The sequence below is a fragment of the Chelonia mydas genome, chromosome 14, assembly GCF_015237465.2.
Source record: "Chelonia mydas isolate rCheMyd1 chromosome 14, rCheMyd1.pri.v2, whole genome shotgun sequence".
NCBI classification, from domain to species: domain Eukaryota; kingdom Metazoa; phylum Chordata; order Testudines; family Cheloniidae; genus Chelonia; species Chelonia mydas.
In genome coordinates, this window is record NC_051254.2 from 34,777,789 (window position 1) to 34,849,877 (window position 72,089).

The 72,089-nt window shown below is 44.0% G+C and overlaps 3 protein-coding genes and 3 pseudogenes across 3 annotated transcripts; 1 reads left to right on the forward strand and 5 right to left on the reverse strand.

The window, feature by feature from the left end:
• Window positions 1–3,552: 3,552 nt before the first annotated feature.
• On the reverse strand, window positions 3,553–4,680 carry LOC102940636 (annotated as a pseudogene).
• A 13,930-nt stretch (window positions 4,681–18,610) lies between these two features.
• Window positions 18,611–20,925, reverse strand: LOC102940859 (annotated as a pseudogene).
• Window positions 20,926–28,469: 7,544 nt separating this feature from the next.
• Window positions 28,470–29,420, reverse strand: LOC102941077 (olfactory receptor 10A7). Its single transcript, XM_027832886.3, is given in 3 exon segments — window positions 28,470–29,110; window positions 29,113–29,369; window positions 29,371–29,420. Coding segments are annotated over 3 exon segments (948 nt in total).
• Window positions 29,421–34,688: 5,268 nt separating this feature from the next.
• Window positions 34,689–35,538, reverse strand: LOC102941299 (annotated as a pseudogene).
• A 7,260-nt stretch (window positions 35,539–42,798) lies between these two features.
• LOC102941532 (olfactory receptor 14A16) lies at window positions 42,799–43,773 on the forward strand. Its single transcript, XM_007070743.3, has one exon. It carries the CDS (start codon window positions 42,838–42,840, stop codon window positions 43,771–43,773), a length of 936 nt encoding a protein of 311 aa, XP_007070805.2. The 5' UTR covers window positions 42,799–42,837.
• A 13,215-nt stretch (window positions 43,774–56,988) lies between these two features.
• LOC102941755 (olfactory receptor 14A16-like) lies at window positions 56,989–57,909 on the reverse strand. Its single transcript, XM_007070744.3, has one exon. It carries the CDS (start codon window positions 57,907–57,909, stop codon window positions 56,989–56,991), a length of 921 nt encoding a protein of 306 aa, XP_007070806.3.
• Between the last annotated feature and the right edge of the window lie 14,180 nt (window positions 57,910–72,089).

The window sequence follows — 72,089 nt, forward strand, 5'->3', positions numbered from 1 at the left end:
ATAAGCAGTGTCATTGCCCACAGTTCAGTCAGCACAGAGCTCTCTCTAAGCAAGCACAGTTATTCTTAAGGTGAAAGCATTACAGAGAAAACTTATTAAAACAATAAAAGAACCTACATGCATGCTAATAAGTCTACCAGGGATCACCCCAACTGCAATAAGGGAGCTGGCAGGTGATCAGTCCTTCAGCCCTGTCATAAATATAAAGGGAAGGGTAAAGACCTTTAAAATCCCTCCTGGCCAGAAGAAAAATCCTTTCACCTGTAAAGGGTTAAGAAGCTAGGATAACCTCGCTGGCACCTGACCAAAATGATGAATGAGGAGACAAGATACTTTCAAAAGCTGGGAGGAGGGAGAAAAACAAAGGGTCTGGGTCTGTCTGGGTGATGCTTTTGCCGGGGACAGAACAGGAATGGAGTCTTAGAATTTAGTAAGTAATCTAGCTAGATATGCATTAGATTATGGTTTCTTTAAATGGCTGAGAAATTAAGCTGTGCTGAATAGAATGGATATTCCTGTCTGTGTGTCTTTTTGTAACTTAAGGTTTTGCCTAGAGGGATTCTCTATGTTTTGAATCTAATTACCCTGTAAGGTATTTACCATCCTGATTTTACAGAGGTGATTCTTTTTTACTTTTTACTTCTATTAAAATCCTTCTTTTCAGAAACTGAATGCTTTTTCATTGTTCTTAAGATCCAAGGGTTTGGGTCTGTGGTCACCTATGCAAATTGGTGAGGATTTTTACCAAACCTTCCCCAGGAAGTGGGGTGCAAGGATTGGGAGGATTCTGGGGGGAAAGACGTTTCCAAACAACTCTTTCCTAATAAAAATAAACGTTTGGTGGTGGTAGTCGAAGTTCAAGGGCAAAGGGTAAAATAGTTTGTACCTTGGGGAAGTTTTAACCTAAGCTGGTAAAAGTATGCTTAGGAAGTTTTCATGCAGGTCCCCACATCTGTACCCTAGAGTTCAGAGTGGGGAAGGAACCTTGACACCTCTAAATATGTTGTTCTCTATCATCAAAATGAGCTCCTATGTTAGAAGGACAGTTCCAAATATGGTATTTTTCTTCACAAAAATAGCTAGTGATGATTCTGTGGATTACAGGCAAGTCAATCTTATTTCAGTTCCAAGTATATTTGTTCAAATAATATAAATACAATTATAAAATTGTATAATCCCACATCAGTTTAACCAGGCTCAGAAAAGAGAAGAGGACTGGGTGCTCGATTTAAAGGCACAGCTTCAGAGAGAGGGGAAGCTCAGCTGAGCCCAGACCCCAGAGGTTGGGGCATCTGGGATAAGATAGGTCTACCTTGGACTCCAGGTGAGATACACATGTATGTAGACACATTGTTTTAAAAATTCTTTTCTCTTACGTTATGCTTTGTTCCTACTGTTAAGATTAAACAATACTTTGTCTTGAGAAATTTGTCTGGTCACTGCATTCAATGCTGGCCACAGCTCCCGAAGAGAAGACATGCAGGTGCTGAATTCTGTCAGATCTGCTGAGTAAACACGGTCATAGAATCATAGAATATCAGGGTTGGAAGGGACCTCCAGAGGTCATCTAGTCATCAAAGCAGGACCGATCCCCAATTAAATCATCCCAACCAGGGCTTTGTCAAGCCTGACCTTAAAAACTTCTAAGGAAGGAGATTCCACCACTTCCCTAGGTAACACATTCCAGTGTTTCACCACACTCCTAGTGAAAAAGTTTTTCCTAATATCCAACCTAAATCTCCCCCACTGCAACTTGAGACCATTACTCCTTGTTCCGTCATCTGCTACCACTGAGAACAGTCTAGATCCATCCTCTTTGGAACCCCCTTTCAGGTAGTTGAAAGCAGCTATCAAATCCCCCCTCATTCTTCTCTTCCGTAGACTAAACATCCCCAGTTCCCTCAGCCTCTCCTCATAAGTCATGTGTTCCAGTCCCATAATCATTTTTGTTGCCCTCCGCTGGACTCTTTCCAATTTTTCCACATCCTTCTTGTAGTGTGGGGCCCAAAACTGGACACAGTACTCCAGATGAGGCCTTACCAATGTCAAATAGAGGGGAACGATCACGTCCCTCGATCTGCTGGCAATGCCCCTACTTATACATCCCAAAATGCCATTGGCCTTCTCATCCACTGTAACCCCTAGGTCCTTTTCTGCAGAACTGCTGCCGAGCCATTCGGTCCCTAGTCTGTAGCGGTGCATGGGATTCTTCCGTCCTAAGTGCAGGACTCTGCACTTGTCCTTGTTGAACCTCATCAGATTACTTTTGGCCCAATCCTCAATACACAACATGCTGCAGCCCAGTCTAAGATGGAGAAAATCACAGAATTCTGCACCTGGGAGGTGGAGGCATGAAGCCTGAGATCTGAAGGGGTTCACTCAGTGAGAACAAGGAATAAGTCAGAGCTTCAGCTAGCTCAGAAACCATAATAAAGCCAAGGCCCTGATGGCATATAGCCCAGGATTTTCAAAGACCTAAGGGAGTTAGATGCCCAATTCTCAATGACCTCCAAAGGGAGCTGGGCACCTAATTCACTAAAATTCCAGCAGCAGACGTTAAACATCTTTGGTCTTTTACTCAATCTTTGGGATATTTCCTCCAGTGTCATGGACAAATTCAAACACTAGCAATTACATGTTGCTGACTCCAAATTCTTCTTCATGTTTCAGAGTCTGTGAATTTAGTCAGAGGACCAGATTCTGGGTTGAGGTAGGGCAGATTTATGCACTTCCAGAATTCCCATAGTGCAGGAGCAGTGCAGGGCCATTGTGCACAGACAAGTCCATTCTACCACATTTTTTTCTGATTTTTATCTATTTAAATTTTCACATTTGCAGGAAATTATGGGAGGGTTAGACTACAGGGCAGGTAAGAAGATAATTATTTATTGACAGTTGACAGTGATTTCAAAAACTTAAAGCTTTATAACTGTTAAAACACAAATTGTCAACATCACTTGTCAAAACATACAAAGTAAATATCCTTAAATCAAACTCAAATAAGTTTTCAACCAGCATTTTTCTTACTTTGCCTGTAAATTTCAATTATTATTGATGAAAATATTTTGGTCAGTTTGTGTGTACTATGAAATCCATGTTTACCACCATTTACCAATAAAAACCTAATCCTCCCAAACTTAGCAATAATGTCTTTGTGTCTTCTGTGCAATGCATTCTACATTCTTTAGAACTTGCCATGCCTGTGTACAGAAAAGAAAAAGTAAATAATGAAAAAAACCCAGATATATTATCATATTCCCAAATGGATAAGAATTGAATCACTAGTGTTTGAGGATTCCTGGTATGTAATTTACAAATATTTGGATGATGATGACGGTGAAGAAGAAGAAGAGGGAAAGCAGTAGAAATAGAAGAAGAAAATAATGATGAGAAGAAGAAGACAATTAAAATGGTTAAGAAAATTATAATGATAATGAAAAGAAACAACAGCCTCAGTAAAAGAAAAGCCAAGAAAGAAGACAAGATGATGATGACAAAGATTATGAAGAAGAAGAAGAAGAAAAGGCCAAGGAAGAGAACAAGAATATTCTTTCACATCCTATGTATCACATTTTTTAAAGCTTTTTTCACATCCTTGTTCTGCAAGGTATAAATGATGGGGTTTAACATTGGTGTTAAGATACTATATAATACTGAGATCAGGCTGGTGCTACCCGGTGAGTAACTTGAACTGGGTCTCAGGTAGGAGAAGATAGAGCTGCCATAGTACAGAAGGACCACAGTCAGATGGGACAAACAAGTGGAGTATGCCTTTCCCTTCCCCTTGGAAGAAGGCATCTTCAGTATGTTCGAGATGATGTAAGTGTATGATAAAAGGATGCAGGCAAAGGGCATCCAGGCTATGAACAGGCCAGTGGAGAGCAGAAGGAGTTTGTTTAGGGAGGTGTCCTCACATGACAGCTCAAGCAGCAAGGGGATATCACAGTAGAAGTAATCAATATGGTTGTCTCCACAGAAGGGTAATTGGAAGGCTACGATTGTGAGTTTTGCAGAGTTAAGGAAGCCACTTACCCAAGAGGCAGCTGACAGCTGGAGGCAAATGCTTTTGTTGACGATCAGAGTGTCACGCAGTGGGTTGCAAATGGCAACATAGTGGTCAAAGGCCATCACTGCCAGCAGGAGGCACTCTGTGCCCACGAAGGAGAAGAAGTAAAGTTGCAGCACACAGCCTGTGTATTAGATATTGCTCCTCTCTGAAAGGAGATGAACCAGCATCTGGGAGATGGTGGTGGTGGTATAACAGATGTCCAGAAAGACAGGTTCCCAAGGAAGAAATACATGGGAGTGTGAAGTTGCTGGTCCGCCAAGGCAACAACAATAATAAAGATGTTCCCAAGTAGGGTGAAGTAGGGCCGGCTCTACAGTTTTTGCTGCCCCAAGCAGTGAAAAAGACTGCCACCGCGGACGGCAAAAGGGAGAAGCGGCCGCTGATTTGCCGCTGTGGCCGATGGAACAGAGAAGCTGCCGCCGAATTGCTGCCGCTGCTGAAACACTGCCACCCCTTTCTAACTGCCTCCCCAAGCACTGTCTTGGAACGCTGGTGCCTGGGGCCAGCCCTGGGGTGAAGAGGTAAGTGAACAAAAACCCACTGAAGAGTAAGAGGCTGGAAAATCCCAGGAAGATGAACTCCTTCAATGCAGTTTGATTTCTGCTCTCCATGTTTCAACTTTCAATTGTGTTCCTGCCACTGGAAGAAGAGAACGTTAAAAGAAGTGTTAATAACATTTTGAGAGTAATCTCGTTATATGATATGTGAATGTTCAACTTGAAAACACTAATGTACCTCAGAGATGATTTTTTGGTTTAAAGTCATTATAGAATATGAGGTACTCAGATACTATGGTGATGAAAGTTGTATATTAATACTTGGAACTTATACAGTGCCTTTCATCCAATCTTACAAAGTACATTACAAAAGATGTAGGAAACATTATCCCCATTTTACCAATGGAGAAAATAAGGCACAAAGAGGTGACCTGACATAGCAAAGTTCACACAGCAGGCCCAGGGTCCCTTCCACTAAGACACACTGCTCTCCACTGCCTTTATCCAACTCAATGGGAATCCTTGCATAGGATACAGTGGGCTTTGTATCAGGCCACTGGTAACTTTGTAGAGACAGAAAGAAATAAAAAGTAATATACTAGCTAGATAGAAAGTGCAGTATACCACATGTGCTTGAGTAGGGTTTGTTCGTTTGTAAGTTTTTGTGTGATTGTCAGTATTATCAACGTTGGTGCAGTGTCTGTTGTGTAGGGTGTACAGAAGATTGTGTTTGATTTGAGGATGAGTGTACTTTGGCATGTGTCTGTTTACAACTGTGCTGCTGGATGGTGGTTTTTGTTTGTTGTGCAACTGTTCTCTCCACAAAATTCTATTTAAATTGCATAGAAATTGTAATTTATGCTGAATCAAATTATCAAGATACTCTAGTACAGTTGAGAACAGAATTTAGTATCCACACATGCATACACAAAATACATATATATATATACACACACACAGAAACAAACCTACGGTGACATGTACACAACATCCACATTCTCATGCAAACACTTTCAGGCACAGAGAAAAAAATCCTGCTCAAACACATTCCCCATAGAGAGACTCAAATAGACATACACATAGAAACACACACTTACAATGATGTTCAACTAGATAAACATACAACAGAAAATCCAGCAGACTCACAAAAGGAGTCAGATCCGTAGAAGGCAAATCTACTGGCCATTGTATGAATAGTTTTCTGTTCCCTGAGTGACCAGAGCAGGGGCTGCCCGAGAGCAATCAGGAGCCTGCTAGAACCAATTAAGACAGGCAACCTAATTAAGATACCTGGAGCCAATTAAGAACTTACTAGAATCAATTGAGGCAGGCAAGCTAATCAGGACACCTGGTTTAAAAAAGGACCTCCCATCGGTTAGTGAGGGACACAAGGAGCGGGGACTGAAAAGGCATGCCGCTGGAGGACTGAGGAGTAGAAGCGTTATCAGGCTTCAGGAGGAAGGTCCTGTAGTGATGATAAAGAAGGTGCTCGGGGGAGGCCATGGGGAAGTAGCCCAGGGAGTTGTAGCTGTCGCACAGCTGATACAGGAAACGTTGTAGACAGCTGCTATCCACAGGGCCCTGGGCTGGAACCCAGTGTAGAGGGAAGGCCCAGGCTCCCCGCCATCCCCTCAACTCCTTATCTGACTCAGGAGGAGTTGACCTGGTCTGTGAGACACACCAGAGGAGAAGGTCTCATGTGGAAAGCGATCTGACCTGTCCCCGATCCACCAGGTGGGACAACAGAGACTGTGGAGATTGTTCTCCCCCACACTGGCCAGTGATGAGGTTAGCTGAGTGAACAGCAGGTTTGAGCCTCTAGCAAAATCAGCCAAACTGAGGGCTGCCATGAACCTCTGAGGTGAGCAAATCTGCCAGAAAGCACAGGACTCATCAAGGCAGAAAAGGAACTTTGTTATACTGGAGTGAGCGGTGGGATTTGGTGCACAGTGTGGTGGAGGAAGGCGGGTGTTTAAAAAAAAAAAAAAAAAAAAAAAAAAAAAAAGAAGGTGTATTTTTTTTCTTTATCACAATGCAGGATGTATTGTGGGCACTGATAGAAGCCACAGCTGCCCAGAAGGAGGCTACCGGTGTCCAGGCACCCACCCAATAGGAGGCAGTGCGGCTGCAGCAAGAGACCAATCGCCTGTTGATGAACCAGGCCACTCAAAACCATTCTATGTGGTTGGAACTGGTAAACCAGGTGCAGGTCCTTACAGAGATGAACTGCAGCCATGATGGGACATGGGTCATACGGGCCAGCAATTGGCTGCAGAAAATGATGCGGGAGGATGATATAGAAGCATACCTCCTGGCCTTTGAGAGGACAGCCCTACGGGAGGCTTGGCCTCAAGATAAGTGGTCTGGAATCCTCACCCCATTCCTGTGTGGGAGGCCCAGAAGGCATACTATGATATGTCCGAAGAGGCTGTGGCAGACTACCTGCAGCTGAAAGCAGAGATCCTGGCCAGATCTGGGGTAACATCCTCAGTGCAGGCCAAGCACTATCATGAGTGGAGGTATCAGGAAAACAAAACTCCACGGTCCCAATTATATGACCTCATCCATCTCACACGAAAGTGGTTACGAACCGAGTCTTGGGGTCCAGAACAGATACTAGAAGTTCTGGTCATTGACAGGTACATGAGAGGATTACCACCAGACCTTCGCACCTGGGTAAGCCAGAATGACCCCTCCACCTATGACAAGGTTGTCCCACTGGTAGAGAGGCAAAGGACGGTGAGGGAACTGACCCAACCAGTTAAGGAAGAGGCACCCCGGGTTAAATTAGCAGCACCAACCCCCAGAGCTCAGGCAGCTGATCCCCCAGGAAGGCCCAGGTGAAAAAAAAGAGGGGCTGAAGGTCCACCAGAGGCCACCAAAAGTCAGAGCACTGAGGGTTAAGAAGATCGTGACATTAGACTGCCCAAACCGAGAGACTGGGGAACGCCTAGGGCCCCATGCAGATGTTACGCCTGCAGGGAGTGGGGACACATAGCCACACAGTGTCCCAATGCCAAGAAGTCTATGCAATGTAACCTAGGAAACTGGGAAAACCCATGCTCCCTAATTCACATTGTGGGGGTTGCACTAACCCCACACAAATATACCAGGCCATTTAGGTTAAATGGAGTAGAGACCACAGCACTGACAGATTGAGGGAGCGCCATCACGCTTATCTCAGGAAAGCTCATGAAACGTAATCAGCTACTACAGGCAAAATACCCAGGCGCGACATGTCCATGGGATGGATAGTTAATACCCCACAATCCCAGTAAAAATTGAAATCCAGGGGAACACTATAGAGGTAGCAGTAGATGTAGTGCCTAAACTCCCTTACCTGGTGCTCATAGGAAGGGACTTCCCAGAATTTGATGACTTACTCCCAGTAGGGGGACTGGAGAAAGGGGAAGACCCTGAAGCTAGTGAGGCATCCATAATAGACTGTCAACCCCCAATCTTCTCTGAAATATCCCCAGATTTTTTCTCTACTCCCAGGCGGGGCAGCAAGACGGAAAGGGAAAGACGGGCATCTAAGGCCTTGGGAACCCGAATACTGACCCAAAGCCAGAAGGTCGCTCTTGTAGGTAGGCGGACCCAGGCAGCTGAAAAGGAGGCCTCCCAGGAGGGAGAAGCACCTGAGCCAGACCCCAACCCTCTACACTGGCAGAAGCAATAGAGACCAGTCCCCTACAACTCAGGCAGACCAGCCCTGGGAGGGAAAATTTCGGACAAAGAGCCAAGGTACGGCAACATTAGGAAGGAGGTAATAGAAATAGATGGGGTCCCCGTGGAAGGGAAAACCTAGGGATCCAGCTCCTATTTCATCACAAAGAAGGATTTCCTGTACCGGGTTGCACCAGTACAGGGACAGAAGGTAGAGCAGCTCCTAGTGCCTCACAAACAGAAGGCTGTATTAAGACTCGCTCATAGTAATCTTTTTAGGGGGCATTTAGGGATAGAGAAGACCTTGGCAAGGGTCTTCTGGCCTGGGGTGCAAGAAGAAGTGTGGAGATACTGTGCCTCCTGCCCAGAGTGTCAGATGCACAGTCCCGGTACCCCTTCCCATCATAGAGGTCCCATTTGAACAAATAGCCGTGGACCTAGTGGGACCCCTAGAGAAGACTACCCAGGGCCACCAATATATACTTTTTTCAGAGTAGCAGCCGTGTTAGTCTGTATCCGCAAAAAGAACAGGAGTACTTGTGGCACCTTAGAGACTAACCAATTTATTTGAGCATAAGCTTTCGTGAGCTACAGCTCACTTCATCGGATGCATAGAATGGAACATATAGTAATATATATATATATATATATATATATATATATATATATATATATATATATATATATATATATATATATATAAGTCGGAAGTTACCATACAAACTGTGAGAGGCTAAAAAGTTAAGATGAGCTATTATCAGCAGGAGAAAAAAACTTTTGTAGTGATAATCAAGATGGCCCATTTAGACAGTTGACAAGAAGGTGTGAGGATACTTAACTTAAGGAAATAGATTCAATATGTGTAATGACCCAGACACTCCCAGTTTCTATTCAAACCCAAGTTAATGGTATCTAGTTTGCATATTAATTCAAGCTCAGCAGTTTCTCATTGGAGTCTGTTTTTGAAGCTTTTCTGTTGCAAAATTGCCACCCTTAAATCTTTTACTGAGTGGCCAGAGAGGTTGAAGTGTTCTCCTACCAGTTTTTGAATGTTATGATTCCTGATATCAGATTTGTGTCCATTTATTCTTTTGCGTAGAGACGGTCTGGTTTGGCCAATGTACATGGCAGAGGGGCATTGCTGGCTCATGATGGCATATATCACATTGGTAGATGCGCAGGTGAACCAGCCTCTGATAGTGTGGCTAATGTGATTAGGTCCTACGATGGTGTCACTTGAATAAATATGTGGACAGAGTTGGCATTGGGCTCTGTTGCAAGGATAGGTTCCTGGGTTAGTGTTTTTGGTGTGTGGTGTGTGATTGCTGGTGAGTATTTGCTTCAGGTTGGGGGGCTGTCTGTAAGCGAGGACTGGTCTGTCTCCCAAGATCTGTGAGATTGAGGGATCATTTTTCAGGATAGGTTGTAAAACTTTGATGATGCGCTGGAGAGGTTTTAGTTGGGGGCTGAAAGTGATGGCTAGTGGTGTTCTGTTATTTTCGTTGTTGGGCCTGTCCTGTAGTAGATGACTTCTGGGAACTCTTCTGGCTCTGTCAATCAGTTTTTCACTTCAGCAGGTGGGTATTGTAGTTTTAAGAATGCTTGATAAGGATCTTGTAGGTGTTTGTCTCTGTCTGAGGGATTGGAGCAAACGCAGTTGTATCTTAGAGCTTGGCTGTAGACAATGGATCATGTGGTGTGGCCTGGATGAAAGCTGGAGGCATGTAGGTAAGTATAGCAGTCAGTAGGTTTCCGGTATAGGGTAGTGTTTATGTGACCATCGCTTATTAGCACAGTAGTGTCCAGGAAGTGGACCGCTTGTGTGGATTGGTCTAGGCTGAGGTTGATGGTGAGATGGAAATTGTTGAAATCATGGTGGAATTCCTCAAGGGCTTCTTTTCCATGGGTCCAGATGATGAAGATATCATCGATGTAGCGCAAGTAGAGTAGGGGTGTTAGGAGACGAGAGCTAAGGACGCATTGTTCTAAGTCAACCATAAAAATGTTAGCATAATGTGAGGCCATGCGGGTACCCATAGCAGTGTCGCTGACTTGAAGGTATACATTGTCCCCAAATGTGAAATAATTGTGGGTGAGGACAAAGTCACAAAGTTCAGCCACCAGGTTTGCCGTGACATTATCGGGATACTGTTCCTGACAGCTTGTAGTCCATCTTTGTGTGGAATGTTGGTGTAGAGGGCTTCTACATCCATAGTGGCCAGGAGGGTGTTTTCTGGAAGATCACCGATGGATTGTAGTTTCCTCAGGAAGTCAGCGGTGTCTCAAAGATAGCTGGGAGTGCTGGTAGCGTAGGGCCTGAGGAAAGAGTTCACATAGCCAGACATAGAATACCCCTGGTCGGGGTTCTAGGCTATCTGCTTCCCAAGATACATAAACCTGGGAATCCTGGACGCCCCATCATCTCAGGCATTGGCACCCTGACAACAGGATTTTAAAAACGGTTCTTTTTACCAATTCTAATTCACTGAAAAATGCATTTTGGAAGGCACCAAAACTACTTGCTTTGGGTCAAATTTGGCAAATAGTTTTGGCCCAAAAAAGAACTGAAAATTGTTTGGGGGTGTGACATTCCTCTCTGGTGCTATCTGGACCAGTGATCTGCTAGGTCACTCCAATCCTCCACTCTGGGAGCCAGCCTTACCCTGCTCTGCTGCGAGAACCCCCACCCTGGGCTGTTCATGCACAGCCTCCAGCATGTAAGATGCTCCCAGATACGTGAGTGAACACTTTTAGCCAACCGCTGCTTGGATTGTGCAACAGAATGACACTAGCCAATATCTCTGGTCCCAGACACAACCCTAGGAACCTCCGTCTTGCAACGTCCAGTTATGCCCACGGGACCCTGCAAGCTCAAAATAATAGATATTGATATGTACCAGCCTTGTTATCCCAAGAGGAATCTCTGACATGCCTCAAACCAAACACACTGCTTTAGGCAGAATAAACAAACAAATTTATTAACTACAAAAGATAGATTTTAAGTGATTATACATCAAAGCACAAGTCAGATTTGGTCAAATGAAATATAAGCAAAATGCATTCCAAGGTTGATTTTAACACTTTCAGCACCCATATGAACATAGATGCTTCTCACCACAGGCTGGCTGGTTGCCCTTTAGCCAGGCTCTCCCATTTGATCAGCGCTTCAGTCGTTTGGTGGTGGTATCTGTAAATGGAGGTGGAAGAGAGAGAGCATGTGTCAAGGTTCCTTTCCCACTCTGAACTCTAGGGTACAGATGTGGGGACCTGCATGAAAGACCCCCTAAGCTTATTCTTACCAGCTTAGGTTAAAACTTCCCCAAGGCACAGATTTCTTTCTTGCCTTGGGAACCAGCTTAGGTTAAAAACCTGATACGCTGCCACCACCAAGTCATTTAAACAAAGAACAGGGAAAGAGACCACTTGGAGACATCTTCCCCCAAAATATCCCACCAAGCCCTACACCCCCTTTCCTGGGGAAGACTTGATAATAATCGTCACCAATGGGTACAGGTGAACACAGACCCAAACCCTTGAATCTTAAGAACAATGAAAAATCAATCAGGTTCTTAAAAGAAGAATGTTATTTAAAGAAAAGGTGAAAGAATCACCTCTGTAAAATCAGGATGGTAAATACTTTACAGGGTAATCAGATTCAAAACATAGAGAATCCCTCTAGGCAAAACCTTCAGTTACAAAAAGACACAAAAACAGGAATACCCCTCCAGCACAGCAAATTTCACAAGCCAAAAAAACAAAAGAAAATCTAACGCATTTTCTAGCTAGATTACTTACTAACTTTACAGGAGTTAGAAGGCTTGCATCCTTGATCTGTTCCCGGCAAAGGTATCACACGGACAGACAGACACTCCTTTTTTCCCCCCTCCAGATTTGAAAGAATCTTGTCTCCTCATTTGCCATTTTGGGTCACGTGCCAGCGAAGTTACCTTAGCTTCTTAACCCTTTACAGGTGAAAGGATTTTGCCTCTGGCCAGGCGGGATTTTATAGCACTGTATACAGAAAGGTGGTTACCCTTCCCTTTCTATTTATGACAGCATGGCAAATGTCAAGGGAAGGGGGGTGAGTCACTAGAGAGTCCAATTGATCCTTTGTTGCTGCCTAGGCCAGTGTTCCTTTGTTCCTGTGAGGCTGGGATGGGCTTGTCCCATACATACCCTGATGAGGTGTGAACTGCCTCTCTGCTCCTGGAGAGTTTTGCCTGGGCTTTTTTAAAGTCATGAGGACACATTTTCAGACTCAACTATATACAGGCAAGTATAACCAGTACATTACTATAACAATAACGTTCAGTGCATCATGAGCCTCCGAAGACACCGGACATGACAAACCTTGCATTGGATACCACACAATAATATTATAAGGATGAACATGGGGCTGTGGGGTGTTCTCCTGAGGTACAGAATGTCACAGGGGGGGAAATGTCAAAACAGATCGTTGTGACATTTTGGAAATGAAATCTCATTTCTAATCAACATTTTCTTTATGAAACTATATTTTCATTTTCATAATGTGAACTTGAATCAACATGCAAAATGTTTCATTAGATACAATCATAGAAAATTAAGGTTGGAAAAGACATCAGGAGGTCATCTAGTCCAATCCCCTACTCAAAGCAGGACCAACACCAATCCCAATGATTTTGTTTTGTTTCTTCATTTTGGTGAGACAAACAAACAATCCCCCAACATCCAGTTTCAAACTGAAACAAATCAATTTTTTACAGATTTTTCACTTCAGACACTGAACCAAAAAAAAATCAATAACTCACTCAGCTCTAAGCAAAAGCCATGAGGACTGGCTGTCTCACGAGAAAGGAGGACTGTAAACCTTGGGTCTTGATTTTCAAAGGGGATACTTTCAAAGGCCTTTGAACTCCCTTCGTCTCCTTTGAAAATCCCAGCCTGGAATACCTGGCCTCTACCACTCAAGTGAAAACAGGTCTCCTTTAGCTACTAGTAGGTCTCTTGTTCTCTTCTTGGTCCAGCTTCTAGAGGGAGACATAACATAGATATAAACAGAGCCATTATATCACACTGTTGGCCACTCCTCTAGACTTTGCACCTGAAGCAAGCATAATGCATCCTTGTGCACTAAAGAAAACACAAAGTGAAGTGGGATTTATAACGAATAGCCAGCATGTATTTGTCAAGAACAAATCATGCCAAACCAACCAAATATCCTTCCTTGACAGGTTACTGGGTTGGTGGATGAGGGGAAGCAGTAGACAAGATATATCTTTATTTTAGTAAGGCTTTAGACACAGTCCCCCATGACATATTCATAAACAGTCTAGGGAAATGCAGTCTAGACAAATTATTATAAGGTGGCTGCATAACTGGTTGAAAGACCATACTCAAAGAGGAGTTATGAATGGTTCACTGTCAAAGTAGGAGCACGTATCTAGGTGGGTCACACAGGGTCATGCTGGGTCCATTACTATTCAATATTTTAATTAATTGGATAATGGAGTAGAAAGTATGCTTATAACATTTGCAGTTGACACCAAGCTTGGAGGGGAAACAAGCACTTTGGAGGACACTATTAGAATTCAAAACAACATTGACAATTTGGAGAATTGGTCTAAATTCAACAATATGAAATTCAACAAAGATAAGTGCAAAGTACTTCACTTAAGAAGGAAAAGTCAAATGCACAACTACAAAATAGGGAATGACTTGCTAGGTGGTAGTACTGTGAAAAAGGATCTGGGGTTATGGTGGATCACAAACTGAATATGAGTCAACAGTGTGATGCAATTGTGAAAAAGGCTAATATTATTCTGGGGTGTCTTAACAGAAGTGTTGTATGTAAGACAGAGGAGGTAATTTTCCCACTCTACTTGGCACTGGTGAGGCATCAGCTGGAGTATTGTGTCCAGTTCTGGGTGCCACACTTTAGGAAAGATGTGGACAAATTGGAGAGAGTCCAGAGGAGAGCAACAAAAATGATGAAAGGTTTAAAAAACTGACTTATGCGGAAAGGTGAAAAAACTGGGCATGTGTAGTGTTGAGAAAAGAAGCCTGGGGGGACCTGATAAGGGCTGTTCTAAAGAGGATGGGGATCAATTGTTCTCCATCTCCACTGAAGGTAGGACAAGAAGTAATGAACTTAGATTTAGATTAGATATTTGGGAAAACATTCTAACTCTAAGGACAGTTAAACTCTGGAACAGGCTTCCAAGGGAGGCTGTGGGATTCCCACCACTGGAGGTTTTTAAGGATAGGTTGGACAAACACATGATAGGGCTGTGTGACGGGGCAAGGCCCGATGGCTATAGAAAAGCAGTGGGAGATAGATATATTAGCTCCAGGCTAAACAAATCCCTCCACCTAGGATAAATTAAATGGCAGCTGCTCCAGGTCAGTTAAGACACCTGCGGCCAATTAAGAATTTTCCAGAAGGCAGGGAGAATGCTAGATTGATTGGGACACCTGAAGACAATCAGGGGCTGGCTGAAACTAGTTAAAAGCCTCCCAGTTAGTCAGGTGGGTGTGCATGTCAGGAGCTGTGGGAGGAAGTTGCGCTGTTGGAGAGACTGAGTAGTACACACCATATCAGGCACAAGGAAGGAGGCCCTGAGGTAAGGGTGAAGTGGAGCTTGAGGAAGTGAGGGCTGCTGTGGGGGAAGTAGCCTAGGGAATTGTACATGCCATGTTTCTAAAAGGTCAGCTACCATAGCTGATACTAATAGGGTCCCTGGGCTGGAGCCCAGAGTAGAGGGTGGGCCTGGGCTCCCTCCCCCCCCCACACACACACCTTTGCCCCCTGATTAATCACTGAGACTGGGAGACAACAGAGACTGTGCAAGGAAGGATAACTGCTCCTCACCTCCCTCACTCATTTATGATGAAAATGGCTTAGTAGACTGTGACCCTTGTCTCTAGAGAGAGAAGGGTTATGTGGAGGGTCACAGTGAGCCTCCGAGGATAGCAAAATCCGCCAGGAAACACGGGACCCACGGAGGCAAGGACAGAGCTTTGTCACAGCTGGTCTAGGTTTCTTTGGTCCTACCTCATCACAGGGGCTGGAACTGATGACTTCAGGAGGTGCCTTCCAACCCAACATTTCTATGATTCTGTGATTTGTTACCCTGTTCAACAGGGGACCACAAATGGTCATCTAGGCCCACTGCTGCTGTGGGAAGAGGGACCATAGCTGTGGCCCAACTACCCCCTGCCTCTGGTGGAGTTTTAGTGTTGCAGTGGGTGCTGGAGTCCACAGATCCTTGTGTGCCGACACAGGGAGGGCTTACGCTGTGCCATGCTTCTCCGGGGTCACTTGGGGTAAGGCAGGCTCCTGGACTGTCTGCCTGGCACCATCCAGAAGAACTAGGGGCTAGCTTCACAAATTAGGCACGGGGACACTGAGTATCACCAGGCCTAACTTCTAGGTGCCTAGAAAACTACTGGGATTCACAAAGGCTGAGTTCAGCTCTCAGGCTCCCTGTGCAATAGGTGCCTCAGAATGGAATTTGCAAAAGCCAGAACACTGGTAGGGGAGCCAGCTAAGGTAACCAATGGGAGATGACAAGGAGAGGAATGTGTGCTAAGCCCTACTCCTCTCAGGGAGTTCAGCACCGAAGATGTTTTTTTGCAAGCCGGGGAAGGAGGAGCTCCCCCATAACTTTTAGCCTAGTGGTTATGATACACACCTGGGATATGGGAGATCCCAGCTTCACATCCCCCATGCACCTGAGTGGCAGAAGGGATTTGAACAGGGATCTGCCACTTCTCAAACCACTACCCTATGGGATATTCTGACCAGGGGCTCACTCAGTCTCTCCTGTTGGAGTCATTCCTGTGTGGATAAATAATGAAAGTCATTGGAGCAGGGGGACTGGATTCTGGGTCTCCCAGCTGCGTGCTCTAACCACCAGGTTACAGAGTCATTCTCGTGCTTGGTCTCTTGTTGTCTGGCCTACTCAGAGCAGAGAGGGAATATTCCCTCTATATATAGCTCTAGGGAAATAGCACTTGCTCAGCTGTAGGCCTCTCTTTCCCCAACACCTCTTCTCCTATAGCAGGGATGGGATAGCCCCTCTTTGCCTGAGTATGAGGATACCCTCCCCCACCCCGGAAATTCTGTGCTCAGATCAGGGCCCCAAAATGCTAGATGCCTCCCAAATAAAAATAGACCCATGTGTAATGGAAAAACCTCACTGCCTTCTCTGAGCTACTAGTGAGGTGCTCAGATACTATGGTGATGGGAGTCATATAAGAAGCTATGGATTCATAGGCCAGAAGGGACCATAGTCTGACCTCCTGTATAGCACAGGCCAGAGAACTGCCCAAAATAATTTCTAGAGATCTTTTCAGAAAAAAAAAATCCCATCTTGATTTAAAAATTGATGAAGAATGTACCGCAACCCTTGGTAAATTGTTCCAATGGTTAATTACTCTCACTGTTAAAAATGCACACCTTATTTCTTGATGGCATAGATAGGAGAGATTAGATAGATAAGAATAATATGAAATCAATTTTATTTTATGTAACACCCTTTTAGACAAAATATACCCCACACATTTTGCAGAGAAGAAAAATACATATAACAGGATTAAATAGTACACAGAAGTAGAGGGAAATTGACATAATTAGTATAAGTTAATGAGAAATAAACACAGACAAATAAGAAATATTATAACTAAACTTTTTTGTCATTTTGGGCTTATCTATTACGGACTCTTGGCCGGGATTGGTGTGTCAGCAGAGCCCCGTAGTGGCATAGTTACCCCATCTGCCTCAATGACATAAGCTATGCCATCTGACACACTCTTCTGTCGGCATAGTTGCCTCTACACAATGGATTTTGGTGGCATTGCTATGTCAGTGAGGGGCTTTGACTTTTTTCACACTCCTAGCCCACATAGCTATTTAGGGGCTGTGACTTTTTTCACACTCCTAGCCCACATAGCTATTTGCCAAGCTTTGCAGTGTATCCCAGACCTTCCATAGCATTTCTTATCTAAAGATATGAAATGACTTTATAGACAAAAAAAAGGTTGTGAAGTTTTGTTTTTTAAAGGAGGCTAACTCCCAGTGGGAGATGGGCACCAAAATCCCTTTGGCTCCCATGAAAACTCAAGCGTCAGCCTTTGAGGGAGTTAGGCAATAGGGAATGTTCAACTCATCCACTACTAATATGCACCCATATCAGGGATGGATCATCAAAGTTCTGTAACAAATGAAACACGGCAGAGGAGTTTACAGGCCTGTGGACTTTTACTCCCGTGAGTGAAGGGATTCATGTGCATTGGCAGGAGGGGAGAGGATGTAAGTCAATCAGACAATTATTTATGGCTGTGATTTTCAAAGGGGCATAACAGAGTTCATTGAAAAATCAATGGGAGTTGGGTGCCTAACTCCCTTAGGCTCTCTTGGAAATCTGAGCCCACACGCTTAAGTAGTTGAAGGACTGGCCCAAACTTTCATTTTTTTTTAGTCAAATATATATCATAGAATCATAGAAATGTTGGGCTTGAAGGGACCTTGAGAGGTCATCAAGTCCAGCCACCTGTGCTGAGGCAGGACCAAATGAACCTAGACCAGACCTGACAGGTGTCTGTCCAACCTGTTCCTAAAATCCTCCAATGACGGGGATTCCACAATCTCCCTTGGAAGCCTGTTCCAGAGGTCAACTCCCCTGAGAGTTAGACAGCTTTTCCTAATAGCTAACGTAAATCTTCCTTGCCGCGGACTAAGCCCATTGCTTCTTCTCCTACCTTCAGTGGGTATGGAGAACAGTTGATCCCTCTCATCTTTAGATGAGCCATTAACATATTGGAAGCCTGTTATCAGGTCTCCCTCAGTCTTCTTTTCTAAAGACTAAACATGCCCAGTTTTTTTCACCGTTCCACATAGGTCAGGTTTGCTAAACCTTTTATTATTTGTGTTACTCTCATTTGAACTCTCTCCAATTTGTCCACATCTTTCGTAAATATGTGAAACACGTTCAAGGCCACACAGCAACTAACATTATGTTTATAAATTAAGGTTCAGTTTAATTGTAATGTGCTATTGTTGGATCCTTTCTCAGACTTTCCTATTGATTGACCTCCACATTTAATAATATCACTTTGCACCCCTATAAAAGTTTTCATCCATAGGTATGAAAGCTCTTTCCAACAGTCCTGGGGCTTCAAATATGCTGCTCCAACCCCTAGACCCATTCCCCTCCAAGAGTCATCAAATGTAACCTAGGATCCTGACTCCCAGCATCCCCTCACTAACCACTAAAACCCACTCCCTTCCCAGAGTGCAGAATAGAACCCAGGAGTCCTGACTCCCAGATCCCATATGCTCTAACTTACTACATCCCATTCATGGAAGTAGATACCAAAGTTAGTATTCTTGATGCTCTTAGAAGAACATTTTCCTCACAAGGACCTTTTTCATGGCTCTCTTCACATCCTTGTTCCTCAGAGTATATATCAATGGGTTTAACATGGGGGTGACGATGCTGTACAGCAGGGAGATTAACCTGTCATTATCCAATGAGTAACTAGAGAGAAGTCTGACATAGGTGAAGATACTACTCCCATAGTAGAGCAGGATTGCAGTGAGATGCGACACACAGGTGGAAAAGGCCTTGCTCCTCACCTCAGGGGAATGTATTTTCAGTATCCTTGAAACAATGTATCCATATGAAAGTTCGATGCACAGGGTGGGGCTTCACCCCAAGAAGATGCTGGAGACCAGTATGATGGTGACATTGAATGAGATGTCTCCACAGGAAAGAGCCAGCAGGGGTGGGATGTCACAGTAGAAGCAGTTTAGCTCGTTGGCCTCACAGAAAGGCAGGCGGATGGTGAGGAACATGTGCAAGGCTGCACTGAGTGTGCCACTAAGCCAGGAGACTGACACCAGCAGAACACAGAACTTCCTGTTCATGAGCAGCGTGTAGCCATGGTGGCCAGCAAGACACACTGAGCACCCACAAAAAAAGGAAGAAGTAGAGTTGTGCTGCACACCTTGCCTAGGAGATACTTCTCCTGCCTGAGAGGAGGTGCACCAGCATCTGGGGGATGGTGGTCTGGCAGACGTCTAGGAGGGAGAGGTTTCCCAGGAAGAAGTACATTAGGGTTTGGAGACGTGGTTCCACCAAGGAGAGGAAGATGATGAGAATGTTCCCCAAGATGGTGAAGATGTAGATGATGGAGATAACCCAAGAAAGTAGGAAACGTAACCCCTGAATATTATGAAATCCAAGAAGGATGAATTCAGTTGGTGTGGTTTGATTCTCCATGACCACATCTTCACTTAGCTGCAGCAGAGAGGAGAATGGTCTATAAACAAGGAGAAAGGAGTTATGATACAAGAATTTGCATATTTTAGTTTGGTCACTGGCAGAACCAGGAGTCTAGAATTTCTTCCCACTAATCCTTAGATCCCATTTCCCTCTCAGATCCAGGAATAGAGACTAGGCATCCTGATTCCATGACCCTGATCTAACCCTATCATAAATATAAAGGGAAGGGTAAACACCTTTAAATCCCTCTTGGCCAGAGGAAAAACCCTTTCACCTGTAAAGGCTTAAGAAGCTAAGATAACCTCACCGGCACCTGACCAGAATGACCAATGAGGAGACAAGATACTTTCAAAGCTGGAGCGGGGGGGAACAAAGGGTCTTCTCTTTCTGTGTGATGCTTTTGCCGGGACCAGAGGAGGAATGCAGGTCAGAACTCCTGTAAAGAGTTAGTAAGCAATCTAGTTAGATATGCGTTAGATTCTGTTTTGTTTAAATGGCTGACAAAATAAGTTGTGCTGAATGGAATGCATATTCCTGGTTTTGTATCTTTTTGTAACTTAAGGTTTTGCCTAGAGGGATTCTCTATGTTTTGAATCTGATTACCCTGTAAGGTATTTACCATCCTGATTTTACAGAGGTGATTCTTTTACTTTTTCTTTAATTAAAATTCTTCTTTTTAATTAAACCTGATTGCTTTTTCATTGTTCTTAAGATCCAAGGGTTTGGGTCTGTGTTCACCTATGCAAATTGGTGAGGATTTTTATCAAGCCTTCCCCAGGAAAGGGGGTGTAGTGCTTGGGGGGATATTTTGTGGGGGAGACGTTTTCAAGTGGGCACTTCCCCTGTTCTTTGTGTAACACTTTGGAGGTGGCAGAATTTAACCTAAGCTGGTAAGAATAGGCTTAGGGGGTCTTTTGTGCAGGTCCCCACATCTGTACTCTAGAGCTCAGAGTGGGGAAGGAACCTTGACAAACCCCTAGAACCTGCTTGCCTTCTGGAGATCCCAGCAATGTCACTGCTAGAGCACACACCATTCCCAGGGCTGAAGAATGCTCGTGGCTCCTAGACGTCACTGCTCTAACCACTACACTACACTCCCTCCCAGAGCCTGCAATACAATCCATCAGACCTGTCTCCAAGCCCCCTGTGCTAATCCACTAGACCCCGCTCACCTCCCAAAGCTTGGAATAGAAACCAGGAGTGCTGACTCCCAAGCTCTGCTTCTCTAACCAATAGACCCTACTCACCTCTCATAGTTGAGAACGGAACCCAGGAGTCCTTATTCTGAGTCTCCCCAATCACTAAACAGTAGAGCCCACTCCTTTTCTGAGCTTCGGATAGAACTCAAGAATCCTTCCCGCATTGGTAGATCACACACCTTTACGAGTACCTGAAGGAGGACATAGGAAAGCTCCTGATTCACCATCTTTGCTTTAACTCTTAGATACCAGTCTTTCCCTTAGCCAGGGCTAGTCCCTGTGTATTGGGGAAAGTTTGCCCTTCCATGGACCATGCCGCACATATTCAAGTGATAAATAAAGGACTTTAATCTTCATGGACTGTAAATCTAATACTACAGTCAGAGGCATGGTACCGTGAAAACACTGACAGTGGAGAGACAGATTATTACCACTAGCTGGTAAAATATAAAAACAATCTAATCTTCATTTCTTTAGCTGCTATACATTTCCAGATTTCATTCAAAATACGCTGTTATCCTTTTTTTTAATGTTTAAGTATTACATTTATGTCAAAGGCATAGTAGGTTACATGTCTTTCAACTGAAGAGCCAGACTCTACCCTCCACAATAACTGTAAATTTCAATTAACTCAGACAGTTTAAGAGACAGAGAAAGAGATGCATGCAGATGGAGTGTGAATAATTTGGTGAGAGAGAGAGAATGATGAGGAGAATAACTTATTTTTAATTAATAAAATATACAATCATTTTATTCTTTCTTTAACTGCTTTATATTTCCTCCATGCAAAATATGGCAGTCCACTTGGTATTGGGATCCATTTGTTTTCAGCTTAGCTAAATGACAAAAATTGCAGTTTTTCATGATTGCATATATGAACTCTACATGCCCCTCAATGGCATGGTAGGTTAATACAAGACTTTAAAGAAGAGCCAGATTCTGCTCTCCACAACACCAAAAAGTTTTGAATATTCCAACGGAGAGACAAATAGTCTAATAGATAGATAAAGACAGAAGGAAACACACAAAAAGATAAATGGGAAAATAATATTATAATAAGAGCTAGCTACCCACCTGATTCTGATAGATAGATAGATACTGACTGCTGAGACAGAGATGATGGTGATGGTGAAGATGACGATGATGAATGCTTTTATTAAAAACATTAGTAAAGATAGTAGTAAAAGATAGAATCACCCTATGTTTTATTTTGATCTATTTTATGTTTCCAGATTTTCAGCAAACAAAGTGCCAGAGTCCAACTGATATCGGGATCCATTAGTTTTCTCCTTAACTAAATCTGAAAGATTATACTCTCTCATGTGTGCAAGTTAGTTGTTGTCAAGGTTCCTTCCCCACTCTGAACTCTAGGGTACAGATGTGGGGACCTGCATGAAAACCTCCTAAGCTTACTTTTACCAGCTTAGGTTAAAACTTCCCCAAGGTACAAACTATTTTACCCTTTGCCCTTGGACTTCCACTACCACCGCCAAACATTTATCTGGGTTTATTTTTATTAGGAAAGCATTGTTTGGAAACGTCTTTCCCCCCAAAATCCTCCCAACCCTTGCACCCCACTTCCTGGGGAAGGTTTGGTAAAAATCCTCACCAATTTGCATAGGTGACCACAGACCCAAGCCCTTGGATCTTAGAACAATGAAAAAAGCATTCAGTTCTTGAAAAGAAACATTTTAATAGAAGAAACAGTAAAAAGAATCACCTCTGTAAAATCAGGATGGTAAATACCTTACAGGGTAATTAGATTCAAAACATAGAGAATCCCTCTAGGCAAAACCTTAAGTTACAAAAAAGACACACAGACAAGAATATTCATTCTATTCAGCACAGCTAGTTTCTCAGCCATTTAAAGAAATCATAATCTAACACATACCTAGCTAGAAGAAAAGGAGTACTTGTGGCACCTTAGAGACTAACTAATTTATTTGAGCGTAAGCTTTCGTGAGCTACAGCTCACTTCATCGGATTACTTACTAAGTTCTAAGACTCCATTCCTGTTCTGTCCCCGGCAAAAGCATCACCCAAACAGACCCAGACCCTTTGTTTTTCTCCCTCCTCCCAGCTTTTGAAAGTATCTAGTCTCCTCATTGGTCATTTTGGTCAGGTGCCAGCAAGGTTACCTTTAGCTTCTTAATCCTTTACGAGTGACAGGATTTTTCCTTTGGCCAGGAGGGATTTTAAAGGTGATTACCCTTCCCTTTATATTTATGATAGTTGTACATTCAGAAACAAAAGCACAACAAATAAATAGTTTATATTCAAAATTTCGGTGCCCTTCAGACACTACAGAAGAGTGAAATTGTGCTCCCCGTAGTACCAGAAAGTTTCATACAACTCAGTAGAGCGAGAAATGGTGAGAGAGAGAGAGAGAGAGAGATGAAGGAGATTCAAAATATCCATGAAAGATTCAGAATCATTACAATAGCTACAGCAATATGTGAAATGTCTCTCACCTACCAGTTCAAATAAATAAATGGTGCTGACTCTGCATTACTAACAATGGGGACCTAGAACTTAAATATATATTCTTTAAAAGGACTCTTGAGAGCACATCCCCAGAGCATCTGCTGTGTGTTCAGAGATGAAGCTGCTTTGGGTGGGATTCCGGGGGAATGGGAGGGAGATATTGTCAGTTTGTTCTCTGGTGAAATACCTGTGACTGTACTGTGTAGTGGTGATGTAAATTGTATTTGGAAATAGTAGTGTTCGCGTTGATGTATGTCTATACACACTGACATCCAAAGCCAGATTGTGGCTCTCTGGAGTGGAGAGTAGATCATGGCAACTTTTCTGGTGTCTTTGACAATTTCTGCAGAAATAAGCATCTAAGCCCTATGGATGGGAAATAAACTCTCCATATATGACCCTGATAAAGGAAGCTGTAGGGCTGTGAGCAGAAAGAGGTGTGAGCATCTAAAATTCTTAGGGGTCATTTGGAATCCCCAGAGAAAAATCTCTGTTCTAGCATCATTTAAATCAAGGGATGAATTTTGGCTCCATTACTTCTCAGATAGGGTGATGACTATGAAAGCTACTGATGACATATTGGGTCAGATTTTCAAACTTGGTTTACCTAATGGTAAGGACTGAGACTGGGATTTTCAAAGAGGCCTAAGGGAGTTAGGCACCTGGCTAGCTTTGCACTACGTCCAATGGAAGCTGGGTGCCTAACTCCTGGGGTCCTTTGAAAATCCCAGCTACAAATCTTTGAGCAACTTCATGTCAAATTCTATTTTGACCATTTGACAGCAGAAACTTAAAGTGCTTACTGGATTTGGGGTAGAGTATGGTATTTTAGTTGGAGACTGGGATATGGGTGTGATGTGAGCAGAGACACCAGACTCCATTTGCCTTAGCAGAGAACTACAGAATGCCCTCCTACTATAAAAGCCACTCATTATTAACTTCATCCTACAGTCTATCCTAGACTACTCCGGAAATTGGAGGACCAAGAACTCTATGCATTCAAGTCTCCTCCACAGCTGATCGAGCTTCAGTAGCATACTACCACTTTTCCCCGTTCCAAATTGACTCCTGCCTCTCTTTCAGGAAGAACCACATATGCTTTAGGGAGTCAATAGGACTTATTTGTACCCTGTGATGTGTGACTAAATTATTACATGTAGATATAAAAGTGTGAAGTGCTTTACAAAAATTTTGATCAGGGTGAATTGGAGCCTAGAGAATTTAGTTTTGCCTTCAACCTGCAGGAAGAGAGTAACACCCCCAAATGGAATTTGGCCATGTTAGCAGGTCTGACAGAAAGAATTTGGCAAAGTTATAAGCAACTGAAAACAGGGGTGTAGTGGGGTTGGGGCTCTCACCCCTAGCAAGGGCCCTTGGTCAAGTGTGTGCAGGCTTCACTTTCTCTCCCTGTAGCCCTCCTTGGGCTCAGGTCCTTAATTAGTCCCATAATCTATCAATGATCTTAGTGCTGGTGTCGAGCCGTACGCCCAGGGCTTTTCCCCAGGAGGCAATGTCCTCACCATCTCTGGGTGCTTCAGGCTCCAGCTCTCTTGCTGGGCCACTAAGGAGTTCCGTTCCCCTTCTGGGGTGCCTCAAAGTCCAGGCCACTACTCCCCCAGTGGCTAATGGGGGTGGGGGGACCCAGGCCCACTCACTACTCCGGATCCCAGACCAGAGATCCTGTTGATAGCAGCCATCCACTGTGTCCCTTTATCTAAGTCATACTGCTGCTTTAATTCCCTGGGCCACTTCCCCACAGCCCTGCACCTTCTTCACCCTTACCTTGTCTGAATAGGGTCCTAGCTACCAGCCTAGAACTCCTTCTCGCTCCCTCGGCCAGCCGCACACCATTCACACTCCACCAGTTCCAGCAAGAAACTAACTCACTCTGGCCCTGCAGCTATTCCTAGACTAGCCTGCTGGGCCCTGATTGACTGTGTCCCCCATAGCCCTTCTAGGCAGCTTGGAGAATCCTATCCACTGCCTTTTTCAGGGGCAGGATGTGGCAGGGCCATGAGGTCTCGAGCAGCGGCCAGTTTGTAAAAGGATGAATTCTTCCATTGACCTACCTACCACTTCTCAGAGAGGTGGATTAACTACATCAATGGATAAACTCCTTCCACCGCCAAAGAAAGTGTCTATGCTATAGCGACACAGCTGCAACACTGTGTCCGTGGGTCTGTATTGACATGTGCAAATCTTCATTGGCTCAGGGAGTGAAATCTGGGTCTCTCGGGGGAATGCATTAGCCACTAGTCTATAAAGTTATTTCCACTCTCTCTACACCCTCTAGGACTCTACAGAGCTAATAGCTAGGATGTTCTCCCGGGATACCCGCATTCCATTCCCTGCTCCAGTGAAGATTTCAGTACATGCACAGAGTAGAACAGCTTCAACAGGGGAGATTGAGAGAGACCTCTGAGAACACCTATCAGATTAGACCTCCACAAGTGAGATACTTGAGGGAGCACCAAGTTTGTAAATGCCACTGGGGAGTTGGCAGGAGTCAGGGCTGAGCTGCTCAGTGGTGTCAGTAATTTGATGGCTTCCCACTAGCTCACTGACAAAAAAGTAGGCGCCTCTGGGGCTTTACTGGTGGAAATTTAGGCACCGAGAACATTAGGCACCTATAGGGAAAGGTAGCAGGGGTTTCATGAATGTCAATGGTGTCTAAATGTTGGCCTTAGGAACCTAAGTTAGGCAGTTAGGCACCTAATCCCCCTTGTGAATCTAGCCCTAAGTCTCTAGATGTTATGGCTGCAAAGACAACATTGCAAACATGACATGAGTGAAACCCCTGTGGCAATGTCTGCCTGAGTATGCAGAGAGCCTGACACAATAGCTCGGAAGTGTGAACTGCCTCATTTATTTCAATGGGTGCTGTTACAACCTGGCCCTGCCCTCCCCCTGGTCAGGCATCAGTCTGTTGTACTCAGAACTAAACTGTGTTTCCCATGTGATTCTAACCCCTCTATCAAGTCTAGATAGTGACTGGTCATTACCTCTAGCTCTGGGTCTCTCTCAGGCATATTGCCAAGTGCGGACCCCATGTATGACACCCTTCTTGGGCAGTGGGAGTCTGCAGTCCACCTGGCTTAGACCACAAAACAACTGTCTCATTCCTCCCATCCTCCAGTTACTTATACCCATTCCCCCTCATCTGGCAGTGGGAGCCCAGACAAACCCTTCAGGGACAATGCAGCAAGAAAGCAAGAGACACAAACACTTTACAACACAACACCAGAGATACAGAACTTAGGAAAACAACGTCCTCACGGCACCCCCCTCAGTCTGATCTCACCATCCCTGGCAGACCTGGTTCTGGTCAGCATCCTTAGGTAATGCTGAGTCTCTCTGCCACATCCTGTTTCCAGGTGCTTTTGTTGAGTGAATTTCCCAGCTCCAAATCCTACCCCTGTTTCCTTCTGTGTAGAGAGTCAATCGAAGTCAGCGGCCCTGCCAGCAGAAAACCCACTGTTCCAGGATAGAAGAATCAGTCCACGTTGATGGCCAGTGATGGCTCTCTCCTTGTGAGCGCTTTCCACACTCTAGCAGGGGCAGCAGTGCTCAGAGAAGACTGATGCTGTCAGGATAGGCCTCTTTTTCATGAGCATCTGGATGTTCTAAACCAGCAAGGAGGTTACAATGCAAAACAAAGGTCTCGATGAACGTGACAACCACAAAATTACTACAGCACATAGGCATGCTATGTCACTGGCCCTCTACAACCATAACTCTGCATTCATAAAGTTTTTGTCAGTGAATTTCCAAGGTGTTTTTATTGTTGTTGTTTTTTTTTAACAGAAAATGCTGTTGGTAGGAGATTAGAAGTCATTTAGACAGTTGTAGTTGTCAGACATTCATAGAAATGTAGGGCTGAGATGGACCTCGAGAGGTCATCGAGTCCAGACCCCTGTGCTAAGACAGGACCAAGTGAACCTACAGCAGCCCTGAGAGGTGTTGTCCAACCTGTTCTTAAAAACCTCCAATGATGGGGAATCCACAACCTCCCTTGGAAGCCTGTTCCAGAATTTAACGCCCCTTCTAGTTAGAAAGATTTCCCAAATCTATAACCTAAATATCCCAGATTAAGCCCATTACTTCTTGTTTTATCTTCAATGGACATGGAGAACCATAGATCACCGTCCTCTTTATATCAGCCCTTAACATACTTGAAGGCTGTTATCAGGTCCCCCCTCAGCCTTCTTTTCTCAAAACTAAAGATGCCCAGGTTCTTTAACCTTTCTTGCTGTCAGGTTTTCTGACCCTTTGATCATTTTTGTTGCTCTCCTACATACTCTCTCCAATTTGTCCACATCTTTCCTAAAACATGGATGTAATAAAATACAGCCCAGACTTTAAATGTGACCTGCCCTTCTGGATTCCTCCTGGGTAGGCTGCCTCCTTCTGAGACCCTTCTCCAGTCCCATGAATGAACCCCTTCCATGTGGCCGGCTCATGCCTCTACTTCTCTCTGGGGTGTGATTCAGAAATCCAGCCAAGCTCTGACGGGGTTTCCAGCTTCCCCCTTCCCAGATGCCCACCCCACTACCTCTCAGGTCCAGCTGTGCTGGGACTCTGCCAAAGTTCCCCTTTGGGACCCTGTGGTCAGGAATAGTTTGCAGTGACACAGAAGCAGGAGTATTTGTCCAAATCGTGCACGGTGCTTAAAGAAGCAGATTTTAAAAATAACAAATACCTATAGGGCCCATTGTCTTCCCTACGTTTGGCATTCCCCTCCAGCCCCTGGGTAGACGTGATCCACCCTTGGTGTCTCCTGTTCTCTCTGGGCACCAAGTTACAGCTTGACCACTGCAGTTCCTGACTCTCAGTCTGTCTATCTGTCTTTCTTTACCCTGATGACTCTGGGTCTTTTTGTCAGGTTCCAGCAGAGCCCACCGCTTCCTTTTTAACTTTCAGGGTCTTTTGATTCTTAGCCCTAGCCATAGGAAGAATAAAACATCCTATTGTGGATGGTGCCAGCCAGGTCGGTTCTTCCCCCAGTTGATGACCCAGCCCATTGTTGTCTTAACCCTCTGAAGTGGGTACCTCAGAGGCTGAATTATCTGAGTCATTGTTTTACTTTTCATGAGTTCCTTAACAGCACACTTTACAACCTCCTTTGCTTTAACACTACACATTCAACCAGACAACAATATAGAATTAAAAAGGGAAACCAAATTATACATCATATTTTAAGCAATAGTACAGACATTTTTCCACTTTGTGACACCTCCCAAGTTGAGACACTTTAATGGGGCTCAGTGATCAGAAAAACCAACTGTATTTATGAGAACACAGAAATGTTAGTCCTGGTCAAGAATTTCCTCAGCGCCTCCTTGACTTCTTTGTTCCTCAGGCTGTATATGATTGGGTTGAATGTCGGAATAATGACCGTGTAGAGCAGGGTGAGGGCTCGGTCGGTGTCCACAGAGACACTGGAACTGGGCCTCATGTAGGTGATAAAGATGCTGCAGTAGAATAAGATGACTGTGATTAGGTGTGAGGAGCAAGTGGAGAAAGCTTTGTGTCTCCCCTCACCTGAGTGCATCTTCAGAATGGTCCAGATGATGCTTTCATAGGAGGTGATGATTAAGATTAAGGGGACTATTGTGAACACCATAGTGAGGAAGGGAAGAATCGCATTGATGAGCGATGTATCCGTGCTCACCAGCCTAAGCACTGGGAGGACATCGCAGAAGAAGTGGTTGATTTTATTTGGTCTGCGGAAGGGTAACATGAATATGGCTGCCATTTGCATACATGCCACCAAGTTACCCACGAACCACACCACAGCTGCCAAGCTTAGGGTGACCTTTCTGCTCATGATGAATGAGTAACGCATAGGGTTGCATATGGCAACGTACCGGTCATAGGACATAACAGTCAGCAGGCCACGCTCCGTGCTGCCAAAGAAAAGGTAGAAGCACAGCCCAGGAAAGAGATAGCCTGCCTCTCTGACAGGAGGTTGGTCAGGGTCTTAGGGATGACCACTGAAGTGTAGCAGATCTCCAAGACTGACAAGTTCCTAGGGAAGAAATACATGGGGGTGATGAGGGCCAGGTCAGCAACCATGACAGCGATGATGAGGCCATTTCCTATCAGTGTGATGAGGTAGATGAGTAAAATGAGGACAAAAAGAAGGGGCTGCAAATGCTGGAGGTCTGAGAAGCCGAGAAAGATAAACTGTCACTGCAGTTAGGTTTTCCTCCATAGCTCGGTCCCGTTGAGACCACATATGTATTTAGATACCTCTCAGGGGTTTGCATGGTATCTCATGATAGATAGATAGATTAGATACACAATCAGTTTCACCCCATCCCCTTTCTCATCTCTCTGCGTGCACACAGATCAGGTGTCCGGTCTCTTGGATCTTATTCATCTCTGGTTGGTGATTCTGACACCCGTCCCACACTCACCTCAGGAACGGGCATTGGCAGCTGCTCTGTCCGCTCCAGAGGAGCAGCTGGGCCACACCTGAACGGCGCTGCGACCCTGCACGCTTGGTCGCAATGCCTGGAGTGTGGGGCTTGGCCCAGCCCTTCAGGACAGGCACTGCAGGAGCCCCCTCTGCAGGGTGAGTCATGGACACACAAAAAAAGTCATGAACCAATAGGAAAATCACAGTGTTTGTGACTTCTTTCCCATTGTCACAGACATGCAGCCCTACAAATGATTATTAAAGAGCACCCCCATATTTGTCCCCACTTCCCTACCTCACACAGTGCCATCCCATTAATGAGAATGAGATACCAGAGTGTTTATCGAAAAGGCACTAGACAAACCAACAACAAACAGCCCATACACATAGCTGGTCCCGTCTAATCTTACATTTCACTGCCAGCTAATGTGGTTAGATTTACCTCTCACGTTACTGGAACACAGCTGGACCAATTTCTGTTCTTCTAGACAAACAAGATTCTCCGGTGTGTCTGTGGGACTCTCAAATCTCAGTGAGAAGAGAGAGAATCCTGTAGATGAAGATATTTTAGGTGCCTTTGAAAATGACATTGTAAATAGAGTTGATAGGCAGATAGATGAGTCATTCATTAACATTAGTTACCTTGATAGAAAGAAATTATGCACAGTACCTTTGATAAGACAGAGAGAAAGAAATGAAGGACAATTCTGTAGATTCTGTACGAGTAAATTAGATTGAGTGATTAGATGAGAGAGAGAGTGAAAGAGGTTGCTCTATTTTTCCTTCAATTCTGGAGATAATCTTGTTTGTCTAGAAGAACAGAAATTGGTCCAGGTGTGTTCCAGTAACGTGAGAGGTAAATCTAACCACATAAGCTGGCAGTGAAGTGTAAGATTAGACGGGACCAGCTATGTGTATGGGCTCTTTGTCGTCGTCCAGTCCCAGCATCTGGCAGTCAGAGGCTTAGATCATCTGTAAGCATCAGCCATAGGAGGTAATGACAGATAATAAGTGTCCACGCTGGGTTTTACAGAGTGGAGGTAAGGAAGAACAGATCTCTGTGTTCTGTTCCTAACTGCTCCCTTGACTGTGTTAACTAAAAGGTTTGGGCTCTACATGTTATATCAGGGACGCCTATTAGTTTGGGCTCCTGGGTAAAGCTGGGCAAAATTTTTCTGACAAATAATTTATTTGTCAAAAAACACAGTTTCAGGGTAACCAAAACTATTCATGAATTCAGGTCAAATTTGGTGAATAGTTTTGGCTGAAAAAAAATCAGCTCATTTTGACAGTTACTAAATGAAACATTTTGACCTTTTTTTCCAAAATGACTTTTTTTAGATGGTTAACTAGCTTTATTTTAAAAACAAACAAAATGGTAAAATAATAATAATAATTAATAACAACCTCACCCCAAGAACAAAATGAAACAAACAAAAGAATAATAATAATTTTGGTCAAATGAAGTATTTTGTTTGACCAAAACAAAATTAAATGTTTCATTTCAGGTTAACCAAAATGTTTTGTTTTTGTTTAACCCAATTGTTGGATTTTTTTTTCCATTTTTGAGAAGAAAAAAATCCATTTCTGGTTGACCCAATTTTATTTTTATTTTTCCATAGTTTTGGGGTTGGCCATTGAATCAAAAAAATCAGTGATTCACTCAGCTCTACTTCTGGCTTCTATTCCCAGCTCAGGGAGGGAAGTGGGATCTAGTGCAAGGGGGCCCTGAGTGTCAGGACTCCTGGCTTCTATTTCCAGCTCCAGCAGGAATAAAAGTCTAATTGTTTCGAGTAGGGGACTGAGAGTGAGTACTTCTGGATTCTGTTTCTGACTCACTGTATGATTTGAGAAAATTGAGTCACCTATCTGTGCCTCAGTTTACACATCTGTATAATGCTGATTATGAAGAGGCTCACTTTCACACAAGAGATATACTGTGCCCAAATAAATGCATACATTGCATTTTCCTTTTTAAATGCAGAACATTTTATTTTATATATTCTGATTGGTATATTTTTATTATATTTCCCTTTTAAAGGCAGCTTCTTCTGCACTACGGACATGAAAGGAGTGATTTCAAAGGGGAGAGTCTGACTGAAAAGTAACCAGCCAGCCTGTGGTGAGAAGCATCTAAGTTTTAAGGACACCGGAAGTGTTAAGATCAGCTTAGAATGTGTTTTGCTTTTATTTCATTTGACCAAATCTGACTTGTCGTGCTTTGACTTATAATCACTTAAAATCTAGTTTTATAGCTAATAAATCTGTTTATTCTACCTGAAGCGGTGTGTTTGGTTTGCAGTGTGCCAGAGGCTCCCTTTGGGATAACAAGCTCGGTACATATCAATTTCTTTGTTAAATTGATGAACTCATATAAGCTTGCAGCGTCCAGAGGGCATAACTGGACACTGCAAGATGGAGGTCCCTAGGGTTGCGTCTAGGACCAGAGATATTGGCGAGTGTCATTCTATTGCAAGTAGCTGGGAGCAGTTTACATGCCAGAGGCTGTGCGCGAACAGCCCGGGAGTGGGGGTTCTCGCAGCAGAGCAGGGTAAGGCTGGCTCCCAGAGTCAAGGACTGGAGTGGCCTAGCAGATCACCGGTCCAGACAACACCACAGGGGAATGTCACACCGACCTTACAGTTCTTGTACTAATCCCCAGCTTTGCCAGTTTAGCTAATAATTTCTCATGTGATACCATGTCAAATGCTTTACTGAAGTCCAGGTAGATGGGATCTGCCACAATTCCCTTGTCTGGTAAATCAGTTTTTTTCTCAGAGAAAAACATTAGGTTAGTCTGGCACCATCTACATTTGGTAAACCCATGTTGTGTTGTATCCCCTTTTCTGTTTACCTCCATGAATTTAATTATTCTTTCCTACAAAATTTGTTCTACAGCCTGGCATACTAGTGAGGTCAGGTTAACAGGTCAGCTCACTTTTTTTCCATTTCTTAACTATAGGTACTGCATTAGCTATTCTCCAGTCATATGGTACTACCCCTAAATTGGTAGATTTGTTAAATATCCGTGCTACTGGACTTGCAATGTCAGGTACCAGTTCTTTCAGTATTCTGGGGTGGAGATCATCTGGTCCCTTCGATTTGAGTGCTTTAAGCTTGTTAAGTTTTGCTTCCACCTCAGAGGTAATCATTTCCATTTCTATGCCCTCATTCTCATCAGCCATCCTGTCTCCATGCCCATGTTCCACATTATCATCTTATTGAAAAATGAAATCTTCTGCTCCCCTTCCTTCCACCCCAGACCTGACCAGTGGTCCCATCCAGCCCAGTCTCCCCCTCAGACAGCACCAGGACATTCAAATTCAAAATGACCTTGACAAATTGGAGAATTGGTCTGATACCAACAAGATGAAATGCAATAAAGACAAGTGCAAAGTACTTCCCCCAGGAAGGAAAAATCAAACACATCACAATTACAAAATGGGAAATAACTGATTTCCAGCCCTACATTTCTATGATTCTACCTACCCATCTGACCTTGTATCCTGCCTTCCCCGTCACCCTGGATCCATCTGATACTCCAGCTAACCTGCTACCTCAGCCTTCTTGTGAATGCTTCACCAAGCCATTGGTACGTCCAGCCGAGTGCCTGGCCTCACTGCTCAGCCGGCTTAGACCAATGGTCCCTCTTGTGCAGCCAAGATCTCGGTCAAGGCCCCAGATACTAGTATGAAACGTACAAGACTGTGTGTCACATGTATATCTGCCACTGCAGTACATGTCATGTGGTAATGCAATTAAAGGTTACATCAAAATATCCTGTAGGCACAAAGGGTAGTGTTAAGGCTGCTTGCCCAACCATGTCTTGAATTTGCTTAATCACACAACATTAATGTACAGTACAGTGTGCAATTGCCCAGACTTTGTGTGTGCTCTGTTTTGTTTTTTAAAACAAAGAAGGTGAAAAAAGTAAAAACATAAAACCAATAACCCAGCAGGGTCCAGACTCCAGGTCTTCACAGCTCCACAGACAAGCTGGAAAGTGACATAAGTTTGCAGGTCGCCCATATAACCTTGACTCTCCTCCCTATTCTAGAAGAAGCATGGTGCTGTAGCCAAGGACTTGGGCTGGGTCTTAGACCACCTGCGTTAAATTCCCAATGCTGCTCCTGACCTTGGGTTTTTCAGTGACATCAGCAAGCTCTTTTAGGCATTACAGAACATTCCAGCCTTAATCTCTCTGGTCTCAGTTCCGCAAGGGCAATCATTCTTCCATTCATCCATTGTTTGTCTGTCTTGCCTATGTAGATTGTAAGGTCTTTGGGGCAGGGGTACCTACTAGGGTACTTTTACTATGAATGTGTACAGTGCCTGGTACAAAGGGACCTGATCTCAGTAAGGTCCCTTATGTGCTAGCATAATATAAATCAAGACAATAATTAACCCTGCAATTTTGAAGTGACATGAATTTAATTCTAGACACTTATTCAAACACATTGACTCATACCCAAGATTCCTTCTGTGTTTTAACACAGCTAATACAAGTGATAATCATCTCCTGCCTATTAATTAGTATTAATTACGCATAGCACCATATTCAGATGTAAAATATAATGAGCCAATTTCTTCTCTCAGTTACACCAATGTAAACTCTCAAGTTATCCATGATATACTCCATAGTCATCCCACAGATCTTCCATTGACACTACAGATTCATAAGATGGTCCATAGACATTACAGAGCAACTCCATAGATTCTACAGAGTTGCTCCATAGATATAACACATTTACTACAGGCTCACTCCACATCTACTGTAGAGTTACTCATTATAGAGTTAATACATAGCTGATCTGTAAATGCTACAGATTTACTCATTATTCCACAGATTGTACAGGGATTTTCATATATGTTACAGTGCTATTCCATAGTTACTACAGATTTACTAGTAAGTTACTTCACATATTCTAGTTGCTCCATAGATACTACAGCATTACCACAGAGTTACTCCAGATCCTACCGAGTTGCAGTATAACTAAAAGCAAAACTGAGCCCTACACCAAGAATATATTTCCCAGTCTGACAATTCTTTATTCTGACTTCCATTTATTACCCTCTCCAAAGCCCTTATCTTCCCACCATCCTCTTTATGGTGCTGATGATCATGTACAATGTGGTGTGGAATATGGACATCACCTTGTCCATGGGGAAGCTGCCAAAGAGCCGGGTGTAGACATAGAGGGCTGGACTGAATATGATGAAGACTGATGATGATGTGGGTGATGCAGGTGGAAGCCACTTTGCTCTTTCCTGGACCGGATCCTGAGCTTGACCAGCAGGACAGTGTAGGAGATGAGGAGGAGGACAAAGTATATCAAGGTGACCACGTTGCTGTCAGAGAACATCAGCAGCTGCACCACATAGGAGTCAATGCAGGCCAGCTTGATCACCTGAGGGACATCACAGAAGAAGTTGTCAAGCTCGTTGGGGCCTCAGAAGGATGGTCAGATGGTCAGAACCACCTGGACAATGGAATGTAGGAAGCCTCCTATCCACACGTCCCTCACCAGGGTGCAGCAGGCCCCTCTCTATTTGAGCTTGGTACAGTGCAGAGGTTGGCAGATGTTCCACGTATCAGTCATAAGCCATGACCTTGGCTGCCCCCAGGAGGTGGAGGAAGAAGAGCTGGGCCATGTAACCCTGGTATGCGATGGTCTTGCAGTGGGAGAAGAAGTTGACCAGCATTTTTGGATGGTTGACAGAGTAGTAGCAGAAGACCAAGTTGTCCAGGAAGTAATACATGGGGGAGCCCAGCAGGGGGACTGCCCTGCATGGTGAGGATGATGAAGAAGTTGGCTGGGAGGATGATGATGTGGAAGAGCAGGAAAAGGAAGAAGAGGATGAGCTGTACCTCATGGGTCTGAGATAGCCCCACCAGGACAAACTCTGTCAACTCCATGAGGTTCCCATGCTCCATCCCATCAGTGTGGGTCCCTGTAGCACACACAGACCGGGGAGAGGGGAGGACATTATAACAGCCACCGTTAACTAGCACCTCAATGTATAACAGCACTTTGAGCCAAGCAGAGATGTGCGGGCCAAGCACATCGGAGCTTTATTGTGGGGAAGGGGTGAGAATGGAACCCCGCACTGAGGTAACTTACATACCAAGGGGTGGACCCAGCTGCAGGGATATGGCTGCCACTTCTGCTGGCTTCTCCACAACTGGATCTTTCCCATATACTGCCACACTGCCCTCAACGGAGCTCTGCCTGTTCACACCAGCTGGGGATCTGGCACCATTTGCTCCAAGGAAGCTATGGGTGATTCACAACAGCTGGGGATCCAGTACTATTGACTCCAAAAGGAGCTAGTCTGATAAGGCCCATTTAATAGATGGGGACACTGAGGCATGGAGAGCAGCAGAAGTCACTTGCACAAGGTCACACAGAGATTCAAAGGCAGTAACGACTGGAACCCAAGAGTCCAGACTTCCAGCCCCCTTGCTTTAACCACTAACCCTACTCCCCTCCCCCCAGAGCTGGGACAGAAACCCAGGAGTCCTGACTCACGTCCCCTCTATTTTCTAACCACTAGTCCCCACTCTGATTTGTGACCTGTTTCCCTCTCTTGACAGTGCTCACCTCACTTTCTCAGCAGGTTCAGACACTTGTGTTTTGGAGCAGGTTTTAGCCAACCCATTAGCAGGTTTGGCCTCTGAACCCAGGGGCCTCCTGATTATCTCTGGGCACCTCATGGGCTCAGCTGGAGGCACATCCTTGCTGTCTTGCAACCCACTTCTCACTCTGTCTGGCTCCACATCACATGACTCTGTCTCCCGATCGCTCTGAAAGGCCTCAGTCATCTCGAGCTGGGCACCAAAAACTAGCTTTAGTTCCAAATTCCTGGGGAGGCCCTTTTACACAGACACCAAGTGAGGTATATAAACCTGGAGCTTCATTCACTGCATTGTTGTTCCCACAACATTGGCTAGACCCCTAGGCTGCGGTTTTCAAAGTGACCAGAGGGATCTGGCATACAAAAGTTCAGAGACCCAAAGAAAAACTCAATCCTCATTAAAACTAACTGGAATTTGATGGCCAAATATCTATAGGCAACCTCGAAAATTCCATCACTGGTCATGCTGGCCCCACCATGAGCACAAAACTGGGATTGTCAAGGAACTGGTTTAATGTTTGATTGTTGTAGAGTCCTGGACAGAAATCTGTCCCCAGGAGATATTATGACATGTATGAAGCTGTAGCCTACTTCACTGAGAGGGGTGGAGATGTGTTACTCTGAGGTGTGGCCTAATTCAGCTAATATCTCCTGGAATTAATTTTACTAGAGCTGGTCAAAAACACAGGGGAGGGGATCAGAATCATCTTACTCCCTTAAAACAATTCAAACTTTCTTTACATAATTCATAGAAATTTAACAATTTAAAAGAACTACCATTTTTGTGAGTTTTTTGGAGACACTTTGTTCCCATTCTTGGGGGAGTTCAAATTAGATTAATAGATTCCAAGGCCAGAAAGGACCATTGTGACCTTCTAGTCTGACCCCCTGTACAATCCAGCCCAGAGAATGTCCCCAAAATAATACCTAGAGCAGATTCTTTAGAAAAACATCCAATCTTGATTTGAAAGTTCTCAGTGATGGAGAATCTACTAAATAAGTAATTAATAATAAACTAGGCGAGATTTTCAAAGGGGATTAATGGAGCTGGGTACTCCTATCGAAAGCAAACTGGATTTAGGCACCCAAATCCAGTAGGTACCTTCGAACATTCCAGTCTGTATGGATAATGTGCGCATGCAGTTACTTTAGAGTAGATAAAACTCTCTGAAGGATAGAAACTCGCCTTCCTCACACCATAGATCCATTCATTAGCTGATGATGATGAGACGCCACCATGGGCAGATTATTCAAGAATTGTCCTATATGGGGCACCTTAGACCTTCCTCTGAATCAGGTGGTTCTAGCCACTGCCAGGGACAGGATCCTGGACTAGATGGTCCAAAGGTCTGACTCAGTTAGACAGTTCCTCTGATCTATAACAAGCAGAAGTTGTCAAATAAAATTCCAATGAATGTTGCACCCATATCAACTCAAATGCATTTAATTTAGTTTTAATTATTCATTATTAAAGCTGGTCAAAAATGAAAATTTTATTTTTCTGAGAAATGTCATTGCTTTGTTTTCATTAGAAACATCCCATAATATTGCTTTTGGATGGGGGCTGGGCAAAAAAATGAAACTGGAGACTGAAAAGTGTTTGGTTTTCAAAAATCTTCTCTAGTAAAAATGCTACTATATGGTGTATATTTTCTAGTTTGGAGAAAAGATTTCTGATATTGAAAACTTTTTCCCCAAGACCTGAAAAAATATACAAAAAAGGTTTCCATCTCCGGGTTTTCATAAAAAGAAAACCAAAAACAGCTTCCCCACACCGACAAACAAAAACCCATAGAAAAATGAGTCCAAAATGAATTTTTTTCCACGCCAAAATTATTTTCAATGACAAGCAATTTTTCTTCAAAAGTCTATTTTGCCAGGAAGATATTTTTGAGCATGGCTATTCATTATGAATTATCCTCCAAGTTGTAATTATTATCCCCATTTGATGGATGACAAACTGAGAAATGGAGCAGTGAAGTGACTGAACAATCAGAGGAATAGTTGGGATCAGATCTCAGGACACTTTGGCCTTTAGCTTTTTAATAATTAATTAACTATCTGATAGTTGCATCTGATGTCAGAGGCCCATTTCATTAGGTACGACAAAGACTCCACCTGAAGGAGCTTACAGTAGAAAAGACAGGCAAAGGATGGGAGGGAAAAGACAGCCCCAGGGAATGACTTTCCCCAGGTAACACAGCAGGTCAGTGTTTGCCTCACAACCTTTCCTCTAGACCCTGCTGCCTAATTGTAATTGTGATTATTTTAGTTTCTGGAAACTCTACAGAGAAGTAGAGGGCAAGAGAAATGTACTGTTGCTTTTGGGCTATTGAGGGCTCCAGGGAATGAGTCCCACAGGCCTTAGAAAACAGACATGGATAAATCACCTTCCCACAGCACCAATCTTTTTGACACAGAGCTCATCTGCAGACAGCACAGATCTCAGTGTATTTCCAGCAGCTCAGGCTCAGTGCAGTGGGGGAATGGCCTCTCATAATACAGTGATAGGAGCATTAGACAGAGAGATTGATAGAGCGGTGTGTATGGGGCTGGAGAGAGAGGGGCAACCAATTGCAGTCTGTAGCTCGAGGAGAAAAGACATCTCAGTCTGATGATTCCACACAGACCAGCACTGTAAGTTTGCTCTTGCAATGAAATATATTTGGGGATTACAGAGTGGCTGTTTAAGGACAAAATTGTAAATGACAATATGTATTTTTTTTCAGAGTTTCACTCTTAGCTCGATTTGGGCATGGGAAACTGAGGTAATCCAAAGCAGTTAGCTTAGGAAAGAGAGGGCAGAATATCCATGCCACAGTTTCCTCCTATTGGGAGTGGGGGAATTGATCAAATTGACACAAATATTTTTTAGAATGGACTGAGAAGTTTACATTAAAATTGTCCAAAAATTTTGACAAACACTATCAGCTCACTGTTACTTTTCTCTATGTATACATTAGTTTGTTGTTATTGCTGTCTGTCTGTCTGTTTGTACTTTTCTCTCTCAATTAGTTTGTTTTTACTTCTCTATCTACCTGTTAGCTTGTGTTAGTTCTTTGTTTCTCTCTCACTCTCTGTATCTGTTCTTTTCTAACTTGTGTCTCTCTGTTAGTTTGTTGTTACATCTATCTATCTATCTATCTATCTATCTATCTATCTATCTATCCGTCAGTTTGTGTCTAGTTCTCGCTCTCTTTCCTTATCTCTATGTTCATTGTCAACTGTTGGAAATGGGCCATCCTGATTATCACTACAAAAGGTTTTTTTTTCTCCTGCTGATAATAACTCACCTTAACTGACATGTATCCGACGAAGCTGGTATTCACCCACGAAAGCTTAAGCTCCAATACGTCTGTCAGTCTATAAGGCGTCACAGGACTCTTTGCCGCTTTTATAGATCCAGACTAACATGGCTACCCGTCTGATACTTGTCACTTTAACTGATCACTCTCGTTATAGTGGACATGGCAACACCCATTTTTTCATGTTCTCTGTGTATATATATATATATATCTTCCTGCTGTATTTTCCACTGCATGTATCCGATGAAGTGGGTTTTAGCCCACGAAAGCTTATGCTCACATAAATTTGTTAGTCTCTAAGGGGCCACAAGTACTCCTCTTTCTTTTTTCCATGTTTATTGTTACTTCTGTCTATTAGATTGCTGCAAGGGGAGTTGAGTCTAGTGGGTTAGAGCAGCAGGGCTGGGATCCAGGATTCCTGGGTTCTCTCCTCAGCTCTGGGAAGGGAGTGGAGCCTAGTGGGTTAGAGTTGTAGGGACTGAGAGCCAGGAGTCCTGGGTTCTATTTGTGGGTTTCGGAGGAAGTTCACTCCAGTGTAGAGAGCAGGCAGAGAGGAACCAGAACTACTGAGTCCCATTTCTGTCTCTCATAAGGACAGGCACCCCTTGCCCCCATAACTTGAAGCTGAGTGGTTAGGGTACTAAGCTGGCATGTGACAGACCCAGGTTCAAACCTTCCTTCTGATTGATGATGAGCAGGGATTTGAATTGTATCTTGACTTTAGCAAAGCTTTTGATATGGTCTTCCACAGTATCCTTGCCAGCAAATTAAAGAAGTATGGATTAGTGAATAGACTAAAAGGTGGATAGAAAGCTGGCTAGGTTGTCAGGCTCAGTGGGTAGTGACTAATGGCTTAAAGTCTAGTTGGCAGCTGGTATCAATCGGAGTGCCCCGGGGGTTGGTCCTAAGGCTGGTTTAGTTAATCATCTTTATTAATGATCTGGATGATGGGATTAATTGCACCTTCAGCAAGTTCGCAGATGACACTCAGCTGCGGGGAGAGGTAGATACACTGGAGGGTAGGGATAGGGTCCAGAATGACCTAGACAAATTGGAGGATTGGGCCAAAAGAAATCTGATGAGGTTCAACATGGACAAGTGCAGAGTCCTGTACTTAGGAAGGAAGAATCCCTTACATTGCTACAGACTGGGGACTGACTGGCTAAGCAGTAGTTCTGCAGAAAAGGAACAGGGGATTACAGTGGATGAGAAAGCTGGATATGAGTCAGCAGTGTGCCCTTGTTGCCAAGAAGGCCAATGGCCTATTGGGCTGCATTAGTAGGAGCATTGCCAGCAGATGGAGGGAAGTGATTATTCTCCTCTATTCGACACTGGTGAGGCCACACCTGGAATATTGCATCCAATTGTGGTCCCCCCACTACATAAGGGATGTGGACAAATTGGAGAAAGTCCAACGGCGGGCAACAAAAATTATTAGGGGGCTGGGGCACATGACTTACGAGGAGATGCTGATGGTTATTTAGTCTGCAAAAGAGAAGAGTGAGGGGGGATTTGATAGCAGCCTACAACTACCTGAAGGGGGCTTCCAAAGAGGATGGAGCTCAGCTGTTCTCAGTGGTGGCAGAAGACAGAGCAAGGAGCAGTGGTCTCAAGTTGCAGTGTGGGAGGTCCAGGTTGGATATTAGGAAACAGTATTTCACTAGGAGGGTGGTGAAGCACTGTAATGGGTTACCTAGAGAGGTACTTTTCTCATTCTCTCCTGTTGAGGCAGCTCCGTTTTGTATCAATAATTAAGTAGTCACTGGAGCAGGGACTTGAACTTGGCTGTGCCAGACACAAGATGAGTGCGCCAATTACCACACTGGAGAATTCCCTGTCCCAATGACTCTCCATTGTCACTCGCAGCAGTCATTCCTGATGGCCATGGAGAGTCATTGGCCAGAGAGAGGCTGAGATGCAGTCAAAGGTAGTGATTAGAGGAGAGGACTGGGAGTCCAGCCACCTCAGTTGTGTTCCCAGCTCTGGGATGGAGTTCAGCTCAGTGGGCAGATCCAGAACTCTTGGCTTGTGGGTTAGAGAAGGGAGCAAACTGGGAGTCAGGACTCCAGGGTTCTCTTCCAGGCTCTGGAAGGGAATTTAGTTGAGTGGTTAGAGAATCAGGAGGGAAGCTGTAATGTCTGTCTCTCACAGTGAGAGTGGAATCCCGGCTAGAACGGGGGATGGGGTGTCAGGACCCCTGGGCTGTATTCCTGACTAGAGTTCACTGTGTAATTATGACTGGGCTCGGTCACCTCCATGCTAGATGCTGCTCCCGTTTAGAGCAGTTTAAATGGGGAGTAATTCCATGGCATGCAGTGAAATTACTCCACATTCACAGCAGTGCCCCTGACAGCAGAATCTGGCCAGCCAGGCCCCCGATTCCCCTCGGTAAACTGAGGATAGTCACATTTATATACCGTTATCCAGAGCTCGTCCACCTCTGGGTGGCAAAGATATACATGAACCTCAAAAGTAGGGCTGTCAAATGATTAAAAAATTTAATCACAATTAATTGCAGTTTTAATTGCACTGTTAAACAATAATAGAATGCCAATTGAAATTTATTTTGAATATTTTGGGATGTTTTTCTACATTTTCAAATATATTGATTTCAATTAGAATGCAGAATACAAAGTGTACAGAGGTCACTTTATATTATTATTTTTGATTACAAAGATTTGCACTATAAAAAAATAAACAAAAGGCTAACTGATGATGAGAAAAGATTTGAATTGTATCTTGACTTTAGCAAAGCTTTTGATTCAGTTTCCCACAGTATTCTTGCCAGCAAGTTAAAGTAAGCAAATGTTTGTAATCAAAAATAATATAAAGTGAGCACTGTACACTTTGTAATCTGTGTTGTAATTGAAATCAATATATTTGAAAATGTAGAAAAACATCCAAAAACATTTATAATAAATTTAAATTGGTATTCTATTATGGTTTAACAGTACGATTAAAACCACGATTAATCACGATTAATTTAATCAAGTTAATTGGTTTTGAGTTTATCGCTTGAGTTAACTGCAATTAATTGACAGCCCTACTCAAAAGCAATTGGTCCTAATTCTCCTCTCCATCACCCCAGTGTGAATCAGGAGTAACTCCATTGGAGTGAGTGGGGTGTTTTCCCCATCCTCATTCCCATATTACACCAATCTTCACAAGCCAAGGGTCTGAATCAAGGAAATTAAGGTGGTTTTCACAAAAGGAGAGTTATTTAACTGATCTAATCCTGGCCCTTGCTCTTGTCCTTCCCTCCACAGCCATCACACGATGTCCTGAGAAAGAAAATGTCCAACCAAACCACCGTGACCGAGTTCCTTCTCCGGGGATTCTCTGACATTTGGGAGCTGCAGATTTTGCACGTTCTGGTGTTTCTAGTGATTTACCTGGCAGCCCTGGTGGGGAATCTTCTTATTTTCATGGCCATAGCCTTCGACCACCACCTTCACACCCCCATGTATTTCTTCCTGATAAATCTCTCCATCGTAGACCTTGGCTCCATCTCTGTCACTGTCCCCAAATCCATGGCCAACTCCCTCATGAACACCAAGTCCATTTCCTATGCTGGATGTGTTGCCCAAGTCTTTTTCCTTCTCTCCTTCCTGACAGCAGATTTTTCCCTTCTCATCGTCATGGCGTATGACCGATATGTCGCCATCTGCCAACCACTGCACTATGAGACAAAGATGAACAGCAGAGCTTGTGTCCAACTTGCAGTCAGTGCCTGTATCAGTGGGATTCTCTACTCTGTGCTACACACCGGGAACACGTTTGCATTGACCTTCTGTAATGGCAACATAGTGGATCAGTTCTTCTGTGAAATCCCCCAGCTACTCAAGCTCACCTGCTCTGACTCATATTTGAGTGAAGTTAGGGTTCTTGCCTTTAGTATATGTTTAGCCTTAGGCTGCTTTGTTTTTATCATTGTGTCATATGTTCAGATCTTCAAAACAGTGCTCAGAATCCCCTCTGAGCAGGGCCGGCATAAAGCCCTATCCACCTGCTTTCCTCACCTCATTGTGGTTTCCTTGTTTGTTTTCACTGGCTTCTTTGCTTACCTGAAACCCACCTCCAGTGCCCCATCTACTCTGGATCTTGTGGTGGCTGTTCTCTATTCCGTGCTGCCACCAGTGATGAATCCGATCATCTACAGCATGAGGAACAAGGAAATCAAAGGTGCCCTGAGGAGACTGACTGGGTGGAAGTTATTCACCAATAATTAATTTTCTGCCTTTCCACAATAAACGTTCCCTCGCTTTCCCTCTTCATTAAAGTCAATTATATCCATGACAGCTTACACTCACACAGGTCAGATTTTGATCTCAGCTGCACTGTTGCAAAGCCAGATTAACTCCACTGATGTTAATGCAGCTGGGCTGATTTACACCAGCAGAAGATCTGGCCCAGTTGTGGAGTTAAATTGGTGTACACTCTGCATGTGAGAAGAATCAGACTTTCATTCTCTGCCAAAACAATACCTGGTAGACTGCTTGGCCATTTGTACCTGATTCATGGCCACTAAAAACAAGGATGAGGATTTTCTTGCCTGTGTGTGTATAAATCAGAAATGGCTTCATTGGAACCAAAGGAGTCAGACTGGTGTTAAACTGGTATATGTGACAGAAGACATTTGGGGTGGATCCTCATTAAATCAATGTTGACTTGGATGGAGCTAAACCAATGTACGGCATTTGGGAATCAGGCCTATTGACTTTATTGGAGCTAGGCCAATTTATACCAGTTGGGGTTTGACATGTATATTTATTGCAGAGTGGCCACATTTCTTTCAGTTACTGCAGCCTTCTCACTTTGCAGCTGAGCCTTTAGAGCTGTATTCTGATCTCAGTTACACGGGAGCAAATCTGGACTCTACACTAGTGTGTTTTGGCATGTTTGTGTATATGTTGAGTAGTTGTGTGTGCAGAGGGAGGGAAGCGTCTATTTTGTGTGCTTCTATGTGTAACACTATAACAATGTCCCTTCACAGATAATTTGCAGAGATTTGAACCCAGGGCTTTCAGAGTTTCAGGCATGAGCCTGCACTGAAGGACAAAGCCTTCTAGGCTCATAAACTGACATATGTGGTCTACCCACTAGATGGGGACAAGAAGCCACACCGTGTTAGCCTGGATCGAGTGTACATTTGGGAGTGTGAGAGATCCAGATACTGGCTAGAAATTACAGGAAGGTTTCCAACTATTAGCGGGGGTGCAGTTTCTGGAGCAGCCTCCCAATAGGAGTTGTGGGGCAAACAACTTAATTAGTTTTAAGAAAGCTGGACAAATTTTATGAGTGTGATTGTATGATGGGATTCCTTGTGATGGTGGGGGGCAGGGCTTACTTTCGCTTTATGTCTTATGTTCCTAAAACTCATGCTTCAGGGTTTCATCTGGCCACTGGCAAGGGTCAGGAAGGCATCCCCCCCTCCCCAGTGCATTCTGGGTGGGTTTTTTATCTCCTTCCACTGAAGCATTGGGGATGGCCATGCCTGGAGATGGGACATTGCGTGGCATGTGCCAGGGCTCTGCATTCTCAGCCATTCTCTTTCTCTCAGGTGCTTTGCTGGCTGTTTCTTGCTTACATGCTCAAGGTCTAATTCATCACCATTTGTGGGGTTGGGAAGGAATTTTCCCCCAGCTCAGATTGGTGTTGTCTTTGGTGGGGGGTGGGGGGGGGTTGTCTTTCCTCTGAAGTGTGTGGGGTGCGGATCACTTGCCAGGATTATCTGGGTCTCTCACTTAATCATCTCCCTGCCATTGCGGGGAGGGGGGGTCGGGCACTGGTGCCCTCAGTTCCTCCTGTTCTCTGCCTGTGGCACAGAACCATCTGGTCTCCTGTGGGTCTCATTTACTTTGGTCTCGTTTCACCTGTTGGGTGTAGTGTGTGGGTGTGCAGACTGGATGATCTGGTGGTCCCTTCTGGACTTGAACTCTGTGACTGTGTGACTTTATGAATGGGTCAGGCTGCCTGGAGCCTTGTCTAGGGATCCTTTTATTATTTTTATTTAAATAAATCAATGAATGTTGTGTTATTCCTATGGTGAAAAGGATTTTCTGAAGTGAAAAGTTTTCCATTGTTTCCTAAAGACAAACTGGCTCTGGATAATGAGGCCAAATGTTTACCCTACCAAAGCCATTGGTGTGATGATATCTGCAATATTTTCTTTTATGTGATGCTCTATTATGGTGGTAAATAAATCATAATTTGTTTGGAAAAGGCCAGCTGGTTGCTCAACTTACTCCAGGGAATAACTGCAGGTGCTGAACCCAGGTGCACCTGCTGAAAAATCAGCCAGATGCCTACAGAAACTCTTTTCCTCCCGTTCACCATTGTCAAAACAAGCCTTCAGCTCTCTCAGAAAACCCCATTGAAGAGACGACACATTGACACACCCAATTCTAGATGTTAAAAAACCGATACTGCCATTGAATCAAAAAGACCCCACCCTCCCAAACTCCCACCCCCAAAAACATCTGGCACAAAGAAATGAATCAACCAACCAAAGAATAAAATCAACAAAACAAAACAAAAAAACCCAGAAGATACAGTCAAGCAAAGAAACAAACACACTCGTATCCCAAGTACAATTTTTACCCCTCTGCCCAAACGGTGAAGAGCCTTAGACCCCTTGAAAACTTTGATATGTCTACTGATTTTATGTGGAATGTGCTCAGATAGCATGGTGATGGGCAGCAGTATAAAAGCCACATACAGATAGATAGATGGGTGTGGCTGGGGATAGATAGATTTTGATATTTATGTTAGTGTAAATCTATAGTAACTCCATTGAATTGAGGGGCATTTGTCTGGATATTTACCAGTGTAAATCCCTCAGTGTGCATAAACGGATTGCACACTAGGTTCTCATGGAAACAATAATGTCATCAGTTGATTATATTTATAAAAAACAGAATGAGATGACGGTCATGGGAGAAAGATGGCCGTTTTATTTTTTGGAGAATAGCGTTGACCCAATTATTTTCCACAGGGCAGCTTTGATCTCCTTGTTCCTCAGGCTATAGATGATTGGAATCATCATTGGCGGTGCCACAGGGTAGAGAACAGTCGCCAGGAGATCCAGACCTCATGTCGAGCTGGAGGTGGGTTTTTAATGTAGGCAAAGATGCCAGTGGAAACAAACACGGAGACTACAGCCAGGTGAGGAAGGCAGGTGGAGAAGGCTTTATGCCGGCCCTGCTCAGAGGGGATTCTCAGCACTGTTTTGAAGATCTGAACATATGACACAATTATTAAAACAAAACAGGTGAAGGCTAAAGACATACCAAAGGCAAGATACGTAGTCTCACTGAGTTCTGAATTAGAGCTGGGGAGTTTGAGGAGCTGGGGGATTTTATAAACCATCCTGACAATCTGCCCTAGCTGACCCTCACCCCAAAGAGGGGCAACAGCACCTCCCCTGGATCTTACCCGATGGCAACATCCCTGGAAGGACCCTTGGCTAAAAACAGGCAGGGCTGAGGCCTAGTGGGTGTCCCAAGGGGGTTGCAGAAATAAATATGTATTTATAGCACAGAGATGTGATTTTTAGCTAAGAGCTTTGTCAAGGTTCCTCCCCCACTCTGAACTCTAGGGTACAGATGTGGGGACTGCATGAAAACCTCCTGAGCTTACTTTCACCAGCTTAGGTTAAAACTTCCCCAAGGTACAAATTAATTTTATCCTTTGTCCTTGGAATATCCACTGCCACCATCAAACTCTAACTGGGTTTACTGGGAAACGTAGTTTGGACACATCTTTCCCCCCAAAATCCTCCCAACCCTTGCACCCCACTTCCTGGGAAAGGTTTGGTAAAAATCCTCACCAATTTGCAGAGGTGACCACAGACCCAAACCCTTGGATCTGAGAACAATGAAAAAGCATTCAGTTTTCGTACAAGAAGACTTTTAATAGAAATAGAAGTAAATAGAGGTAAAGGAATCACCTCTGTAAAATCAGGATGGTAGATAGCTTACAGGGTAATTAGATTCAAAACACAGAGAATCTCTCTAGGCAAAACCTTAAGTTACAAAAAAGACACAGACAGAAATAGTCATTCTATTCAGCACAGTTCTTTTCTCAGCCATTTAAAGAAATCATCATCTAACGCATACCTAGCTAGATTACTTACTAAAAGTTCTAAGACTCCATTCCTGTTCTATCCCCGGCAAAAGCAGCGTACGGACAGACACAGACCCTTTGTTTCTCTCCCTCCTCCCAGCTTTTGAAAGTATCTTGTCTCCTCATTGGTCATTTTGGTCAGGTGCCAGCGAGGTTACCTTTAGCTTCTTAACCCTTTACAGGTGAGAGGATTTTTCCTCTGGCCAGGAGGGATTTTAAAGGGGTTTACCCTTCCCTTTATATTTATGACAAGCTTATTGACAGAAGAGCCTCAGCTGCTTTATACTCAGAGGCAAACACTAACAACTAAGGGCCAAATCCGTATTCTTTGCCTGTGAATCTGAACTGAACAAGAGTCAAATGTTCCTAACCAGTCTGCTCTTTCCTAGGCCTTTCTCCTTTGGGATTAATTACAGTGTAACTTCTATGGCAATAGAGCGATTCATTCCCACTGGGGACAGAAGTTGGAAGGAATTCATGGTGGCATAGTTTTTCTGTAGCTGATCTTCAGCTTCTGTTGGGATGAATGGCCCATCTGAATATGTGTGACGTCTTGTTTTATGTTTCTTCCTGTGTTTGAGAGTCTCATTGCATAACATCACCCTCCTGTTTTCTTGCCCAGGAATGATACTAGACCTAAGCTCCCTCTCTGTCACCATTCCAAAATCCATGGCCATTTCACTCAGGTTGATTTCTTATTCTGGATGCGTTGCCCAAATCTTTCTCCCTTTCTTCAGCAGATTTTGCTTCACTGACTGTCACAATCAAATGAAAAGGAAAGGAGTACTTGTGGCACCTTAGAGACTAACAAATTTATTTGAGCATAAGCTTTTGTGAGCTACAGCTCACTTCATTGGATGCATCCAATCTAAACCAAAATTTTCTTTCTTTCCAGGAATAATCAAATTTTTCCAGGAAAGTAGACGGATTCTGAGAAAAAAAAATTGTTTAATTGAAAACACAATTTTCTATTAAAAAAAATTAATTAACAACTAGCTTAACAAAGAAAACATACAGGGATGATTTGATCATAGTTTATAAGTATCTACATGGAGAAAATAAATTGTGGGTCAGGACTAAATAAATGATTCATTGTGAATTACCTATCGACGCTCAGTAATTAACTCCCATGATACAGTTGGAGAAATTGAGGCACAGAGTGTGCAGGACCTCAGTTGACTACCTGGGCTTAGATCTCAGGAGCTCTAGAGTCTTGGTCACCTCTCACCCCTGCTGTGTGGATGTACTTGTTATCATTTGAGGCTGGGATTCTCAAGGGATTCTAAGGGAGATAGGTGCTCAAGATGTACATGCCTTACTCCCTTAGGCTCCTTTGCAAATTCCAGCCTTCATTTTTCTGAAATTCAAAAGACGTGCTGTCATAAATATAAAGGGAGGGGTAATCACCTTTAAATTCCTCCTGGCCAGAGGCAAAACCCTTTCACCTGTAAAGGGTTAAGAAGCTAAGATAATGTCTCTGGCACTTGACCAAAATGATCAATGAGGAGATAAGATACTTTCAAAGCTGGAAGGGAGGGAACAAAGGGTCTGTCTGTCTGTGTGATGCTTTTGCTGGGAACAGATCAAGAATGCAGCTCAGAACTCCTGTAAAAAGTTAGTAAATAATCTAGCTAGTAATGCATTAGATTTCCTTTTGTTTAATGGTGGGTAAAATAGGCTGTGCTGGATGGAATGTATATTCCTCTTTTTGTGTCTTTTTGTAACATAAGGTTTTGCCTAGAGGGATTCTCTATATTTTGAATCTGATTACCCTGTAAGGTATTTACCATCCTGATTTTAGAGGGGTGATTCTTTTACCTTTTCTTTAATTATAATTCTTCTTTTAAGAACCTGATTGCCTTTTCATTGTTCTTAAGATCCAAGGGTTTGGGTCTGTGTTCACCTATGAAAATTGGTGAGGATTTTTATCAAGCCTTCCCCAGGAAAGGGGGTGTAGTGCTTGGGGGGATATTTTGGGGGGAGACATTTCCAAGTGGGCACTTCTCCTGTTCTTTGTTTAACATGCTTGGTGGTGGCAGCATAGGGTTCAAGGACAAGGCAAAGTTTGTACCTTGAGGAAGTTTTTAACCTAAGCTGGTAAGAATAAGCTTAGGGGGTCTTTCATGCAGGTCCCCACATCTGTACCCTAGAGTTCAGAGTGGGGAAGGACCTTGACATGTGGAGACCCTGGAAGAGATCAAGATAGATGCAGGGCTAATATTACAAAGGGGTTTAGGCACATAGAGATGGCGATAGGTACTTAGTGGTATTTACCTTAGCAGATAAGCAGGTTAGGCACGAAACTACCATTGAATGTCCATGGGACTTAGCCATCTAGCTCACTTAGGAACTTTGATAAATCTCTTTAGGTGCCTGTCTCCATCTTTAGGTGCCTAAATCCCTTTGTAATCCTGGCCCACAGATTAGAAGATGGGCTGGAGTCAGGGTACCCTGGTGGAGATCCTATGGCCTGTGCCATGCAGGGGTCAGACTAGGGGATCATAATGGCACCTTTTGCTTGAAATCCATTAATTTATGAACTTTTGCCTCTGGGCCTCAGCTTCTGAGATGTGCAGAGCTTCAGGGAGTGAGTCCCTCAAGCCTTTAGGAAATAGACATGGACAGACAGCCTTCTACAGCATCAGTCTTCTAATGTCAGTGAAGTTCAAAATCAGCTACACACAGCTCATCTGCAGAGAGCAACAGGTTTGAATCGAGTTCAGTCAGTTCATTCTCAGAGTGAGGGCAGTGGTGCTGGAACAATTTTCATAGTGGGGGTACTGAAGGTGGAAACCATGTATTTGGGTTGTTATTACTACTTCAAGCCAGGGGGTGTGGCAGCACCCCCAGCACCCATAGTTCCAGCACCTGTGAGTGAGGGGTGAAAGGGCTCTTAGGTAGCTGTGTCTTTGTCTTCTAGGTAGAGAAATAATGACCAAAGAACCCTGGAGCTGGAGGATTGAATGCTTCACAATCTGGGGAAAAATCCACAATGACCAGCACAGTAAATTCACTATTTCAATGAAATATATTTGGGGATTAATTTACAGAGCAAATGTAAGGCCTTAAACTTAAATCACAATTTTAACTCTTTAAGGCTTTAACTATCACTTTAGTCATACAGCTAGAAAAAAAAAATAAGTGCAAAATTTTGACTACATCAGAAATCCGAAATCAGAAAACTTTTCAGGATTTGGCAATCAAAAACAAATTTATTTTTAACTAAAACCTGCTGTAAATTGAAAATGTTAATTTGTAAACAAAAGAAAATTGGGGATTTCAGTTGCGAAAAGAAAAGAAACAAACAAACAAAAGTGTTTTTTTTTTTCAAGAATAGTAGACATTTCCCCTGGACATTTCCTGTTTAATTGAAAATCCCATTTTTTAAAATAAGTGGACAAAAAATCTCTGACTGCCGCTATTTGGAAACTGAGCTTTAAGCAAAGGTGGGAAACATTTATATCTTTAATAATACAGCAATTTCCAATCCTTTCGTTCTATTGCAACCATGTTTATTTCTGTTTCAAAGGAATAGTTATGATATGGATGGATATGGATGACGAGAGAAGCAAAAGACTCTTTTCAGAACCACCACATTTTTCTGGACAGGAGCTGTATTCTGTGCCTGTCTGGGTTCCCCTCAGATCCATCCCCAGAACTTTCCATTAGTGTAGCACAAAGCCGGACGCATCCATCGGCCGCATTGGAGGCTTAGTGAAGTGACCTGTTCATCTTAATGAGCTATTCTGAGCTGAGTGAGAACCCCTCCAGCAAACAGTGCACCCTGAAACAATCACTCCAAGAGGTTTGAACTGCTCCGCTCGTACCAGCCACCCCAGTGCCAGCAGGGTCTTCACGGTATTGTCGGTGCACACTTCCCATTTGCCTCTTCTTCGCTTCACACCCCAAGGGGTGGCACTTCCCTAGACCCAGCATGCATGGGGAAGGATTTAGGGAGACTGGTTTAGCCACCCAGAAGGGCAAGGGCAAAGCCCCCAAGATCACGAGAGGGGAGCAGGGAGGGTTGGACCCCCACAGATGGGTTGGGAACCCCCAGATATTGGCACAGACATGGGAGGAGAATGTGGGGCTGTCAGGTGCTCCTGTCCCCATTTCCCCCCAGACTGCTGTCACTCGCCCCTTCCCAGTGTCCCATCCCACCCCATCTCCTGACCCCCAAACCATCTCCTATCCACCCTCCTCATTTATCCTCCTCCCCACAGTCACCCTGCCTCTCACTGCCCCCAAAACTCCTCTCTGCCTTTCCCACCAACTCTTCCACCCCAAATCACCCTCCCCCCACCCAGTGAGCATCTGCATGGGTTATTTATTTTCATTTCAAAAATAGTTTCAGCACCTTCTCAATATTCGGCTGTGCTCAAGTGACACCCTTCAACAGAGGCAGATGCCTCCTGTTTTCAGTCACAGATTTCTGTCCAGGGTTAGATTTTAACTCACAGGGCCTATGTTTGTTGGCCAGAACACTCTCCTTTCAGCAGCTATGAGGCTGAAAGTCAGAAACAGTTTTCAACCAGCTCCTCCTCTCGCCATGCATATGCACAGTGCAATCTGTTTGGCGCGACTCCAAGCACTTCAAAGGCTGACACGCCTAACTGAGAACTAAACACTGTGGCTAATATCGCTGTCACTTTATTTCTCCCTGAGGGCCAGTGGGTGGACTGCACTCTGCTGGAGTGGCCCTTGAGCTTTGGAGACCCTGGCATGAGGATCTGAGCCCTGGTTTGATCTCTAGCTGGGCACAATAAATCAGCACCAAAACACACCAATTGTAAGAAAAGGTAGAAATACTCCACTGCAGTCAACTGATTTCCCTCTCACTCACCCTGGTGTAAATCAGGAGTAACCCCACTGGAGACAATGGGACTGATTCCCCCGTCACTCATCTTAATTGGAAACTGAGCTTTAAGAAAGACTGGGGAATGCAAATATTGTCCAATAATATGAAAATTTTAAATCCATGCACTCTATTTTATACCTTCTTATTTCTGTTTCAGAGGGATAGCTGCCAGATCGTAAAACTGAGTGAGCAGCAAAGCTGATAGTCCTCAGAATTTGTTTCATACAGACTAGTGCCTTTAAATTCAGGGTGAGAGTTGAACCAATCAGCCAAAACCTATCTATCCTGACATGGAGGACAGGTGGACTTGGAGGAGATCAAGAACAGGAGATCTTGTGTCCAAATGGCAGCCAGTACCTGGATCAGTGGGGTTCTGAATTCTGCACTGCACACTGGAAACACATTTGCAATAATCTTCTGTGGAGACAATGAGATGGATCAGTTCTTCTGTGAAATCCCCCAGCTTGCTATGACTCCTATCTCAGTGAAATTGGGGCTATTGCCTTTAGCATGTACTTTGCCTTAAACTGCTTTGTTTTTATAATTGTGTCATATGTTCTGATCTTCAAAACAGTGCTGAGAATCCCCTCTGAGCAGGGCTGGCATAAAGCCTTCTCCACTTGCCTCCCTCACCTCATTGTGGTCTCCGTGTTTGTTTGCACTGCTAGTTTTGCCTATATTAAACCCACCTCCAGCTCAATCTCAGGACTGGATCTCATGGTGGCTGTTCTTTTATTCCTTGGTGCCTCCCATGATGAATCCAATCATTTATAGCATGAGGAACAAGGATATCAATGCTTCCCTGTGGAAAATGATTGGGTCAAGGCTATCCTCCAAAAAATAAAATGGCCATCTTTCTCCCATGACCATCGTCTCATTCTGTGTTTCTTTATAAAGATAATCAACTGTTGACATTATTATTTCCATGAGAACATAACGTGCAATCCATTTATGCACACTGACGTATTTACACTGGTAAATATCTAGAAAAACTCCACTCAGGTCAATGGAGTTACTATAAATTTACACCTATATAAATAAGACCAGAATCTATCTGTCTAGCTAAGAACATAAGAATGGCTATACTGGGTCAGATTAATGGTTCATCTAGCCCATTATCCTGTCTACACACAGTGGCCAATGTCAGATGCTTCAGAGAGAATGAACAGAACAGGACAATTATTGAGTGACCCATCCTGTATTGTCCAATCCCAGCATCTGGCAGACAGAGGCTTACGGACACCTAGAGCACAGGGTTGCATCCCTGAACCTCTTGGTTAATGGGCATTGATGGACCTATCCTCCATGAACTTATCAATGTCTAGCTATCCATCCATCCCCATGCATTCCCCTCTATCTATTGATCGATCGATCAGTCTGAGGCTTTTGTACTGCCACCCATCACCATTGTATCAGAGCACTTTCCACATAAAATCAGTTACCATATCAAAGTCACTAGTGGACTTCATGGGGTCTCTGTCTCTTCTCCTTTTTTCAAGACGGGGAGTAAAATTCTGCCCCCACGACAGCCCCGAGGCCGGAGTAGCTCTCTGCCCCCAACTACCGACGCAGGGCTGGAAGACCTGTCAGCCTCTGCCATGGCCACAGGGCTCAAGGTGTCAGCTGCTGCCCCCGGCAGCAGGGCTCTTCTGCTATAATGAACCCCTGGTTTAGCGAACAAATGTCTTTGATCCCCAGGGGTTTGTTCTAGTGAGGGTGTACTGTATTTTGTTGGTTAGTTGATTTGTTTCTTTGTTCCAGATGTTTCTGGTGGGTGGGCATTTGGGAGGGCGAAGTATTTTTGATTAGATCGAAGTATCCATTTGATGTCATCAAGTATAGGGTACTACCAGATCGGGCCCCGGACCGAGCATGCGCCTATCTTCTCCTGTTCATGGTTCACTAGCAGAGACAGGGACCTCCCTGACTGGACTTAGGCATCTCTCTCTGAGCTAGCAGACACTCCTCTCCTTGGCATCTCCCATCAGCTAGCTCAGATGCCTCCCTCCTAGCATGCTGGCTTTTGTGGATCCCATTCTTAGGTGTCTGTATCTCCCTACCTGTCATATAGGGAGCCTGGGGGCTGACTCCCTATTGGTGGAGTAATTGCTGGACCCAGATTAGAAGGAGGCTAGTCTGTAAAAGAACTTACTGGAACATCTCTGAGAGTGAGATTTCATCTGGAATCACTTTCTTACTATATTAGGCATAGACTAGCGTGTTTTGTTTTATTTTGTTTGGTAATTCATTTGTTGTGTCTTTTATTACTTGGAACCACTTAAATCCTACTTTTTGCATTTAATAAAATCACTTTTGACTTATTAATTAACCCAGAGTATGTATTAATACCTGGGGGAGGGGCAAACACCTGAGCATTTCTCTCTATCAGTATTATAGAGAGTGAAAAATGTATGAGTTTATCCTGTATATACTTTACACAGGGTAAAATGGATTTATGTGGGGTTTGGACCCCATACAGAGTAGGATACCTGATTGTTGGAGACAGGAACACTTCTTAAGCTGTTTTCAGTTAAGCCTGCAGCTTTTGGTGAATGTGGTTCAGACCTGGGTCTGTGTTTGTAGCAGGCTAGCGTGTCTGGCTCAAACCAGGCAAGGCACTGAAGTCCCAAGCTGGCAGAGAAGACAGGCTCAGAAGAAGTCCAGGTACAACAGATGGCAGTTCCCAAGGGGGGTTCTGTGATCCAACCTGTCAGATCCAGTATTCTGGGAATGTGTCAGTGGCCAACCTAGTCAAGGGAAGAGCTGGGAAACATTTTTCTAAACCATTGACAGATTGTTTAACTTAGCTAAAGACATAGCAGCATCTGTCACGAACAGGTTGAGGAAACCATTTCCCATTGACAAGTTACTTTGACCAGTTCTACCAACCTGAGCTGAGAGCAAGACTCACACCCCTGCCCATTCCATGCATCTTTGGTCTCCAGGGTGCAGAGGGACTAGGAATGGGCATGTCTGAGATGATCCAGGAATAAACCTTCTCCTCCATTCACTAAGGAGTCCCTCCCCTCTTAGGTCTCACTCCCGCTGCTGTTCTAGAGTAGGTTGGTAGGCAACATCAGCCTCTGATTAGTGCAGGAATTAGGTCCCCTGAAGTTCTCAGGCCACTTGTGCATATGTGAGGATCACCAGCTAATCTAGGCTGACACCCGGGGGACTCATCTAGACATATCTAGGGCCCAAAGTACGAGCTTCTACAGCTTAAGCTTAACAGCCAGGTTGCCTGAAAGCCACTGGAACAGCCCCCTATCCTCTAGGTGGGGCACAGAGGGGCCTCAGAACACGCACTGCCCATGGGTAGTGTTTATATGGTGACACTGCGTGGCTGCAGAGATCAAGGGCTTCATTTGAGCTGGAGTCACCTCCCCCAGCCAGAAGGACAGGGTGTTGCAGACAGTTGTACTAATGAAACGCCATGGACTCTACTGGAGTTTATTCTCTGTGTGGCCCCTTCTCCTCTTCCCCATCCACGCACATCCATAAAGTCACAGAGTTCAAGGTTTTAAGGTCAGGCTTGACAAAGCCCTGGCTGGGATGATTTAGTTGGGGATTGGTCCTGCTTTGAGCAGGGAGTTGGACTAGATGACCTCCTGAGGTCCCTTCCAACCCTGATATTCTATGATATTCTAAACAACATCTAAACACCACAGCCCCGTCATACAATCCCACTCAGACATGTGTTCAGCTGTCTCTTAAAACAAATTTTGTCATTTGCCCCCCACAACTCCTATTGGGAGGCTGCTCAAGAACCTCACCCTGCTGGTGGTTATAAACCTCCCTGTAATTTCTAGCCAGTCTCTCCATCTCTCACACGCCTGAATGTACATGTGAGGTAGACTGACACAGTCTGGCTTCTTGTCCCCCTCTTGTGGTTAGGCCATGAATGGTGGTTTATAAGACAATGGACCCAGTCCCCAGCTGGTGGCAATGGATATACAGCTCCATTGGAGGGAATAGGCCAGATCCACAGATGCTGCAAATTGCTTTAGTGCCACCAAAGTCCATGGAACGTGTTGAGGATCTACCCCAGTCTTACACCAGTCTGACTCCTTTAGTTCCAATGAAGCCACTCCTGGTTTATACACACACGCAAGAAAGACAACTCCCATCATTGTTTTCAGTGGCCATGGAATGGCTGCAAGTGGCCAAGCAGTGTAACGGGTATTTTTCTGGCACAGAATGAATCTCTGATTCCTCTCGCACACACAATCTGCACCCCTTTAACTTCACAATTGGACCAGATTTTCTGCTGATGTAAATCACCCCAGCAGCAGTGACATCAGCGGAGTTAATCTGGATTTGCATTGGTGCAACTGAAATCAGAATAAGACCTGTTTGTGTGCAAGCTGTGTGGTCATGGAAATAACTGACATTAATGAATACTTAAAGATACTACGTAAGAAAACTTTAATTAGAGAAAGACAGAAAATTAATTCTTGGTGAATTACCTACACCCAGTCAATCTCCTCAGGGCAGCTTTGATCTCCTTGTTCCTCATGCTGTAGATGATTGGATTCATGATTGGTGGCAATACGGAATAGAGAACAGCCACCACAAGATCCAGAGCAGATGGGGAACTGGAGGTGGGTTTCAGGTAGGCAAAGGCACCAGTGCAAACAAACAGGGAGACCACAGTGAGGTGAGGAAGGCAGGTGGAGAAGGCTTTATGTTGGCCCTGCTCAGAGGGGATCCTGAGCACTGATTTGAAGATCTGAACATATGACACAATGATAAAAACAAAGAAGCCTAAGACTAAACACACACTAGAGACAATAACCCCAATTTCACTTAGATATGAGTCAGAACAGGTGAGCTTCAGTAGCTGGGGGATTTCACAGAAGAATTGATCCACCATGTTGCCTCCACAGAAGGTCAATGCAAACATGTTCCCCGTGTGTAACACAGAGAAGAGAATCCCACTGATCCAGGAACCAGCTGCAAGTTGGACACAAGCTCTGCTGTTCATCATTGCCTCATAGTGCAGTGGTTGGCAGATGGCGACATATCGATCATACGCCAGGACGGTGAGAAGGGAAAAATCCGCTCCCAGCATGAAGAGGAGGAAAAAGACTTGGGAAACACATCCAGCATAGGAAATGGACTTGGTGTTCATGAGAGAGTTGGCCATGGATTTGGGAATGGTGACAGAGATGGAGCCAAGATCTACGATGGACAGATTCATCAGGAAGAAGTACATGGGGGTGTGAAGGTGGTGGTCGAAGGCTATGGCCATGAAGATAAGAAGATTCCCCACCAGGGCTGCCAGGTAAATCACTAGAAACACCAGAACGTGCAAAATCTGCAGCTCCCAAATGTCAGAGAATCCCAGGAGAAGGAACTCGGTCACGGTGGTTCGGTTGGACATTTTCTTTCTCAGGACATCGTGTGATGACTGTGGAGGGAAGGACAAGAGCAAGGGCCAGGATTAGATCTCTTAAATAACTCTCCTTTTGTGAAAACCACCTTAATTTCCTTGATTCAGACCCTTAGCTTGTGAAGATTGGTGTAATATGGGAATGAGGATGGGGAAAACAGTTCCACTGATTTCAGTGGATTTACTCATGATTTACACTGGTATGAGAGAAAGTAGAATCAGCTCAAAGGACTCCAGTGCAGTTACTCCTAATTTACACCAGGGTGATAGAGAGGAGAATTAGGAACAATTGCTTTTGAGGTATTTGTATACCTCTGTCACCCAGATGTGCCCAAACTCTGGATCACATTGTATAAATGTCACTATCATCAGTTTACCAAGGGGAATCGGGGGTCTGGCTGGCCAGATTCTGCTGTCAGGGCACTGGTGCGAATGTGGGGTAATTTCACTGCAGGCCATGGAATTACTCCCCATTTAAACTGCTCTAAACGGGAGCACCATCTCACATGGAGGTGACCAAACCCAGCCATAATTACACAGTCAACTCGAGTCAGGAATACAGCTCAGGAGCCCTGATGCCCCATCCCCCATTCTAGCCGGATTTCCATGCTCATTGTGAGAGACAGACATTACAGCTCCCCTCCTGATTCTCTAACCACTCAACTAAACTCCCTCCCAGAGCTTGGAAGAGAACCCAGGAGTCCTGACTCCCAGTTTGCCCCCTGCTCTAACCCACTAAATGCAACACCCCTCCCAGAGCTGGAAATACAGGCCAGGAATTCTGGCTTTACCCACTGGACCCAACTCCATCCCAGAGCTGGGAACACAAGTGAGGTGTCATGACTCCCAGTCCCCTCCTCTAATGACTACATCAGACTGCATCTCACCCTCCATCCCAGTGACTCTCCACTGCCATCAGGAATGACTGCTGTGAGTGACAATGGAGAGTCACTGGGCCAGCGAACATGTGTGAGAGTGATTCTCCAGCTTGGTACTTGGGGCACGCACCTGGTGTCTGGAAGAGCCAAGTTTAAGTCCCTGCTCCAATGACTATTTAATTATTGATACAGAGTGGAGCAGCTTCAACAGGAGAGACTGAGACAGTCTCATTTCAGAACAGCCCGGAGCCCAGCTGCGCAGGCACTGTCCTGTAAAATGAGAATTCAAATCCCTTTTCAACATCAATCAGAGGGAGGGATTGAATCTGAGTATGTCACAGGCCAGCTGAGCGCCCTAACCACTCAGCTTCAAGTTATGAGGAGTGTCTGTCCCACAGTCCTTATGACAGACAGAAATAGAACCCCCCCCGTTCTGTTTCCTCTCCTCTACACACTAGACTGAACTTCCTCCCAGAACCACGCATAAAACTCCAGAGTTCTGGCTCTCAGTCCCCACTACTCATACCCACTAGACCCCACTCCCTTTCCAGGGCTGGGGATAGAACCCAGGAGTCCTGGATCCTAGTCCCCACTACTCTAACACACTTCACTCAACTGCCCTTGCAGCAATCTAATAGACAGAAGTAACAATAAACTGAGAACTAGACACAAACTGATGATAGATAGATAGATAGATAGATAGATAGATAGATAGATAGATAGATAGATAGATAGATAGATGTAACAACAAACTAACAGAACACACAAGTAAGAAGAGAACAGATACAGAGAATGCGAGAGAAACACCGAAGTAACACAAAGAGGTAGATAGAGAAGTAAAAACAAATGAATTGAGAGAGAAAAGTACAAACAGATAGATAAACAGCAATAAAAACAAACTAATGTATACAGAGAGAAAAGTAACAGCAAGCTGACAGTGTTTGTCACAATTTTTGGACAATTTTAATGTAAACTCCTCAATCCATTCTAAATATATGTGTGTCAATTTGATCAATTCCCCCACTCCCAATAGAAGGAAACTGAGGAATGAATATTCTGCCCCCTCTTTCCTAAGGTAAATGCTTTGGACTTCCTCTGTTTCCCCAAATCGAGCTAAGAGTGAAACTATAAAAAAAAATATTGTCACTTACAATTTCATCCTTCAAGAGCCACTCTGTAATCCCCAAATATTTTTCATTGCAATAGCAAACTTTCGGTGTTGGTCTTTATGTAATCCTCCCAGACTGAGATGTCTTTTCTCCTCGAGCTACAGACTGCAATTGGTTGCCCCTCTCTCTCTAGCCCCATACACCGCTCTATCTTTCTATTTAATGCCCCTATCACTGTATTATGAGAGGCCACTCCCCCACTGCACTGAGGCTGAGCTGCTGGAAATACACTGAGATCTGTGCTGTCTGCAGATGAGCTGTGTGTCAAAAAGGTTGGTGCTGCAGGAAGGTGATTTATCCATGTCTGTTTTCTAAGGGCTTGTGGGACTCAGTCCATGGAGCCCTCAACAGCCCAGAGGCAAAAATTAATTTCTCTGGCCCTTTACTTCCCTAAAGAGTTTCCAGAAACGAAGATAATCACAGTTAAAATTAGCAGCACCATCTAGAGGAAAGACTGTGAGGCAAATATTATGGGCACACAGGACTGTACTCCAGATCAATTCCTAGCCCTGCCGCTGACCTGCTGCGTTACCTTGGGAAAATCATACCCTGGGGCTGTCTTTCCCCTCCCACCCTTTTCCTGTCTTTTCTGCTTTAGCTCCTTGGGGTGGAGAGTGTCTCTTACCTAATATTATGGGCCCCTCATATCAGGTTCAACTATCAGATAATTCATTAATTTAAAAGCTAAGGTCCAAGGTGTCCTGAGAGCTGATCCCAACTATTCCTCTGGCTTTGTTCAGTCTCTTCACCGCTCCTTTCCTCAGTTTGTCATCCATCCAATGGAGATAATAGTTACAACTTGGGGGATAATTCAAAATGGGTGGAGATACTCAAAAATATCTTCCTGACAAAACAGATTTTTGAAGAAAAATTGCTTGTCATTGAAAATAATTTTGGTGTGGGGAAATTCATTTTCAACTCATTTTTCTATGGGTTTTTGTTTGTCGGTCGGGGGAAGTTGGTTTTGGTTTTATGAAAACCTGGAGATGGAAAACTCTTTGGTATACTTTTTCAGGTTTTTGGGGAAAAGTTTTCAATATCAGAAATCTTTTCCCAAAACTTGAAAATATTTACTATAAACTGGCATTTTTACTAGAGAAGTTTATTGAGAAGCAAACCCTTTTCAGTCTTCAGTTTCAATTTTTTGCCCACCCCCCCATCCAAAAGCAATATTATGGGATGTTTCTATGAAAACAAAACAATGATATTTCCCACAAAAGTATAATTTCCATTTTGGCCAGCTTTAATAATGACTAATTAAAGCTAAATTAAATATGTTTGAGTTGATGTGGGTGCAACATTCATTGCCATTTTATTTGACAGCATCTGCTTGTCATAGGAATTGTCTAACTGGGTAAGACGTTTGGACCATCCAGTCCAGTATTCTGCCCGTGATAGTGGCCAGTACCACCTGATTCAGAGGAAAGTCTAAGAGCCCCTATAGAGGACAATTCTCAAATAACCTGCCCATGGCGGAGTCTCATCATCCTCAGCTAGTGAATGGTCTATGGTGTGAGGAAGGTGAGTTTCTACCCCTCATACAGTTTTATCTACTCCAAAGTAACTGCATGCTCTCATTATACAGACAGGCTGCAGTACTCAAAGGAACCTACTGGATTTGTGTGTCTAAATCCTATTGGCTTTCTTCAGGAGAGGAGTGCCCAGCTCCATTAATCCCCTTTGGATATGTCACTTAGTTTATTATTAATTACTTATTTTGTAGATTCCATCACTGACAACTTTCAAATCAAGATTGGATGTTTTTCTAAAGGATCCGCTCTAGGTATTGTTTTGGGGATGTTCTCTGGGCTGGGTTATACAGGAGGTCAGACTAGACAGTCCCTGATGGCCTTGGAATCTATTAATCTAATTTGAACTCCACCAAAAATGGGAACAAAGTTTCTCTAAAAACCCCACAAAATTGTAGATTTTTTAAAAAAATTCTAAATTTCTATGAATTATTTAAAGAAAGTTTGAATCTTTTGAAGAGAGTAAGAGGATTCTGATCCTCTACCCCATTTATTAACCCGGTCTAAAAAAATTAATTCGGTGAGATTTTAGCTGAATTAGGCAACACCTCAGAGTAACACAACTCCATCTCTCTCTTGGCGATGTAGGCTATTTTGTGTTCATGGTGGGGCCAACATGACCAGTGATGGGATTTTCAAGGTTGCCTATAGATATTTGGCCACCAAAATTCCAATTAGTTTTAATGGGAATTGGGAATCCCAGTCCCTAGTTGAAAATCTCCACCCATAGTTTTACGATCAAAACCTGCAACTCTATTCTGGTGGCATTTTTAAGGCCATTATTCAATATTTTTATTAACAACTTGGATAACAGAGGACAGAATATGCTTATAAATCTTCCAGATGACACCAAGCTGGGAGGGGTTGCAAAGACTTTGGAGGACAGGATAAGAATTCAAAATGACCTTGATAAATTGGAGAATTGGTCTAAAATCAACAAGAGGAAATTCAATAAAGACAAGTGCAAAATTCTTCTCTTACCAAGGGAAAAGTCAAATGTATAACTACAAAATTGGGAATCACTGGCTAGATGCATGTTGTGAATCACAGGAATATTCACACTGTGTATTAGCTCCAGGTTCTTATTTCTGGGTAGCATTTTTGCTTTTCTCCAAGGTATGTGAGAGAAGACAATTGGGTTTGGAATATCTGCAGCTGATGTATTGATCTATAGTTATAAATTGCTGAACAAGCCTATTTAGGAGCCAAATTTTGATTTACGTATATGTGTTTAATCAAGCAAGACTTTGGTTGGGCCAGACTGGGTTCTCAGTTACACCAGAGTAGAGCTGAAGTCATTGGAGTTATTTTGGCTTCATCCTTGAGATCAGAATTTCCTCCAGTCTGAGTTTTGGCTGAGTAAAGACAGAGTAAAAACTGCCCACCCCATTCTACCAGTTTTCAGTGTCATATAATTGTGCCTTATGTTCTGATCTTCAAAACAGTGCTGAGAATCCCCTCTGAGAAGAGCCGGCATAAAGCCTTCTCCACCTGCCTCCCTCACCTCATTGTGGTCTGTGTTTGTTTGCACTGCTAGCTTTGCCTATATTAAATCCACCTCCAGCTCAATCTCAGGTCTGGATCTCATGGTGACTGTTTTTTTTTTTAATTCTGTTGTGCCTCCCATGAAGAATCCTATCATTTATAGCAAAGAACAATGATATCTATGCTGCTGTTTGGAAAATGTTTGGGTCAAGGCTATTGTCCAAAAAGTAAAATAGCCATCTTTCTCCCAGGACCATTGTCTCATTCTGTGTTTCTTTATAAACACAATCAGCTGTGGACATTATTGTTTCCATGAGAACATAACTGCAATCCATATATGCACACTGACATATTTACACTGGTAAATATCTAGAAAAACTCCACTCAGGTCAATGGAGTTACTATAAATTTACACCTATATAAATAAGATCAGAATCTATTTATCTGTCTAGCTAAGAACATAAGAATGGCCATACTGGGTCAGATTAAAGGTCCATCTAGCCCATTATCCTGTCTACACACAGTGGCCAATGTCAGATGAACAGAACAGGACAATTATTGAGTGATCCATCCTATGTTGTCCAATCTCAGAATCTGGCAGTCAGAGGCTTAGGAACACCTAGAGCATGGGGTTGCATCCCTGACCTTCTTGGTTCATAGCCATTGATGGACCTATCTTCCATGAACTTATCAATGTCTAGCTATCCATCCATCCCCATGCATACCCCTCTATCTATTGATCGATCGATCAGTCTGAGGCTTTTGTACTGCCACCCATCACCATGGTATCAGAGCACTTTCCACATAAAATCAGTTACCATATCAAAGTCACTAGTGGACTTCATGGGGTCTCTGTCTCTTCTCCTTTTTTCAAGGTGGGGAGTAAAATTCTGCCCCCACGTCAGCCCCGAGGCCGGAGGAGCTTTCTGCCCCCAACTACCGACCCAGGGCTGGAAGAGCTGTCAGCCTCTGCCATGGCCACGGGGCTCAAGGTGTCAGCTGACGCCCCCAGAGGCAGGGCTCTTTTGCTACAATGAATCCCTGGTTTAAATGAACAAATGTCTTCGATCCCCAGGGGTTCGTTATAGAGAGGATGTACTGTATTTTGTTAGTTCGTTGATTTGTTTCTTTGTTCCAGATGTTTTTGCTGGCTGGGGGTTTGGGATGGCAAGATATGTTTGATTATATGGGAGTATCCATTTGATGTCATCAAGTATAGGGTACTACCAGATCAGGCCCCGGACCGAGCACGTGCCTATCTTCCCCTGGTTCGTGGTTCACTAGCAGAGACAGGGGCCTCCCTGACTGGACATAGGCATCTCTCTCTGAGCTAGCACACACTCCTCTCCTTGGCATCTCCCATCGGCTAGCTCAGGCGCCTCCCCTTCTAGAATGCTGGTTTTTGTGGCTCCCATTCTTAGGTGTCTGTCTCTCCCTATCCATCAAATAGGGAGCCCGGGGGGCCTGACTCACGCTGTGTGTGACCCTATTGTTGTATCAGTAATTTTATAGGTACCTAAAAGTGTGGCGGTTCAATGATGAGACAGAACACAGATTTATTCAAGCAAGCAAGCTGGTCAGCTGAAATGGGCTGCTGCCTGTCAGCTTTCCACCTTCCCTTTTATTATATTTCTCCCCCCTGCGCATTACCTACTTCCACCGCAAAGAGACACAACAAAGGAATGCATGACTTTGATTAATATTCTTATTTTTCAGCCTCTATCTACTACAATCCTAATTCTCAGGCCTTGAGGCCAGGCCAAGGAAGCTTCCCACGATTACTGTCCTTAATTAACTTCCCAGGGTTCATATCTGGTCCTCGTCCTTGGACGGAGCAATGTGTTGCTCCTACACAACGGTCAGGGTGTGCCCTGACTGTTTCCAGGTGGATGGACTAAACATGAGCCTTCATAAAAGTTAGGTGTTCCGCATTGTGGGTCACCACGCCTGTGTCTCTTTATGGATCCAAGCCCCAGGGGGTATTTAGGCACCTAGTGGGTTTTTCAAAAGCAACTAGGCAGCTAACTCCCATTGAAATCAATGAGTTTTGGATGCCTAGGGCCTTTAGAAAACCTACCAGGCACCTAAACGCTTTTGAAAACTGGGCCTTAAGTGATGAAGTGCAGGTGTCTATACTGGGCAATGATACCCTGGTGTGCAGCTGTGGGTCCATTGACTCATGATCTTTGATATCCACTAGAGATCCTAGAATCACAGAGATGATGGGCTGGGAGGGACTGGAAGCCAAGGGGAATCTGGTGCCTGGCTCTTTGAAAATCCCATCTTTAATTCCTGGAAAGAATAGCCCTCCCCTTTGAAGAATATGCCCATATCTCTGCTGATTCTGTGGCTGGCGCCAGCCCACCTGATAAAGAAAAGTTAATTCCTGTCTTTTCTAGGTATATCATAGAATCACAGAAACATAGAAATGTGGGGCTGAAAAAGACCTTGAGAAGCTGAGGCAGGACCTAGTAAATGTAGACCAGCCCTGACAGTTGCTTGTCCAACCTGTTCTTCAAAAAATCTCCAATGATGAGGATTCCACAACCTCCCTTGGCAGCCTATTCCAGAATGTAACTGTCCTTAGAGTTAGAAAACATTTCCTAATCTCTAACCTAAATCTCCCTTGCTGCAGATTCAGCCCATTACTTCTTGTCCTATCTTCAATGGACATGGAGGACTATTGATCACCATCCTCTTTATTACAGCCCATAACATGTTTGAAGACTGTTATCAGGTCCCCACTCAGCCTTCTTTTCCTTCCCAGTATGGCAACTATTATTGAGGATATGATCAAACAGCAGCAAAATCCCTTGTGCCATATGCTAAATCATATGATGGGACACGAATACAATAAGGCTCAGAACTTCAAATCTATCATATTCCCTAAGTATCTTTAAAAATTCCCTTCAATGGGGACAGGACGTCCAATTCACCTTGGCAGCTTTTACCAAAGCCAGTGGTGGATTCTCCATCTCTTGATGTCTTTAGATCAAGACTGAATGCCCTTCTGGAACATGAGTTCTTCAAACATAAGTTACTGGGCTCAAGACAGGGGTAAATGGCCTGTGATCTGTAGGCGGTCAGAAGACTAGATTGGGTGATCTAGTGCTCCCTTCTGGCCTTACATGCTATGAATATTCTGCAAAAATTTCCATTGATGAGACATATGGTCCAAACCCCCTAGGGACCTTTAAAATTCTAGACTAAAGCCTCTTTTCAGTCTCGTGTTAGTTTGGTCCTTAATTGAGAGCCCTGGAGAACTAAATCCTTCTTTTCACCTATAAAGCAAGTGCTCTTGTCCAAGGCAGTGTGTCTGACACCTAACCCAGAGATGCCATATCTAGGGAGAAGACAGGAGGTTGGTCTAAGACCAGAGCTGTGATTTTCTAAGAGGCCTAAGGAGTCAAACACAAGTTCCCAAGGACTCCTTTAACTCCATTAGGCCCTACTCCAGAAAGAAGCCACGATGTTCACTGGTGGACAATATACCCGCCATCAGTGCCTCTAGGACAGAATGCAGGAGATCCAGTTTGTTTGAACATATTCCAGGTAGAGGAGGTATCTAGAAAGCCATTCAGAAGCTGTTCGGAAGAGGTGAGCATGGCGGATCGAGGTAGCTGGCCATTCATTTGGTTTTAAGCTGGATAATCCCCTTTTTGTGTGGTTTGTCCCCTGTCTAGTACTGAGACAAAATCAGACGTGGTTTTGTCCAATATCATGGATGAGGGGACACGCATGCAAGGTCACACTGGCAGGAATGGCCATGAGGCAGGGGCGGGTCACAGCTTTCCCAGAAGTTCCACAAAGTTCGGAGTGACATTGCTTTATAGAAATAATAAACCCCATAATACTTTATAGAAATATGTTATGAGTGTAAATATGACATGACTGGAATATGTCTTATGTTAGATGTGCCACGTAACATATCTCTGCAAAGGTTATGATCTACTGGATATATTCATCCTATTTGCATGCCTGTATAATTTTTCTATTCAAAGTTATGAGTATTGGCTATGTACTTGTTTGATTTTAAGTCGCCTCAGTGAAGCAGTTGGTCAGCTTCTTGAGAAAATACTATTCTCAGTAAGTGCCCAATCCAGAAACACTTAAGATAACAATGAACTCTGAGAGATGTCAGTCCACATCTGAGCTTTCCTGGGAATGTGGCATCGTCCGGTAAAGCTCTGAGTCATGCATGGACATGTGACTTACCCAGGTAACTCCAAAACTTCATCTTGCTGCTGGACTCTGCATAGGAGAGGAGAAGGGGTTTTCACCCACAAGGGAAAGTCTATTTAAAACCCTGGAAATCCCTCCATTCTGTCTCAGCTGGCTCAAGAGATAGCCTCTCCATCCCCAAAAGAGACCTGAAAGAAACTGGAACAAAGGATAGTAACCACAGTGCTGTGAATAATTGCTGGACCCAGACTAGAAGGAGGCTAATCTGTAAAAGAAGCTTACTGGAACATCTCTGAGGGTGAGATTTCATCTGGAATCACTTTCTTACTGTATTAGGCTTAGACTCGCGTGTTTTATTTTATTTTGCTTGGTAATTCACTTTGTTGTGTATGTTAATACTTGGAACCACTTAAATCCTACTTTTTGCATTTAATAAAATCACTTTTGGCTTATTAATTAACCCAGAGTCAGCATTAATACCTAGGGGGAGGGGCAAACAGCTGTGCATATCTCTCTATCCACGTTATAGAGGGTGAACAATTTATGAGTTTATCCTGTATAAACTTTATACAGGGCAAAATAAATTTATTTGGGGTTTGGACCCCATTTGGAGTAGGGTACCTGAGTTGTTGGAGACAGGAACATTTCTTAAGCTGTTTTCAGTTAAGCCTGCAGCTTTTGGCAGATGTGGTTCAGACCTGGGTCTGTGTTTGTAGCAGGCTAGCGTGTCTGGCTCAAACCAGGCAAGGCACTGAAGTCCCAAGCTGGCAGAGAAGACAGGCTCAGAAGAAGTCCAGGTACAACAGATGGCAGTTCCCAAGGGGGGTTCTGTGATCCAACCTGTCAGATCCAGTATTCTGGGAATGTGTCAGTGGCCAACCTAGTCAAGGGAAGAGCTGGGAAACATTTTTCTAAGCCATTGACAGATTGTTTAACTTAGCTAAAGACATAGCAGCATCTGTCACGAACAGGTTGAGGAAACCATTTCCCATTGACAAGTTACTTTGACCAGTTCTACCAACCTGAGCTGAGAGCAAGACTCACACCCCTGCCCATTCCATGCATCTTTGGTCTCCAGGGTGCAGAGGGACTAGGAATGGGCATGTCTGAGATGATCCAGGAATAAACCTTCTCCTCCATTCACTAAGGAGTCCCTCCCCTCTTAGGTCTCACTCCCGCTGCTGTTCTAGAGTAGGTTGGTAGGCAACATCAGCCTCTGATTAGTGCAGGAATTAGGTCCCCTGAAGTTCTCAGGCCACTTGTGCATATGTGAGGATCACCAGCTAATCTAGGCTGACACCCGGGGGACTCATCTAGACATATCTAGGGCCCAAAGTACGAGCTTCTACAGCTTAAGCTTAACAGCCAGGTTGCCTGAAAGCCACTGGAACAGCCCCCTATCCTCTAGGTGGGGCACAGAGGGGCCTCAGAACACGCACTGCCCATGGGTGGTGTTTATATGGTGACACTGCGTGGCTGCAGAGATCAAGGGCTTCATTTGAGCTGGAGTCACCTCCCCCAGCCAGAAGGACAGGGTGTTGCAGACAGTTGTACTAATGAAACGCCATGGACTCTACTGGAGTTTATTCTCTGTGTGGCCCCTTCTCCTCTTCCCCATCCACGCACATCCATAAAGTCACAGAGTCATAGAGTTCAAGGCCAGAAGAGATGATCCAGTCTGACCTGCTGTATGCCAACACCACCCAGCACCTGCACACCAAACTCAACAACTGAAATTAGACCAAAGTGTCACAGCCCTCAGAGGACAAGATGGTTCTGTGCCACCAGCAGAGAATAGGAGAGACCAAGGGGCACCAGTGCCTGAGACCCCCACAATGGCAGATTTTCTACTGGTGTAAATCACCCAGCAGCAGTGACATCAGTGGAGTTAATCTGGATTTACATTGGTGCAACTGAGATCAGAATCAGACCTGTCTGTGTGCAAGCTGTGTGGTCATGGAAATAACTGACATTAATGAATACTTAAAGATACTATGTAAGAAAACTTTAATTAGAGAAAGACAGAAAATTAATTCTTGGTGAATTACCTACACCCAGTCAATCTCCTCAGGGCAGCTTTGATCTCTTTGTTCCTCATGCTGTAGATAATTGGATTCATCATTGGTGGCAATACGGAATAGAGAACAGCCACTACAAGATCCAGAGCAGATGGGGAGCTGGAGGTGGGTTTCAGGTAGGCAAAGATGCCAGTGCAAACAAACAGGGAGACCAGCTTTATGTTGGCCCTGCTCAGAAGGGATCCTGAGCACTGATTTGAAGATCTGAACATACGACACAATTATAAAAACAAAGCAGCCTAAGAGTAAACACACAGTAAAGGCAAAAACCCCAACTTCACTTAGATATGAGTCGGAGCAGGTGAGTTTGAGTGCAGTGGTTGGCATATGAGACTGTAGCCATTATGGATATCCTGGCACTTTCACCAGTAACTGAGCATCCCAGGTCCCAGCTTGGTGAAACCTTTTACCTTTCCCCCTGAGTGTGAGATTCTTCTTAAGTTCCTATCTGTTCTTTAATGTTGCTAAGCAGCTGTTACATGTCTACCACATCCCACCCCAGAGGCTCAGTGTGTGGATATTGAACCTAGTGTACCCAGCATCTGACATGTGAATCCTTTCTGATCCATTGGGATGAGAGATAAGATGGAGATCTGTACAGTGAACACATTCTCAGACCTTCCATTTTGGGCTGATAATCAAGAGGAGAAATTTCATTACAAATGGGATACTTTGTTTGGGAAATTTCCCATGACATGAGAATGAGAGGTGCAAAATGCGGGGGCCAACTGGCAAGCCTGTTATCTTCATTGTGCCAGCAGCAGTTGGAGATCAAGAAGATGATGCCGATGATGGTGACGAAAGAGATATCCACCACAAGTTCCCAAAGCCAAAAACTCATTTGAAATGTGTAGAGAGGAGAACATCTGGTGAAGTATCAGGTACCTCAGGATTTGTTTGGGACAGCTGGAGAGACAGACATCGCCTCTCAACAGAATATCTGGCCTTTACCAATATTTCTCTTGACATCATTCTATCTAGAGTCCTTCTTTGACTCTCTGTGCATGGATGTCTCTGTAGCGATTTCTATATCTCACAGGTTGCTATAAGGACCTTTCTGTCCCGTGGGAGGGGGAAGTTTGGGGTATATGTTACTCTTGGGTATGTTTTAGGGGCATTCAGAGTGATGGAGAATCTCACCTCTCACCTCAACATTGACAACCTCACTCCTGGGGGACAGAATCCACCGCCCGCTCACATCCCCCTCATACTCACAGGCATATTCCCCAGCGCTCTTTGGAGTTGTTTGTGGGATATGGAGCATAGATCAGTTGGAAAGGTGACCACCAGTTTCCATAGTGCTATACGCTACACCACTGTGTGCTGACCCTGCATCCCTGGGCATGATCTCAACACCAACCTTGTAGAAATGAAACCTCCAATGGACAGCATTCCCAGGGACCATACAGGAGAGAAGCACAGCACCTCCTACTCTCACCACTCCCAAGGGGGATCAACATTCAATGTTGGCTGGGGAAGGGGATCTGAGAAGGGAGCAGGGAAGGTAAAATATTAGTGTGTATCATCTGGGGACAATGGTCAGAATCAAACTTAATTTTTGCTCTTTCTCCAATTTTTCTTGCTTTACCAGAGGACCCTGATAGACTTTACTGAACTACATATTAGACCCTGGTGGATGGAGGACCAACTGCTCTGACAGAATTCTGGGCATTAGTATCTGTTTCTTTCAGAGGGAGGGGCTGCCTGAAACCCCAAGACCTGAGAAACTTTAACAACCAGAAACCCAGTCTCCTTTCATAATGACTGACTTTCACCCTTCTCTCTGGTAAATGCCCCAGGGTGAAAAACTTGCCCTGTTTAAGTCAAAGGGAATTTTTAATTCAATGGGGACAGGATTTCACCCGTAGTGTCTGGTGTCCAGCAGGACCTCAGCTGGGAACAGCAAAGAGACTACTTTTGTCTTTGTGTTCAAGATTAAAAACAGTGAATGGTGGATATATTTCCCCTCTGGCCACTTGGACGAGAGCTGGCGGCTTTTGTCACCACCATAATGAATACAAATAGTGGGTCATTTCGCTGCATCAACTGTTGATAATAATTCAAATTTTTGATGCTCTAGTTATTTTCTGTTAAGAAAACATATAGAGCTATCCGGATTTACATCAACTGAACATCTGGATCCAAGTTTTCTATTGTTCTTTTGTAAGACAAACTTCCATCAATCCATCCATCCATCTAGGTACCTAACTACTATATCCATCCATATTTTCCAGAATCAATTACATCATTATTTGGAAGGCACTTGGGACAGATGTGAGACAGTATGGAACACATTTAAAATGAAATAGTCCCTCATATGTAATAAATGCTGTGAGATCTCTGCTATCTTCATGCAACATAACCTGGAAGTATGCGATCTGCAAATCAAGAGTAGAAAACATCTTTGCTCCATGGAGTTCTGCAAATACTTCTTCTATTTGAGGAAGAGGATGGCTGTCAATCACAATAGCTTTATTGGCTCCCTTAAGTCCACACAAAGGCAAATGCCTCCACCCTTCTTTTGCGTCACTACTATAGGTGAAACCCATTCCGAGGAGTCAATCTCTTCAATAATGTCCTTTTGAACAAGTTTTCTAAGTTCCTCTTAAACAGCTTCCCTGACTGAAAATGGTAAGTGCCGTAACTTCTGTCGTATAGGCATCACATTATTCTGCATTTTAACTTTATACAGAAACCCATAAGCACAGCCAAGTTTCTCCTCAACCTGGTGTTGGGTCCCAGCTGAAACTGGTGTGTGTATCACAAGAGTACTTTGCTGAGGAAGATCAATTTGCCCATTAACTACCCTGAGATTTAAAGCAGCCAATGAATCTCTGCCAACGATAGGAG

What these genes read in the sequence shown, in the direction of transcription:
- LOC102941755 (XM_007070744.3), bottom strand. Translation starts at nt 57,909, where the DNA reads ATGTCCAACCGAACCACCGTGACCGAGTTCCTTCTCCTGGGATTCTCT.
- LOC102941532 (XM_007070743.3), top strand. Translation starts at nt 42,838, where the DNA reads ATGTCCAACCAAACCACCGTGACCGAGTTCCTTCTCCGGGGATTCTCT.